Source organism: Dromiciops gliroides, chromosome 4 (assembly GCF_019393635.1).
Source record: "Dromiciops gliroides isolate mDroGli1 chromosome 4, mDroGli1.pri, whole genome shotgun sequence".
In the NCBI taxonomy this organism is placed as follows: domain Eukaryota; kingdom Metazoa; phylum Chordata; class Mammalia; order Microbiotheria; family Microbiotheriidae; genus Dromiciops; species Dromiciops gliroides.
This window is the reverse complement of record NC_057864.1, coordinates 345,436,833-345,508,921: the sequence shown is the minus strand read 5'-3', so window position 1 is coordinate 345,508,921 and position 72,089 is coordinate 345,436,833. Positions and strand designations below refer to the sequence as shown.

General features: G+C 37.8%; 1 pseudogene; it reads right to left on the bottom strand.

Annotated features, from left to right (window-relative positions):
- Positions 1-12,990: 12,990 nt before the first annotated feature.
- Positions 12,991-31,246, bottom strand: LOC122755111 (annotated as a pseudogene).
- Positions 31,247-72,089: the final 40,843 nt, after the last annotated feature.

The following is a 72,089-nucleotide window of genomic DNA, read 5'->3' as shown; positions in this document are numbered from 1 at the left end:
TTTTTTTTTTTTTTGTGAGGCAATTGGGGTTAAGTGACTTGCCCAGGGTCACACAGCTAGTACATGTTAAGTGTCTGAGGCCGGATTTGAAGTCAGGTACTCCTGACTCCAGGGCCAGTGCTCTATCCACTGTAATATTTTTTAATATGTAAGATTTTTGGTTTCCATAAGAAGTCTCTTTAGCATAATGTGAAGAAGAATTCAGCAAGAATAGACAACGGCCTGTGTAACATGAAGGGATTGAAAAAATCACCTAATTATCAACACAAAAGACACTGAGAACCTGAGAAGACATAAGATAGGAAAGTTTCAATGTAATATTGGGTACTAACCAGAAAAGGTGGGCCCCAGGAAAATTTAGGAGGCCCTAAGGAGATCCCTAGTAAGGGGACTAGTAACCTTAAGTCTCAACTAAAATTCCACCTTCTACAAGAAGCCTTCTCCTGTCAATTATTTGCAAGTTGTCTCCCACAACAGATTGTAAACTCCTTATGGGCAGGGACTGTCTTTTACCTCTTTTTGCATGATCAGCACTTAGTACAATGTCTGCCACATAATAGGCACTAAAAATAAATGTTTATTGGTTGATTGACAATATATGTAAAAGACTTAGCAAATTTTAACTCTCTATGTAAATGTCAGTTGTCATAATTATTCTTTTCCTAAGGCCTAACAAGTTTTGGTCTTTATTTTAGGTGATTAATGTCATTTGTATGCAAATAAACCCTATCACTTGGATTAGATACTTTCTCTAATCTTGTCTCAGCTATGACCATTCTAAATTCTTTATATATCTTGGATAAATTTCTGGAAGGCTAATGTTCCCAACAGGGAAATTCAATGAGAAAACTGATTAATTTATGCAATTGTGTACAATTCTATTTCCATGGCTAATTATTTGTTAAATAGAAAGGTTTGGCTACAATTCATAGAATTTAAAATTAGAAGGAATGATTGAGAGAGTCTAATACAATTCTCTCATTTTTATAGCTAAGTGGCTCAGTATATAGAGTTCTGTGTGTAGAATGAGGAAGAACCGATTTTAAATCTAGCCTCAGCAATTTGGAACAATGCCCAAGGGACTATAAAAACTTTGCATACCCTTTGATCCAGAAATAACACTGCTAGGTTTATATCCCAAAGACATCCCAAAAAAGAGAAAAATACCTATTTGTACAAAAATATTTATTGCAGCTATTTTTCTAGTGACTAAAAATTGGAAAACAAAGGAATGTCCATCAATTGGGGAATGGCTAAACAAGTGTGGTATATGATTGTAATGAAATATTATTGTACAATAAGAAATGACAAATAGGATGATTTCAGAAAGGCCTGGAAAGACTTGTATGAACTGATGTAAAGTGAAGTGAGCAGAACCAGGAGAATGTTGTGCACAGTGACAGCAATATTATTTGATGAAGAACTGTGAATGACAACTATTCTTGTCAATACAATGATCCAAGACAATCCCAAAGGACTAATGATGAAGCATATTATCCACCTCCAAAGAAAGAACTGATATTGATTGAACACAGACTGAAACATGCTATTTTTCACTTTATTTCTTTCATTTTTTATTCAAATTTTCTTGTACAAAATGACTAATATGGTAATATTTTAAATAATTGCACATTTATAACCTATATCTGAATGCTTGGAGGCAGGGGGGAAGGGAGAAAGGGATAGAATCTGGAACTCAAAACTTTAAATAAAAATGTTTATTATTAAATCTAGCCTCAAACAACTTACTATCTGTGTGACCCTGGATAAGTCGCACAAATAATTTTTACTTAGTAGAGTCTATGATCAAGGAATAATATAGAATTTAAAATAAATCAATAATTAGCTTTGAGAATAAAAATATGGATGGACACGTACCTTTGATCATATTTCTTCCCTGATGTACCTACTAGCTGTACTCTAAAAGAACATCTTATACATATGTTCTAAGCCGGGGGCCATTGATATATCACATTTGCATACTACATGACTGTCAATTCCCAGCATTGTAGCCGAAGAGTTATGGCCACCAAAGATGCCACCAAAGGTTTTGCATATACTCTGCTATTGTCACTGCCATGACATTATGGTGATCTTATCCATGTAAATCTCTAATCCATATAAATCTCAAAGAAACTATTTCTAAAAAGATGAGTTCTATGATTTTCCTTGTTTCAACGCTATTGGCCCTGAGGACACGCCAGCTGATGAAAGGTTTCATTTCTTCAACAATGCTGAACAAGGGTATCTGACAGACTTGCTTAGGTTGGCAAATAGATTCAGAAGAAGTGCTATATGACTGTGTCTTTTGGAGGATGGGGATTACAGGGCTTAAACCAGTTGAGGAAAGAAATGGGAAGTGAAAGAGGGGGCGGAAAGACACAAAGGTAAAGAGAGGAAGGAAAAAGAGGAAGGAGAAGAGAAGCCCAGAAAAGGGCATAAAAAAGAAAAAAACACATTTGCATGGAGAAAAGAATATGAGAGACCAATTAGGTGAATATGAGATAAGGAACCACTGGAGTCTGAGGTTTCTTTCCTTTGTTACCTGTTAGAGACTGAAATCAGGAGTGAAAAAGGTACACCCAAGTTTCAACAGAATAAACTACATTGACATGAAAATAAATTTCAGAGGCAGCAAGGTGGCCTAATGGATAGAGTGGTGGGCCTAGAGTCAGGAAGTCCTGAGTTTAAATCTGGCCTCAGATATCTGTGTGACCCTGGGCAGGTACTTAACCTCTCTTTGCCTCAGTTTCCTCACTTTTTTTTTTTTGCAGGGCAATGAGGGTTAAGTGACTTGCCAGGGTCACACAGACAGTAAGTGTCAAGTGTCTGAGGCCGGATTTGAACTCAGGTCCTCCTGAATCCAGGGCCAGTGCTTTACCCACTGTGCCACCTAGCTGCCCCTTCCTCACTTCTTAAAAGGGGAATAATATCACCTACCTTGCAGTGTTGTGAGAATTAAATGAGATGATATTTCTAAAAAAGTGCTTAACACAGTGCCTGACACATAGCAGGTATGCCATGGTAGAGAATAAATGCTTATTCCCTTTCCTCCTTGTTTGAAATTTCTTAATTTAAGAAGAAAAAAACCACCACAATATGTCATAATGATAATCCAACCAGTCCATTCTATCTCTGATGATGGCACTAAGCAAATCATATGTAAGGGCCTGGATGGTCGAAATATATCCTCAAAAAGTCAAGAACTACTATTATACCTTATAGCCAAATCTTATTTTATCCTTTTTGGCATTTAAAACGAAGAAATCCATCATTTTATTTGATGCTCACACAAGACATCTTCAGCTTCTCTTAGTAACCCATTGGGATTTATCACAAGAAGGAGGTGAGCCACACTGGAAAGAACACTGGGCAGAGAGTCAGGAAGTCCTGAGTTCCAATGTTGTCTCTGTCACATACTAGCTGTGTAATCCTAGACAAGTCATCTAACTTCTCTGGCCTTCAGCTTCCTTATCAATAAAATTGAAGGATCCAGAGTAGGCAGTCACTAAGTTTCCTTCCAGCTCAAAATCTCTGAGACTCTAGCCTATGGATTCAAATCTATTTTTTTTTTTGGTGGGGCAATGAGGTTTAAGTGACTTGCCCAGGGTCACACAGCTAGTAAGTGTCAAGTGTCTGAGATCAAATTTGAACTCAGGTCCTCCTGAATCCAGGGCCTGTGCTTTATTCACTGTGCCACCCAGCTGCCCTGGATTCAAATCTAAAATCTTCTTGCACCTATTTATATTTCTGAGCTTCTTCTGTAACAGTTTCTTTAAAAAGCAACTCAAGCATTTTGAAATCATGTATTCTTCCTGAAAACTGGTATAATAAAATGGAACACAATTAGGGAGGCACCCATATTATTGTAACATACCCAGAATGTTGGCTAGTTTGACCCTTAAGCTAACATGCTTTTCCCTTATATCTTATTTTTTATCAAAAGGGAGCTGGTAAGGTAGGGTTATGTTGAACTCTTTCATTGTTCTTGAACATCAATTTACTTGTGTTTACATAATGAGTAATCAGCAGTGTTGAGTAAGGAAGCTACAAAGATTGATACTGAGGTGCATAGAGGGACGGAAAGTGGACAATTACTAAAGAAGCTGGGTGACCAATAGAAGAACAGGAGCAGTGAGGGAGCAGCTATAGGGATGAGGTTCCTGTTCCTCCTTCTAGGCTTCAGACAATTTAAAGTGTTGAATAGTAGACCATCTCTTCTCCACACATATTCTCCCCTATTCCTTCCACATTTCCTACAGGAATAATTCACACATTTCTCTAATTTGTGCATTTGTTTCTTTCATAGAAGTCTTTTCCCTGTGTCCCATGGAGAAACAAGAGGACGTGCCTAGAGCACTGGATTTGAAATCAGAAAGACCTGGGTTCAGATCTATCCTGAAATAACTTGCTAACTGGACAAGTCACTTAACCTATTAACACCTTCTCGATAGAGTTGTTATAATGAACAAACATGTGACTAGTGCTTTGCAGACTTAAAAGCCCCACATAAATGTGATAAATAAATATGATTTAAATGGTATAGAGGTGAGCCTGAGTTGTCTCAAGTTATGGCAGTGGAATACCAACAATGGGAGGCCCTACTAAACCAGTGGTTTAGTATATGGACAAATATAGTATACGTGTCTAGCTAATTATAGCCAGAGAGGCAAGCAGCCAAAAAGAAGGCCACGAGGATAGAAATTTTTTTGGTCATGGCAACTTGTGAAGGCCATCTATTAAGAACAGAGTTTGAAATTTCCATCAGAAATCTACGATGTACTTAGCTTAGGCCTACCTAGTTACATACATGTGGCCCCCATCATAATATATGTTAGGATTAGTTATTGTCTTTTTGGAAACTTCAGAATGTAGTACAGTGCCTGGAAAATAGTAAGTAATGAATAAGTGCCTGTTGACTGACTGACACTCACTATATACAAGATACTAGCCTAGGGCTTGTGGGGGGAATAAAAAGAGTGAAAAAAAAAAGGAAATCTTTGATGTATTAATTTATTAAGTGTGTCTTTCAAATATCACTTATACATACCAAAACTGGTTTTCTTAGTGCATAAACTTTGATCAATCAATGCCTATTTCAATAAACAGCCAATAAGTCTAATGGGGGAGGAAAATCAGACCAAGGGAAGTCAAATGAGTTATCAAAGGTTATACATACCTACCATGTGTGAGACATTGGCATAAACACCAGGGAATACACAAAGACAAAAATCAAACAATCCAAAGGGCACACAGAAAGTCTCTGCTCTGTAGAGCTTGGTACCGACATAGGTACCAAACATAAATAGGTCCTATTCCTTGGTGATGGTATGATAAACGTTGGGATCTGGGTTTAGAGTAAAGTCTTTAAGGAGTCTCCAACTTGGGGAGGAAAATCAATTAAGAATATGTATACTGGGGCAGCTAGGTGGCACAATGGATAGAGCACTGGACCTGGAGTCAGGAGTACCTGAGTTCAAATCCGGCCTCAGACACTTAACACTTACTAGCTGTGTGACCCTGGGCAAGTCACTTAACCCCAATTGCCTCACTAAAAAAAATAAAAATAAAAATAAATTAAAAAAAAAAAGAATATGTATACTTCCTTCCTTATATGTGCCAAATTACCCCGGGGTATTTGGCCAAAATAAGTGGTAGCTAGGTGATATAGTAGATAGAGCATTAGACCTGGAACTAGGAAGACCTGAGTTCAAATTTTACCTCAGACACTAATTGTGTGACCCTGGGCACTTCACTTATTTTCCTCATCTGTAAAAAAGGGAATAATGATAACACCTACCTCCAAGTGTCAATGTTATAAAACAGGAGATAATATTTCTAAAGCATTTTGTAAACCTTAACATTTATATATAAACATATATATGCATATATTTTAGCTATTAGAATTTAAAAGATCCTGTGCATGTGATGTTTTTAAAGTCTTATTTTCTAAATGGATCAAAATTTTCTAATACCTTTTCATTGGATCTAGAGAACAGAAAACTGTCTATTTTGCATAATAGCTAGCCCAGACTGGTAATTAGGCATTGAACAAATGAGTTTGATAGCATTAATTATCATTGGTTGAGAGTGGCCAGGAGACTGAGGCTGGGGTAAATAGTGCTAGAAATTGTGGGGGATGGAGCCCTGGCAAGGAAAAAACCAGTTCTAGAACTTCCAGTCCAATCAATTCTGTACCCATATGTAGATGAGAGTCAGAGCTCCCAGAATATGTATTTTTCGTTCCCATTATTGACTAATATATAACAGCAAAGATCAAATCCTTTCTTTTCCTAGGGGTTTACTATTGAAACGAGACAGATGGCCTTTGTATCTAGTCTTTAACCATGGGAAAGTTAGCTCAGGAGAATTTGGAGTCTCTACAAAAGGAACTGCATGAATAATGGATCTAGTTACATTTTTGCTTATTTCCACAACAATCACAGAGAGCAGTACAGGATACTGTAATTTGTCAAGGCCCCAAACACAACACAACACAACAAAACAGGTCTGTAGTTAATAACAGACAAATGGTCAGCAGCTGCAGAAAAGTTTCCACCAAAAAAAAAAAATCTTTGAGAGAGGGTTGTTTTGTTTTGTTTTCCCTGGGCTTTTTAATTTTTATTTTTTATTTTTTGCCTTCTTCTAATCACTTTTCCAGGATATAAGTTTTTCCATCTCTTCCACAGATTGTATCCAGGTTAGCTATTGTTTCAGAGGCTGTGGGCTTCTTTCTGTTAGATGCATTTTAAAAACTGTATTTCTTCCCACTACAGTAGCTTTTGATATTCCACTCCATCAGCATACATGTGTCATTAGAGTTGGCACACTAGCTTTCACAGTCAAAGTAAATGTTTTGATTACATGGTCCATTAGAAGGACTTCTGTTATATTGCTTTACCTACACACACTTTCCAGTGTTCCATTCGGCACTGTGCCCTGTGTCAAGTCTGCTGCTAAGAGCTGCCCAGCACACCAACAAACGAAGGCACATGAAACACGAAACCCAGGTCTGGTTACAAAGCCAATTTGTAGGCCAGGTGGGCCCGGCATCCTCTGGATGTTTGAAAACATTTTAGTCAGAGCAGAACGGAGGTTGGCTTGAGCAAACTGGAGCTGATATTGGAGCATGAGGGGAGAAGCAGGCAAAGAGAAGTGTGGATGTTTGATCACTTAGGGCTGAAACCTGAACACCAAGCGAAATTTAGGGAATATGAGGTCCTTGTGATGCAGAAAGAAGTTTTGCGAGACATTTCTGTAATCGAAACTGATGAGTTATACAGTTCCACTGCTGCTTCTAAGCGTGCCTTCCTCTTTTTTTTAAAAACCAATGTTTATTTATATCATAATGGATGGCATAGTGTGTAAAGTAAAACTTCCATAGTTCTGACTCCATTAACTGGTCATTTGTGGTAACCCAGACAGCACCAAGGCTGAAGTTGACCTCTTTGGGGTGTGTTTTGAGGGGAAAGAGAAAAGATTTGTGTGTGTGTGTGTGTGCGCACGCGCATGTGCGCACATGTATATATATATATATATATATATATATGTGTGTGTGTGTGTGTGTGTGCGCACGCGCATGCGCGCACATGTATATATATATATGTGTGTGTGTGTGTGTGTGTGTGTGCGCACGCGCATGCGCGCACATGTATATATATGTGTGTGTGTATGTATGTATATATATGTATGTGTATATATGTATGTATATATATGCATATACATATATCTTTGGAAATGTATATATCTTATATTAGGCATATCTACAGAAATACACACACATATATATATCTTAGGAAATATGCACATATATATTATGTCATCTTGTGTTATGTTGTGATGTGATGTGATGTGATATGATATGTATCTTAGGAAACATATATTTTAGGAAAATATTTGTATACATATGTATATATGTATGTGTATATATATATATATATACACATGCATACATATGTATATGTTTATGTATACAGGCTTGTAAGAGGACTGTTTATGAAAAGAAAATAGCTTTGTAAGTCTTGTTAAAAAAATACCAACAACACAACTATGTGCATATAAACAATTTACAAATTTTAAATATTCTTATCTAAAACAAGTCTTAAAATGATTTATCTCACAGGTTAGCTTGCATGTAACTAAAATTAATAAAATTCTATTTCTTTAAAAAACATTTGGAAACTCAGACTGTCTGCTCATCTAGACTGACCTTTTCCCAATTAATGTGAATTCTTGAGGTATTACTGCATAGGTATGTACCTGTGTAGAAAAGAACTACAAGTGAGAAGTAGGCACATGCTTAGTTTCCAGGTTTAGTCTTATTACTTGAAGGATCATCTCTAACCATATTCTGGTTAAAGAAAAAGAAGGAAATAAGAACATTCTATTTGTATTGCTTCGTCTTTTGATGCATTTGGTGAAATATCAACAGAAAAAGTCAAGCTGGTCCATCCCATTATCTGTACTTCTGCCACTGGATCAAACAGGAGAAATTCAATGCGGTTGAGATGGCTAAATTTTAGAGAAATTTTAAGTTAGAATCCAGGCTTCAGACTCCTTCTAAGCTTGCAAAAGTTTTTCCCTGCCTGTCCAAATCAGATTTGTTTCTCTGTCTAGAGTCAGTGCCTCATATAGTCCAAGACCTTGAAACTTCCAGTTTCATTCTGAATAAAAACTACTCAAAAGAGAGGCTCGAGTATCTGAGCAGATTTCAGAGAAATCATTTTGTTTCTCTCCTCTCCACATACAGTTGATACTCTTAGTTTAGGAGTGTTAAAAAGCAGGTTGTCTTCAATTGACTAAAATGGAACAATGAAAAAAGCATTCAGGTGATATTCTGAAGACAAAATACAAGGATTTTTTAGAGTTAGAAGGGATTGTAAATATCTCTTAATACAACCTCCTCATTTTATAGAGGAGGAATTAAGGCCTAGAGAAATAAAGTGACTTGCCCAGTATATAGATATGTAAAATAAAATAGGCATACATGACCTTTTACTGTTGCCAAATTTTTTTGTGGACCACCCCTATCCATGTGGTGCCCCCTCCCCCACACATTCAGTTACCTGACCCCATATGGGACCAAGATCCACAGTTTAAGAAGCTAGGACCTAGACTAGAAGTCACTTCTCCTATCTCCTAGTCCAGGGCCAAGAATGTGGTTATATCAGTAAAGTGGAGAAATTCCTTTTTCCTGAAATAGTTGGATAACAGATATGCAGGTATATAGTTCTTATGCTATCCAGATAACTTTGTTTCTCTCTCCTCCTCTTTTTTTCCACACATACCTTAGCACATACCTCTGTCTTGGGTCCGCCTACCTCTAAATGTTAGTTTGCTTTACTAAACTAAACTTCATCTTTTCTTTCTACCTCTCCCAAATACAAAGAGGTCTATTCAAATTCATTCCTTTATTTATTCATTCAACCATTTAATAATGATTGAAATCCTACTACATTTAAAGCATTGTATAAAGCCCTGAGAGAGATAATAAAGGGACTTGGACTCAGGCCTAGCCCTCCCTCAAGGAGCTCCTGATCTAAAGACATTGGAGAGGGGGCAGCTAGGTGGCACAGTGGATAAAGCACCGGCCCTGGAGTCAGGAGTACCTGAGTTCAAATCCAGCCTCAGAACATTGACACTTACTAGCTGTGTGACCCTGGGCAAGTCACTTAACCCCAATTGCCTCACCAACAAAAATAAAATAAAAAACAAGTCAGAGGGTCCAAGTTCCTAGGCAAGGTACAAAGTGCTAAGAGGCCTTGCTGGAAAGGGGTCTTGTATATTTAGACCACACAGGTAATGGAATTATTCAAAGCATGTTGCTAAGAGGAATATGAATTTTAGAATGAAAAGCACACATTGTAATAGGGCCTAATCTTATTTCATTTTTATAGAATTATATAAATTCGGTTTTCTGATTTAGGACAATCTTCTTGAAGGCAGGAAACATAATAACAACCAATTCTGTTTGATTTTCTCGGTATAGTCTAGTGAGATTTTTTTTTTTTTTTGCAGGACAATGAGGGTTAAATGACTTGTCCTGGGTCACACAGCTAGTAAGTGTCAAGTATCTGAGACTGGATTTAAACTCAGGTCCTCTTGAATCCAGGGCTGATGCTTTATCCACTGTGCCACCTAGCTGCTTCTTAATGAGATATTTTTATGAGTATACTGGTTGAACTTGATTGATCAAATGCCTAAACTCTTGAAATTAACCACCTATTCTGGGAGGTTCTTAATTACTACTAATTATAAAAAGTCACTTATACAATTGAAATATATGTAAAATGTATTTACTTCTCTGTGGTTAATAGAAATTACCACAGAAAGTACAGAAATACCACATTGACTTTTGTTTCATGCTCTAAACAATATCCATCCTGGAATCTAAAGTCTCATTTATAATTGTCATGCTTAGTAAAGAGGAACCTGAAAAAAAAAAAAAGTTTAAATAGCGAGGAGGAGTTAAGAAGTCTTTTTTTTTTTTTTTAAACGGGGCAATGAGGTTTAAGTGACTTGCCCAGGTCACACAACTAGTAAGTGTCAAGTGTCTGAGGCTGCATTTGAACTCAGGTGCTCCTGAATCCAAGGCCAGTGCTTCATCCACTTTGCCACCTAGTTTCCCCTAAGAAGTCTTTTGGTGAGGTGAAAGAGGAAAGTGAAAAAGTTCGCTTGAAGCTTAACATAAAAACAAAACAAAACAAGAGCAGCTAGGTGGCACAGTGGATAAAGCACCAGTCCTGGATTCAGGAGGACCTGAGTTCAAATCCAGTCTTAGACACTTGACACTTACTAGTTGTGTGACCCTGGGGAAGTCACTTAAATCTCCACTGCTCCACAAAAACAAACAAAAAACTAACAAAAAACCCCCAAAATCTAAGAACTTGGCAACTGGTCCCATAACTTCCTAGCAAATAGAGGGAGAAGTAATGGAAGCAGTGTCAGATTTTATAATCTTGGACTCAAAGATCTCTGCAACTGTAGCCATGAAATTAAAGCATTCTTGCTTCTTGGAAAGAAAGGTGTGGTAAATCCGTACAGTGTACTAAAAAGCAGAGATATCACCTTGCCAACAAAGGTCTATATAGTCAAAGCTATGGTTTCTCCACTGGCTATGCAGCTTTAAAAATGATTTGGAGAAGGAAATGACAAACCACTCTAGTATCTTTGCCAAGTATCCAGTATCTTTGGTGTTGTGAAGAGCTGGACTCTACTGAAAGGAATGAAAAACAACAATCCTGTGCTAAGCTCTTTATTCATTTGATAGCTACAACAACCCTAGGAGGTTGGTGCTATTATTATCCCATTTTACAGATAAGGAAACTGAAACAGACAGAGGTTAAATGACTTACTAAGGGTCACACAGGTGGTGTGTTTGAGGCTCATTTGAAATCAGGGTATCTTGACTGCAGGCCCATCAATTTATTCATTGTGCCACCTAGCTATGACACATCTAGGTAATGCCAGGAGTTAAAACCAGGTCTTCTGATTCCAGAATCAAAATGCTAATTACTGTTGCTTAAGTAAAGGAATACAAGCCTAGGAATCAGGAGAGCTTTTTCTAGCCTCAGTTAGCCCTCAATTGCTCATCTATTTCAGGTCTTAGTTTCCTTACCCGTAAAATGAGAAAACTGGATCTCCTATCTCAGGAATACAAGGAAAATACGCATAATTTTTTTTTTGAGGGAACATCCTAACAGCCAATCATGATTATTTTAGAAACAATCAATATATTTGGTGACATTGACTTGGCATCCATTTTTCCTCTGAATTTTGCTTCCCTTACAGAAATATATTGAGGATGCCTTATTTGTGATTTCCTCTGCTCTGTTGGACTCCATGACTTCCTTTAAGGCTCACGTACCTATTTCTTCTAAGAGTTCTTTCCTGGTCCCCACTGCCCCCACCCCCAGCACATCTACTCTAAAATTATTTTCCACTTACTATGTATTTATCTTGGATGTTCTGATTTATATGTGTTGTCTCCCTCATTAGAATGTGAGTTCCTTGAGAGTAAAGACTATTTTTTTTTTTTTGTGGTATGCATGGTACTTAGCATAGTACCTGGAACATAGTAGGCTCTTTTTAAAAAGAATTTGACAAAAACATTAGCATTTATTCTTTTTTTTTAAAGCAAATAACAAAGAATCAGTTTACCAGCTTAACATTTTTTATTTTTATTTTTATCTAGGCTTAACGTTATATATTTAAACAATTGTCAGGGCAGTTAGGTGGCGTAGTGCATAAAGCACCAGCCCTGGATTCAGGAGGACCTGAGTTCAAATCTGGCCTCAGACACTTGACACTTACTAGCTGTCAAGTCACTTAACCCTCATTGCCTCACCAAAAAAAACAAAAACAAAAACCTCAAAACAAAAAAATAAACAATTGTCAAAACTTAGTAAGTTTCCAGCATTCATGAATAACTAGACTACATCCTTAATTTATTTCAAACCAGAAATATAGTATCATTAATATATTAACACCTATAGTATCATTAATATATTAACATCTTTTACTACTTAAAACTTTAAAACATTGAAATTAAGAAAAAAAAGATTCCTCCTGGCGATGTTAACTTCACAGCAAATTTGAACTACTACTTGGCTCATATTTCAAACAAAATGGAAAAGTAGGATTCTTGCTGGAGTTCATGTACACTTTGTTCTAGTACTACTACAGGATCACTGTTCACCTTGGATTAATTTTAATAAAAAGCAAAGCACATGCAGAAATTTACCACAGTTTCAAAGACCAAAAAAAGGTACTATTAATGTAGTCCCAACAATAACCTCAAAAGTCTATGACAAATAATAATTTCATTGAGCCATTTATAAATACTTTAGGTTAGGTACAATTATGCTGAAAGAATTCTTTTGAAATCTTTAAAAAATGTTCCTGTTAATCCTCAAATGGTGCTTGTTATAGCTCAATATTTCTGTTAAATGTATGTGTTGAATTACTTGTTATCCAAGTAATAGCTGCTTTTTACAACTTTATTGTTAAGGATTTTAACAGGCCATCTTTGCTACCTTCTAGTCTTCCTTGACCATTCTCAATAGTTCTCATATTAGTGATTTTTCTACCATTAACAATTTTAATCATTGTTGATATGGATTTGAAATTACTCATTCTACTACCACCAAACAACATAAAAGGGAAAGAAGCAAGGCCTCCATGCTTCACTGAACCAAATGAAGTAAATCCAGTGTCCATAATTGAAGAAAGTCCATTTCCCAAACCTGGAAATTTACTAAAGGCCAAGAAAAGGGTCCTGCCCTTCTGTTTCTGTTTCCATGATTCCTTCTTCAACTTCCAAAAAAGTCCTCAAATGAATCAAAAAATTCCCCTCCACCCAAAAATTCCCTGAAGTCATCATCTAGGTCCCAGAATGTAAATCCATATTCAAATAGATTATCAAAATTGCTTTTACCTCTACCATTTAATTCTTTTCATATTTGTCATAGATGTCCCATGTTTTTTTTCAGCATCTGATAACACCTCTCCTATGTCTTAGCTACTTGTTCGAATCTCAGTTATTTTCAAGATTTTTTCTGGGTGCCACTTAAATGCCAATTTGCAATAGACCTCAGGTGAGGCTTGTCTCTGCAACACCTAGAACTTCATAGTAATCCACTATGATTGGGGGGAGGGCAGGGACGGGGCAATGAGGGTTAAGTGACTTTCCCAGGGTCACACAGCTAGTTAAGTGTCAAGTGTTTGAGGCCAAATTTGAACTCAGGGTCTCCTGAATCCAGGGCTGGTACTTTATCCACTGTGCCACCTAGTTGCCCCCAATCCACTACGTTTTTTGTTGGAACAAGTCCTGAAAGGGAGTTGGCAGCTGGCAGCAGGAAGGAGGGTTTGATTAGTGGGGCCCAACACTGACTCTACTTGCTTCCAGTATTGCTGGTGGGTGTGGGGATGGGGATGGCAGAGAAGACTTTACATAGCATGTTCTTTTTTTTGGGGGGGGGGGCAATAAGGGTTAAGTGACTTGCCCAGGGTCGCACAGTTAGTAAGTGTCAAGTGTCTGAGGTGGGATTTGAACTCAGGTCCTCCTGAATCCAGAGCTGGTGCTTTATCCATTTCACCACCTAGCTGCCCCAACATAGCATATTCTTAATAAATACTTGTTGCTTTTTTCATAGTATGAGTGCTGGATCTGGAGCCATGAAGATCTGAGTTCAGATCTCAGACCAGCCTCAGATACTTAACTAGCTGTGTGACTCTGAGCAAGGTACTTAACTTCTGTTTCAGTGTCTTCATCTATAAAATGGATATAGCAGCTTAGCAGAGTGGTGCAACGGAAGCGTTCTGGACCCACAAGCCAGAGGTCACTGGAGCGAAAATGGATATAACAATGATGTGTACCTCCATGGGATGTGAGAATCAGATAAGACAATATTTGTAAAGTGTTTTACAAACTAAATAACTATATAAATAATAAATATAATTGTTATTATAGATTAAAATGCCTTTCCCAGTCCAGTACTTTCCTATGTGTGTGGTCTCTCCACATTAGAATGTAATCTCCTAAGGGGGCAGCTAGGTGGCACAGTGGATAGAGCACTGGCCCTGGAGTCAGGAGGACCTGAGTTCAAACCCAGCCTCGGACACTTAACACTTACTAGCTGTGTGACCCTGGGCAAGTCACTTAACCCCAATTGCCTCACCAAAAAAAAAAAAAAAAAAGAATGTAAGCTCCTTGAGGGCAGCTACTGTTTATGTTTTTATTTTTATGTAAACATCCTTGGAGCTTAGTATAGTGCTTGGCACAATGTAAGCAAGCACCTATTAAATGTCTTTTTTTCATTTATTCATTCATTTATTCCTCTGTTACTTCCCTTTACCCTCATATATATTATCTACTTCTAGTTTGTTCCTAATGTATGCATTTTAATTGGTCTAGATAGGACTTGAGGTATTCTTGGAGTTGTGTGGAGCTAGGAAGTAGTAGACAAAAGGGGAATGAGAAGAAAAGGAAACCATTACCTTGTTTCTAATTGACAAACATTCTAAGGATATGAACAGATAGTTCTCAGGGGTAGAAATCCACTTTTCTATAGCCATATGAAATCATGCTCCAAATCACACTAATTAGAGAAATGCAAATTAGAGTAATTCTGAGATTCCATCTCCCATCCATCAGTATGTCAAAGATGACACAAAAAAAGGAAAATGATAAATGCTGGAGGGACTATGGGAAAACAGGCACTCTAGTTGGTAGAGCCGCGAATGGGGACAACCACTCTAGAATTTCGGGGGTTGAAGAATTTGGAATTGTTTATTCTTTTTCTTCCTATACAGAAATGTTGGGGGGGGGGCAGCTAGATGGCACAGTGGATAAAGCACTGGTCCTGGATTCAGGAGAACCTGAGTTCAAATCCAACCTCAGACACTTGACACTTACTAGCTGTGTGACCCTGGGCAAGTCACTTAACCCTCATTGCCCCACAAAAAAAAAGAAAGAAAGAAAGAAAAGAAGAAATGCTGGTGATGCTAAAAACAAAAGATATAATTAACAATGAAAAATTTAAAAAGAAACAAGAGTACTGAGTATAGTAAGAGAATTTTTAAGGTACCTTCAAGCTCTAAATTCCCAAGAATGCTCCAGAGTTTGGTGAGAGAAAGGAATCAAAAGGAAACTATGTTGTTGACTTGGGTTCAAAAGAATGTCATGGTTTAAAATATGACTCTGGAACAACTAGACCATAATTGCTTTCATAATTCACATGGCACCTAAGATTCATGCTAAATTACTAAGAGTAGAGAGGATGACAAGCCAAAACAGAAAGAAAATTCCTTCCCCAAAGAGTGCTTGACTCAATATGTGAATACTAAAATGTTCTCCTGGACTGGGAATTGGCTTCAACTCCTGAAATTCATGTTGGCGATTCCATTTCCTCTATTCACCCAAAAAATGTTTTCTCTATTATATTCAGTCATCTGACTTTTTTAATATGAACACCATTACTGTTCAAAATCATTTTTTTCTTTAAGAATGCAAATAAGAAGTCCCATTAGTGACACAGTGGAAAGAACACTGGCTGTGGAGCCTGAGGGCGTAGGTTCAAATGAGGTCTCTGATTCTTCTTACTTATGTGACCTTTGGCAAATCACTCAACTTCCCTGGACCTCAGTTTCTAAAAAACAAAGTTATGGGATTAAATGACCTCTGTGGTTCCTTCTAGATTTATAATTCCACGATCCTATAAAATTAATCTTCTGCCTTCTGAAACATATGGATATATGCTCATTGTTTGAGATATGTAAAGAAGCATACTTTAGAAGAGATCTTATTGATTAATTCATCATTCATTCATTCATTCATTCAACAGGCTTTTATTAAGGACTTACCATGTTCCAAGCATTGGGAATACAAATGCAAAAACAAAACAGCCCCTCAAAGAGATTATATACAGAGAAGATGAGTATATGAAACAGGTACACAAAAAAGACAATACAAAATAAATCCAAAATAACTCCTGGGGGTGGATATAGGGGGGACACTCACAACTGATGGTTGTTAGGAAAGGCCTTGTGAAAGAGGTGGCAATTGAGCTGAAGCTTGAAGGAAGCCAGGAATTATAAGAGGTAGAGGCAAGGTGGGGAATGGTTTTCAGGGATGGACAACAATTATATGTTAAAAGATGCAGCATCAGAAAATGAATGGGGAACTAGAGTTATTAAAGCACATAAAGGGGGAAATAGTTCTGGAAACATAGTTTGAGAACAGGCTGTGAAAGTCATTGACTGCCCCCCACAAAAGTTATCACTTTATCCCAGGGGCAATAGGGAGCTACTGAAGTTTCTTGAGAAGAAAAGTGATGTAGTCAGAGTTGATCTTAGTCCATCACCTTCATTTATGGAAATTGAGGCCCAGAAACATGAAGTGACTTCCTCAGAATCATATAGGTAGTAAAATACTAAGCAATAAAGCTGGTTTTTAGGCCCAGACCTATGGTGTCAAATCCAGGCCTCTTTCCATCATATGTTAGTGTCCATCTACTTGAGAATTAAGAACTAAGATTTAGGGATCCACTGCCAGTCTAGTTAATAGCAATGTTGTTGTTGTGACCATGACATTGGGAAGGTGATGCCATGACTTGCAGTGAATCGGATTTAAGTGAGGGAGGGCTGTGCAAAGTCACCAGTCTCATTCTCCCCTCCAGAACCATTTGGGTTCAGTTGCAAGATATATATCAGGAGGACTGAAGATGACTCCCAGTCTAGTTCTAAATTCCTTCTACCATTACCTTTCTTGGTTCTCCATCTGTAGCCTCTTAAAGTTCTTTTTTGAAGTTTGTTTTTAAGTTGAGTTTTGAAAATGTTCATTCATGTATAGTTCTTGCTATTAAAATGTTAAGCATTACTGGGAGGAAAAACCACCAAAAAGCTGTAATTTATGGCGATGGTGTTTTCTGTTTAGATGTCTTTTGCTTCATATGGGAGGGGAGGTAATAAATTATTTTAGTTTGTGAGAACTTCAAGATTATATTTACCAACAATTCTTCCCTTTTAGAAGCTGGGTTCCAGCTTCTGTTTTGCGTATTACTGAAAGGATGTAAATTTAAACAAATAATGTATTGAAACTTTCTTAAAAAATAAATAAAAGTCTGTCTTTAAAATAAAATATTTAGACTAGATTGTTGTTTTCTTTAGTTGTTTCTGACTCTTTGTGATCCCATGGACCATCCTGTCCTTGGGGTTTTCTTGGTAAAAATTTATGGTTTGCCATTTCCTTCTCCAGAGGACTGAGGCTAAGTGACTTATGGAGGGTCACATAGCTAGTGTCTGAGGCTGGTCTGAAATCTGAGCTTGGGTCTTCCTGGCTCCGGGCCTAGCACTAGCCACTGAACCACCTAACTGTCTTTAGAGCTAAATACTCAATTGCAAATATCTATGTGTTCTTAGCAGGCAAAGGGTGTTAAGGAGGGGAAACTCCTATGAGGTCTGCTTCAGGATTCCACCATCATTTCACAGAGGGCCAAGTTTGTTTCCCTTCAGAGCATGGTAAATGCTTCAGTTGTTCTCTTTTGCTGTAGATGACACAGATGGATATCCTTTTTGTTGGGTGTTTGATAGAGAAGAAATCACCTAAATTTTCATTGTTTCTATTATGGATTGAAATTTTTGAGGTTCATAATGTCTTTAAAGACACTAAACTTGATTCTTAAACTTTGAAGACTAGGGGAAGAGGAGAGGGGACATGGTGGCAGAGAATGAAGTAAAGCAAATTTGTGTGTGTGTGTCTATGCTCTAGGGGTACTGTGTCACTACACTGGAATATAACCCTAGCTCCAGAGGGGGAGAATCAGAAGTCAACAAGCATTTCTTGATTAAATACCTACTATGTACCAGGCACTTTGCTAAGCATCAGAGAAACAAAAAAACAAACCAAACATAAAGGCAAAAAAAAAAAAAGGTCTAATATGGCAGACAACATGCAAATAACTGCAAAGATATATACGGAAAAAATTTTTTTTTTCGGTGAGGCAATTGGGGTTAAGTGACTTGCCCAGGGTCACACAGCTAGTAAGTGTCAAATGTCTGAGGCCAGATTTGAACTCAGGTCCTCCTGACTCCAGGGCTGGTGCTCCATCCACTGTATCACCCAGCTGCCCCCAGAATAATTTTTAAAACATGTATATTTTATTTTTTTTGTGGGGCAGTGAGGATTAAGTGACTTCCCCAGGGTCACACACCTAGTGGGTGTCAAGTGTCTGAGGTCGGATTTGAACTCAGGTCCTTCTGAATCCAAGGCTAGTGCTTTATCCACTGTGCCACCTAGCTGTCCTACAGGATAAATTAAAGATAAATCCCAGAGGAAAGGCATTAAGTTTAAAGAGGACTAGGAAACACTTTTAAAAAGTTTTTTTCCCCAATGACACATAAAAACAATTTTTATCATTCTTTTTTTAAAAAATTTTTGAATTCCAAACTCTCTCCCTCCCTTCTTCACCTCCTCTCTCCCTGAGACGTAAGCTATCTCATATAGGTTATACATGTGCAATCATGGAAAACACACAGGAGACATTTTTAAAAATAGAAGATCGGGCTTTATTTAGCCTGAGACTTGAAGGCAGGCAGGAAAGCCAGGAGGCAGAGATGAGGAGGGAGAGGATTCCAGGCATGGCAGACAACCAAGGAACATGCTTGTAATTGGGAGATGGAGTGTCTCCTGTGAGAAAAATAAAACTCAGAACTGAAAATCACCTTAGAAATCTACATAGGAGGACACTGACACCCAGAGAGGGAAAATGATGAGTCAGCTTCTCTGTTTCCAAAGTTTTCAACAGCTGGTCCTCTCTGATGGCAGACCTGCCTTCTCTAGCATGACTAGGGCTTGTGAGAGGTGACAACAGAAAGCTGCCTTTGCCTATAGCAGCTCCTTAGGGAGTTCCCTTTTAAGGGAATTTCCCTACCCACCCAGTAAGTGTGCCATATCCACATACTGCTGCACAGCTGGAAACCTAGCTTCAGAGACTGCCTGATAAATCTTTGGTTACACGAAATCTATCAGATAAGGAGACACAGTGGGAAGCTTCTCTCTCCCCCTGTCTAGGGAAAATCAGCATAGTAAGGGTTCATTTAATTATGTTCTTTACCTATTAAAAGGAAATTACTCTTCGTTTTAGCTAATGGTCATTAACCCTTTCAGTGGGTCAGTGCCCTCCTGTGATGGGGATATTCTCATTCTCATCACCTTTCTAAGGCCTTGTAATGGGTTGAAGGTGATCTACTGGAGCCACACTTGGGTGTACACGTACCCATATGTGTGTGTATGTGTGTATATACATATATACACACACACATAAATACATATGCATGTATCTAGGGATGAAGTTTTACACACTGGTTTTAGAAGCAACATTGTTTCTCTGGAAAATCTTATGACACTTCCTTTGAAAAAATAATGCTATAAATAAAATCCCATTATAATAAATACTATTTTTTGTGGTATTTCTGTCCATTGTGGAATTTTCTATAGAAAAAATATTTCTAAGTCAAGCTGACAGCCCTTTCTTTCAGGCATTCAACTAGCCCACTGTCAAACTGGCCTCAGGCCTCAAACCTAATCATAAGCCTTTGCTTCATATTATATCTAGCTATCTGCCTTGGCCATCTTGACACCCTTCTTCTGCCTCTCATCTCCTTACCTGGGATATGCCTCCAACCCAGAAGCCAGAAAACATCATCTAGGTTTCTTGAGGGAGTTAATCTAACCAATTTTAGAATTCCCACCCCTCTTCCCCAGGCTAAGGTGAATAACTAAGAGCAAATCCAATCACCCTACTTTATGTAGCCTGCCTTAGCCCTAGGCCCCACCTGGGACCACACCTTCAGGTCAGGCTTTACATTCCATTCAGTCTTTCAACTGCTTTCACTTGCAGTTTCTTTCCTTTCCCCCTTTCCCCCTAGCTCTTGATCTGGAGCAATAATCAAGTCTAGGCAATGCCAGTTGGATGCCCAATGGGTCAAATCACTAGTGCTGTGACTCTGCTGACACTTTCTTCCCTGACTTTAACTAGAATGTATAACAACAAGTCAATGAGCATTGACTAAGCGCCTCCTGTGCTGTTATGCACTGTGCTAAGTGCTAGATGAGAATGATCCAGCTATATGTGTTGTCTCCCCTTATTAGAATGTTCAAACATGATACCTATCTCTTAACAGAGTTGATAGACTCACGGTACAGAAAGAGACTCTAATTTTTGGAGATGACCAATACAAGAGTTTATTTTGCTTCACTATACATGTTTGTCATAAAGATTTTATTTTCCTTTCCTTTTTTTTTTTAACAGGAGAGGGGAGGTTGGAGGGATAAAATATAGATTTTTGTTAATTGAAAAAATAAAATTAAATCTATTTTTTAAAAAAGAATGTAAGCTCCTCAAGGGTAGGGACTGTCTCATTTTTGAATTTGTATCTCCAGCTCTCACCACAGTAAGTTGACACATAGTAAGCACTTAAATGTTTTTTCATTTATTCATTTAATATAACTCCATTCTAACTCAAGAAAGGGATCCTCTGCTTTTCTGGACATGGAATCAGGAAGATGAGTTTAAATCCAGCCTCAGATACTTATTAGTTGTGTGAACTTGGGCAAGTCACTTAACTTCTGTCTGTCTCAATAGCCTCATCTGTAAAATGGGGTGATAATAGTACTTACCTCCTAGAATTGCTATGAGGATAAAATGAGGCAATATTTGTAAAGTGCTGTGCAAAGCTTAAAGTGTTACATAAATGCTAACTATTATTGTTGTTATTATCCCTTTAATATCATAGAATCATTGATGTGGAACTCTAAGTCTACTCCCTCGTTTTGCAGAGAAGACTGATAGAAGTTAGGTGGTCCAACAAGGTCAAACAGGTAGCCTGTGGTCTATGGACCTATGGCTGAGTTTGGGGAAGCTTATCAATAGTTTATGGCTGAGTGATGAATTTGAGACCAAATCAATTCTCAAAGACCATCTCCAGATGTTATATACAGAGGTTGGAGGGAGTAATTACACCTATGAAATTGTAATCTTTGAAGAATTAAATAAGTAGTGTGAAAATGGGTACTTTGGTTTGCTTGACCCCCCCCCCAAAAAAAAATCCAACTGTATAAGGACTGGCTTCATTGGCTAACACATCAACAACCTTTTGTGTGACCTAGAGTAAACCCAGCTGGAGGTTCAGGAAATTAGTAACTCTGAAGCCAATCAAAGATTTATATCATGCTAGATTTTCTTCCCTGCTTAAAAAACCCTTTAAAATTTTTTTTAAAGGCATTGTCTTCTTTTCTTTTTCCTTCCTTTTTAGGAAGAAGGGGATTTAAATCTCAACAATGGTTCTTTGCATTTTCTGGAGAACTGCCCTTAGCGTTCTCCAGTCTTCTTTGGGAAAAAAGAGATCTAAATTCTATTTGAGAGTGTTTGCCTTGGTTTATAGTACTGATCAAGACAAGAAAAGGGACTCTGGACCTTTGATAGACATTATCAATAACAAATAAAAGTAGAAAGAGTTTGGGTTGGTTAATCTGTAAAATGAATTAGGATAATTAATTGAGTTAATTGGTTGAATTAAGTGCCCATTATCCTGGCATTCTGGTTAGCCTGCTCCTACTCCTGGTCCTGAGACTACCAGCATTTGTAGGATCATAGATTCAGAATAGGAAGAGACCCCAGAGGTCATCTAATTTGCCACCCCATGTTCTCTTTTGTTATACAAACCCAGAGACATTATGCAATGTGTCCAAGATCACAAAGACAATAAGTAGTTGTGCCAAGATTCAAGCCCAAATGCCTTGACTTCAAATCCTGTGCCTCTCTGCTTTCTTTATTTAAATCCAATAACTCCAAGATCCAGATATCATTGGAATTGGTTCCTGAAATTCTGAAAAGCCGTTTACTTTCCTTAGCATTTCAAGATATCAGAGTGTCATAGAATTTAAATGAACTACCCATCTGTTCCCAAATTAATTATATATAGACTCATGATCATATGATCATAGGCTTCAAATAATCCATGTACCAATTCCCTACTTATATCAGTGTTAATTTTGTCCATAAGGAAAAGCCCAAATGGCAAGAAAAATATTATCTGTCTGGTTTCATAACACTCAGGACTGAGGCAATTTAGGGAAGGATCCACATTCAGGATGGATTCCAGGTTCAGAAGGAAGAAGGATATGATTTACAGACTGAGGAGAAGAATACCAAAGTAAGTCGAATCTTTTCCTTCCAATTTGAAACATAATTCCAATTCCATCTTGCTAAAGAGGATCTGATAGAAATGCCGCACCAAGAATAGGAATTTTTTTCTCAAAATTGCTTTATGGGGCTTCACTGGTACAGGGACAGAGACCTGTGATTTCACTGCAATAGAGAACTCTTAAGTGAGGAAGCTTCCTCTCCCAATGGAGGTTGACACCTTCTCTAGAACTAAGAGTATTAGAGAGTTACCTAGAGTGTTGAGAGGTTAAATGACTTGCCCACTGCTATTTGTCAGCAGATTTACTTCTGGTAGTCTAATTAAATACACAATCTCTACACATAAGACATGTATTCAGGGTCTCACTATATTAGCCCAGACTGCAACTAATGGGTACAGGACATTATAGTGTGTGTGTGTGTTGTATTCCTTTTTGGTAAGGCACTACCAAACTAGAAACTAGAATGTTGAAGAAAAAATTTTAAAGTCTATGTCTGTACATACATTTTTTCACATGCTAAGAGTCCCTTGTTATGAAGCACCTAGGAATCTGAAATACTAAAAAGCAGGTACCACCAGGAGACTGCATTTAAAAGCTTGATTTTCACTTTCTATTCAGAGACATCAAAACTGTGAGCCCTGAGAAGTACATGGAAAAAAAAAAAGTAGAAAAAGTTTTGAAAACCTTCAAAGGTATTGATTTAAGATATTAAAAGTAGGAGTTAGGTGATAGTAAGTAGAGTTTAATTAAAGGTTAAATAATATTGTAGGAAAACCACAACTTTGTAAACAAGTAAAAAACAACTTAACAAAGTGAAGACTCCCCCCAAGGGTGTGTTAGGTATTTTGGCATTGTGATACCTGCCTGGAGAATAGGTACTGTCTTTTTTTTTTTTGTGATTGGATTTCCAGCTCCCAGCACTATGCTTTGCACATAGTGTAAATGCTTTTTCATTGATTCATTCATGTATACAGATAACCCTGGATTCCTAAACACTATGCTAGCAGAGCACAATCCATTAGAATTAGAAAAAAAGCCTTACTGAGTTCAATCCCTTCATTTTTACAGATGAAGAAACTGAGGCCCAGGGAGATTGAGTGATGATCCCAAGATCATACAGGAACAGGATGTGGCAGAGCTGGGTTTTGAATTTAGATTCTTAGATTACAAATACCACGTGCTTTCTACTACACTGCCGCCCAAACTGGGAAAGTTTTACAAATATAGACTCAGCAAGGGAGACTGTTTTTTCTTACACTTGCATTCAAGCAATTGACTTCAATATAAAAGATGAGGATTAGATAGTTTGAAAGATAGATTTGGGATTTTAGTGAACCATAAGTTCAGTATGGGTCAAAAGTGTATCCCCCAAGGTAATGTATTGAGATTCACTAAGAGATATAAGCTTCCAAGAATGAGGGGAAACCCCACTCTGGACACTAGCCTGGCCAGGCTGTATCTGGAGTATTGTGTTTCACTCAGAACACCACAGTGTGGGAAAGACAATGACAAGTTAGTTGAGGAAGCCCAAAGCGGGCATCCTCTGGTCCCTACCAGAGGAGGAGCACTTGAGAGATCTGGAGGCACATCCAGTGGAGAAGAGAAGCTTTGTGGGCCCTGGCTAGCTATCTTTAAGTATCTGAAGGGAAATCACGCAGGAGAAGATTTGAACTTTTTTTTTCTACTTGAGTGCAGGGGCAGGTGGAAGTGCCAAAGAAACCAATTTAAGCTCGAAGTCAGGAAAACAAAAAACAAAAACATTTCTTTTAAGTAGGGGTTGGACTAAGCCACTGAGGTCCCTTCTAACTCTGAGACTATTTGATTGTGAATCTGTGATTCTGTTTCTCTGTGCTTTTACTTTACTGTACTTTCTAGAGGATCGTTATCTGAAGACTGTCCACCTGTTGATGAATTTATTCAGCCATGGCAATTCATAAAGGCCATCTAGTAAGATGTTGGGAAATGAAAAGCTCTATCTTCTTATCGCAGAGTTGAAGCTACCTGTGGCTATTACCATGTCTAGCTCCAACAGCAGCCAGGTGGTGCAGTGGATAGAGAGCTAAGCCTGGAGTCAGGAAGACCTGAGTTCAAATGTGACCTCAGACATTTAATAGCTGTATGACCCAGGGCAGGTTACTTAACCCTGTTTACCTCAGTTTCCTCATCTATAAAATGAGCTGAATAAGCAGATGGAAAACTACTCTATTTCTGTTTAGACTTTTATTTTCCAAATTATATGTAAAAACAAATTTTGACATCAAGTTTTTAAAAACTTTGTGTTCCAACTTCTCTTCCTTCCTCCCTTCCCACCCCTCACTCCCAAGAACTCAAGCAATGCAATATAAGTTATACATGAGTATTCATGGAAAACATCTCCACATTAGCCATGTTGTGAGAGAAAACAGACAAAAACAAAACTTCAGATTAATGAACTATCAAAATAATTATGCCTCAATTTCTTTTCAGATATCATCAGTTCTTTCTCTGTAGATGGATTGCAATTTTCATAAGTCCTTCAGAGTTATATTGGATCATTGCATTGCTGAAAATAATCACATCCTTCCCAGCAGATCATCTTACATTATTGCTGTTCTTTTGTATACAGTACATTTCACTCTGCTTCAGTTCATGTAGGGCAAACCACTCTAGTATCTTTGCCAAGGAAACCCAAAAGGGGTCATGAAGAGTCAGATATTACTGAACAACAATAACAATAAAGCTTCAACAAATAACTTAAGATACATAGATTTTAAAGGGAATAATAAAGGAGAGTGAAATGCTGTGTAGAAGGGTTCAGTAATGGGGAAATTGAGGGGTCAGTGAGGATATGGATCAAAGGTTTTCTGAAGGGTGGCTTTGATTAATTAGCTTGAATGAAAGTCAAAGATTGTTGACTCCCAACATAGATAATTGAGGTAAAAACAAAAATATCCTCTATTTGTTTGAATTTTCTCTAAAGTGGAGATGGGGGAGGGAAGGGCGGAGGGTTTGGATTATGAATTCACACAATTGGTTTTCTATATTTATTTTCTTAACATCACATTATATAGATTTGGCATAAGATTCCAGCAATGACATTAGCATCTTTCTAGAAGGATCTATGATTACACTTAGGGCCCATGTTGTGGGATTGTTACATATGAAACTGGGTTCAAAACAACAAAGTTGTTTTTCAAGCTGTTTCTAGTAACTCAACTCCTTAGATAGGATCCAAGATGGATCTTTGTAAGCTATGATTTCATGCCTTAGGGAAGTGGGTTTCTAATTTTTTGACCATCATAAAAAAGTTGATTATGTATTTCCAATAAGTGTGTAGTGATATATTGACCTCACTTCCACACCAATGCTGGCTATCTCTTTTCTTCAATGTTTTAGTTTAGTAGGGTACCCAAGAGGGATTAGAAGCATATTTTTAACGTTATCTTAAAGAATGCCCCATTCTGATTTGTTTTCCCACCCTTCTTCCACCCACTGTTAGCTTCTAGTGATTATATTCCATTTAACCAATTAACATAGATTAGTTTTACTGAAAAGATAATAGCAAGAATAGAAATACAAACATTCCCCTCCCTTACCATATCTTACACCTTACAGAACTGGGGCATACATTCTGTGGTATAGAAACATGGTCCCTGGAAAGAGTGGGCTCAAACCTAAAGCTATTTCTATGAAATATGGGTCCCACAAAATTCATATCCAAGGGCAGTTATTTGATGAGTCCAAGTCTTGATACTGCTGGGCTAAGTCCCAAGGGTTGATCCTTACTCCCCCAAGCCTTAACACTGGAAAGGCTGGCTGCAAAACTTTTCATAGACTTTATTCCCAGACCTCCAGCTGGTTTGCTCTCCTCTTTTTGAAGCTCCCAAAGTTGTTGTGATCACCAGTCTCCTTCACTTAGAAGCAGAAAAAATAAACACAAATAGGCAAAGAATAAAGATTCATATTGTATGGCCACATTGAGACCTTATCCCTTACAACATTGTCTTCCATGGGAACTCAGCCAGGCAGGAAGAAGATGTTTGGGTTGACTTGTACTTTAGGAATGCATGCCATTTCTGGCTCTGTAGTCAAGCAGAGAGACTCTTCTTCACTATGTTATTAGTAGAAGAGAGCCAGTTAAAAAATATCTGCTCTTGATCCCAAGTCCACCTGGGGATTGCATCAGCTATGTAGGGATTGCATCAGCTAAGTACTCTTTGCATGCACATAAGGGCTGGGTTCATTGTTTAGCTCTCTATTATAAATGTATATTTACTTATCATTGGTGAGTTAAGACAAGCATGTGAAGACTTTCTCCAATGGAATGAGCAGATGAGAACAATTTGTTCCAGTGGCCATGAAGGCAGTTGAAGCAGGTGCTGTGAAAGACTTGGAGCTTGCTCAGACATTGAAAACATCAAGGTCTTCTTGACTTTTGTCTTGCCACTGGCCTTTAATGACTCTGGAACTCACCCTTATGTAAATCCAGTTCAAATGCAAGTCAAGACATCACTCCTATGATGCCTTTGATCCTCTTTGGAAACGAAGGATGAACAACAACAATATTCACTTATTTACAAACTATATAATATATGTTTGTACTAATAAGTCTGCACATCATAAAACAGAAAACTGACATTTTTAAAAGGATGAAATAAATATGAAATAATATCTGAACCTACAGTCAATGGGGAGATAGTAGAGGTTATTGAGTAGGGGTGTGCCATCAGATTTATGCTTTAAGAATATCACTTTGGGGGGCAGCTAGGTGGTGCAGAGGATAAAGCACTGGCCCTGGATTCAGGTGGAACTGAGTTCAAATCCAGCCTTAGACACTTAACACTTACTAGCTGTGTGACCCTGGGCAAGTCACTTAACCCTCATTTCCCTGCCCCCCAAAAAGAATATCATTTTGGCAGTTTTATGGAATGTCCATTGAAGAAGGATGAGACAGGGAGACTATTTGGTTTTTTTGTTTGTTTTTTGTTTTTTTTACTTATTTCAATGTGGCCCTGAAAAACAGACTTCTGTTCTTTTCTTCTTTGTATTTATTTTTCCTTCTGGGTAAAGGAAGTTTGAAATGGCTATAGTTTTGGGAGCTTCCAACCAATAGGAGAGTGAGCCTACTGGAGGTCTTGATACACACAAAGTTGTAGAGGGAGAAATGATAGGACTGACAACAGATTGCATATGTGGGGGTGGGGAAGGGAAAGTAGGGAGTTCAAGATTATATTGAGATTGTGAGCCTCTGTGATTAGAAGGATAGTAGTGTCCTAGACAGTAATTGGAAAGTTTGTAAGAAGGATGGGTTTGAGGGAAAAGATAATGTAAAGAGAGCTGTCCATGCCTCCTAATTCTATTGGACCCACTCTGTTCCAAACAAAACAAAAAGAGAAGGGAAGACATTTGAAATAGAAAGCAGATTCAAGAAGTGAAAAAGCAAAGCAGGCAGAGGCCATTTTGTGAGAGACAAATAGCCTCACACATATTAATAGGCTCTAAATTACCACTATGTCAGAGGCAGACAATACAATAATTTATGGCAAAATGATTTAGTGGGTGGGATGCTGGGATTGGAGTTAGAAAGACCTGGGTTCCAATCTATGTCTAACACTTGCTAGCTCTGTGACTGTGGTCAATCCACTTGACAGCTTCTATTCTCAGTCTCCACATGTGTAAAATGGGTATAACTATAATAGTGCTAGAACAAGATTTAACTCAGAGGGATGTTATAAAGCTCAAATGAAGTTAATTATGTAAATGTAGTCATGGTGATGAGCAGAATGATGACGATGACAGCAACGCTGATCAAGGGGTTGAGTTATCATGAATAGGTTTCAAATATCATGCTTCAATATATTCAATACTTTTTTTTTTCCAGGACAATGAGGGTTAAGTGACTTGCCCAGGGTCACACAGCTAGTAAGTGTCAAGTGTCCGAGGTCGGATTTGAACTCAGGTCCTCCTGAATCCAGGGCTGGTGCTTTATCCACTGTACCACCTAGCTATTCCTTACATTTACTTGTAAAAGGCAAGAAGGGTTAAATTTTCAGGTTTCCATCCCAAATGGTGAAAATGAAATAAGTTGAATGTTCAATGAAAAAAAAAATCTGTTATCTTGAAAAATTGACTATCTCAAAATGACCCACTTTCTGAGGGTTACAAATCACCATACTTTTATTATAATACCAATTGCAGTCTTTCAATAGTATAAACTTCCATATTTCTATATCTTACCATTTATTGCCCATCAGCATCTCCTAGCAGTTATTTCATTTGTTTATATTAACCTGTTTTAACTTTAAAGTCTTTGAAATTATCCTGCAATCTTTAAGCATTTATGTTATGAGTGTCAATTTAGACAAATTAGGGACTGTACTCAATTAGAAAATAGGATCCTTTTCACTTACCAAATAGTAATCAAATTTCAGGTAAAGACCTTATTAAAAACATGGCTCTGTAGAATTCCTGGAAATTTGCATACAACTGGCAAGAAGGAGACAATAAACAGAATCTCTCTTTTTTTAAATTATTGCACATTTACAAATCTCTTTTCCTCTCATAACCCTGGATATATTATTATTCAAATGATATAAGAAAGGGCCAGACAATGTCAATCTAAGAAGAAAACAATTAAAGGCTGGAAAGTATATCAGATGAAGTTTGCAACACTATAATTAAATGAAGGTATCATTTGTCACACTGCACAAAGAAATCTGTCTAATATAATTGACACCAAGCTCTGAAAAATGGGGCTTCTCCCTGAGCACCACTTGGGCGATTCCTAGATAACATTTAGCAGTTCGAAATTGGGGTTGCCACATTAACAAATCTGAACAACTTATTTAGAATGGCACTGCATGCAAAGGTCTTTCAAAGTGCAAAGAGACTCCCTTTACTTCACAAGGAGCAATTGCTCTGCACAGATGCTCTCCAAAATACCAAGCACAAGGAAGTAGATTTTTAATTACAAAGTAAAATATCATTCCAAAGTTGCGTAATTGGTGGATGGCTTTCGCAATGCAAGAACATAAGGGAACCTGACATTAAATGTTTGATGTGTTGCCATGACATTTTCAGAAGTTTTATTTTATGCTATGTTTAAGCTATAAACTAGGCTAAATTTGAATCCTTTTTGGAGCCAGGCAATCATAAAAATGATAAAGGCTGCAAATCTGTTGTTTGTATGCAGATATGCCCATTTAAATTATGTATTTTTGGATAGTGAAAATGACCAGATAAATGTTAAAATATTTCTTTTACTTTACTTTTAGTTCACTATAAGTTTGAAAAGTTCAAAGAAACTGTAGGGTCTCTAGTCTTTCCTTGATCTAGATGAGGACTAAACCTTTTTTTCATTTTATCAATTCCTTTGGCAGTCTGGTCAAGCCTATGGGACCCTTCTTAGAATAATGCTTTTAAACTCATAAAATAAAATACATAGAATTACAAAATGTGTCAAGATAATGGAATGTGATAGATGAGATTTAGCAGATACTCAGGGGCCCACCTGGAGATTGGTTTAAACTGATTGAATTGGATAAAGTGATTTACTACTGACTGGATTACTGGTTTACTAGATTATAAACACATCTGGCTGGTACTTAAGGGTACTTAAGAAAGTAATTGCTCTCAGAAGCTAAAAACTTTGAACCATTGAGACCACCTTTGGTTCCAGTGAACCAATGAATTTGAATGACACTAGCCAATCAGCTTGAATAACCTCCCTTTTCTGGGAGGGGAACAGGAAGAAGGAAGCAGACTCTGGCAGAGAGAGCTCTGCCTCTTTGGCTGTGAAACATCTGTGTGGTGGCAGAGAATTTGAGAAGTGGGAGATTAGGAATGTTAGGATTGCCAGGTTATAGGAAATCTGTTCTCAATCTTTCTCTTTCTTTTACTATCTTTCAATAAACCCTTGAAAAACCTAAACTTGTTTATCAGTGATTTTAGTCAGTTTCCCCCCAAAACTGGGGTGACAGATTAGAACCCACATTTAGAATTTTAAATTACACAAAAGGAAACCACTAACATTGAAATAGTTTTCTTCCTTTCTTCCCTTCCTTCTTTCTTTCTTTCCTTCTCTCTCTCTCTCTCTCTCTCTCTCTCTCTCTCTCTCTCTCTCTCTCTCTTTCTCTCTCTCTCTCTTTCTTAGTTCACATATCCCTCTGAAATCTACCCATGGACCTCAGGTTAAGAACTTCTGCTCTAGCTATCTGTGCTCCTGGTTACAGAGAAGAGACCATTATGACCCTTCATTGCTATTTTCTCATCTAGGTTGAAAATGTGGCTAGTTTGGCTAACGGGAGAATTCTTAGCAGTCACAATATTTTTCAGTTTTTAAAGAAAGGTCCACTGAGATTAAGAAGAGGCCCCCTCACTCTGAGCTAAGTATGTTCATTTATGCCCACATTCTTGAAGGTTGAAGGCTGAGACTCTGGGACGATCACTGTAGCTTTATTATTTGATGGCTTTTCCACGTTCCACATCAGAACTTGTCCACTTTTCCTCTAGGGACCACCGGCTACTGTGTAAAACCACGGGGTTCATTGCTCCCTGTAACATGGCGCTACTGGGGGAAAGATAGTGGTGAAAGATAGCTACCTTAATAGAAGATTGCCCAGCTCCCCCCCACACAAACCTATTTCAGCAAAACCCTGAACTTTGTACCAGACTGAATAATAATCAAGAAATCCAATGACAAATTATAGTAAGTTCTTCCATTACAGAACTTAAAAAAAGGTAGTCAAAAGTCCACTGGCAATATAAAAGGGGGTGCTGCTAATCTTCAGGGTTTTGTGTCTAGAGACATCAAGAGTATTATCCTCTCCTGATAAAGCCTGGAAGCCCCCAGGAGAGGCAGTCGTCAGCAACCATTATTATTATTTTGTCTAATTACATAAGGTAACTCCTTGGTAGTTTCAGTGGTATAGTACTAAATCTGTAAATTAATTTTGGTAATATCTTGATTTTATCATGTTGGTTCAGATCAAATTTAAACAGCAAATGTTTCTTAAATTATTTGTTTTCCTTTATTTTAGCAAGAAGTGTTTATATGTCCTAAGTGTTTCTTGCTAGGTTAACATCCTTTACGTTTTTTTTTTTCCATAGCTTTTTTTCAATGAAATTTCTCTTTTTGTCATCTTTCTGAGTTTTGTTAGTAATATAAAAAAACCCAATAAAACAATCTTAATGATTTCTGTGGATTTATTTTGGATCATGCTACTTTACTAAAGCTATTGTTTCTTTTTTACTTCTCAAATCTCTGGGCTTCTCTAAATAATCTATTATTTTGTCTGCCAGAGGAGCTGCTATACTACTAACTAATTTCAACTTTTATGGTTACCGTGCTCCCAGATGAATCTGTACCAAATTATCTTCTTTTGACCAAGCTAAGTTAACACATTCTTTTTTTCTTTCTTTTTTTTTGGGGGGGGGGCAATGAGGGTTAAGTGACTTGCCCAAGGTCACACAGCTATTTAGTGTATGAGGCCAGATTTGAACTCAGGTCCTCCTGAATCCAGGGCTGGTGCTTTATCCACTGTGCCAACTAGCTGCCCCAAGTTGACACATTCTTGAAGCTGAACATCATCATAGTCTTCAAAGTTTGGGATTATGAATTATTTGGTATCTATCCATATATATATATATATATATATTATGTACCTGTTTTGTCTCCCCAATAAAATGTAAACTCCTTGAGGTCAGGGGCCTTTTACTTTTTATGTCTTTGCATCTCCTGTGCTGGCCCACTACTATGACTGGCACTTAATTGTTATTAATATATATGTTTATTTATTGATTGATTCATTGATTGATTGGATCCAATCCTTTCCCTATCTGGGGTCATAAATCTTTTACCTCTGGAAACAGAATCATGAAGAAAACCCCAAATCAGAATTATCCACCTTGAAAATTCAGGAAGCTAAGTTTTCTGACTTCCAGGCTCCATGTTCTATCTACTATAGTGGGTAGAAGTCTGATTATTTCTATACATCATTAGTACTAAAAAGGGCTTTAGAAATCTAATACCCTCATTTTACAGATGTATTAATTGAGGCCCAGAGAGGTAAAGTTTTATCCAAGACATACCCCTACAAAGACAACTGTGTAAAGAATTAATTGTTATTTGAGGTTTTTATGCCTCGGTGCTCACTGGCCTGGGGCTTCGCAAACCACATGGTGCTCCACCCACAAGTTGTAGCCATTGCCAGGGCTCTGGCACCTCAAGTCATCACCACTCGCCAACGCCTACATGGGCCTGGCAAAATTATAATGATTGGAAGCCTAGTGAGGGCAGTCATGTGACTGTCAGAGTGGCCATCCCATTGGCTGGGGCTGTGGGGGTTTTTTCTAGGTTTGGGGGAGGAGAAAATTGGGCATTCTAGGTGGAAGTTGGAAAGCGACAGGAGCTCTGCTGCATATTTTCAGCTGATTCCTGGGCGGTGGTATTTTTTCAGGTATTATAATTTCCCTTTCCCCATTTTATTTACTTTACCTTGATCCTACTGATCCTGTTTGTGTTTTGTTTTTAAGTTCGTTCTTGTTAAAATAAATCTTGTTCTGTTTTGAGGGAGGCTGCCGGTCTCCTTCCTTGCCCCAATATTGCGGCAAGCCGCTTAGCTAGCACTCCCCAATTAAAAATTGGTCCCCACAACTGAAATAATGAAAAAACAATAAAGCCCTTATGTCAGGGTACCTTCATGAGCCTTATGCTAGAAAGATTCCTCTGAAATTGGAAGGATAATAAACAATTGTGTGGCAGTAGATAGAGTACTAGGCTTGGAATCAGGAAGATGAGTTCAAGTCTCTTCCTAACTATCACCCTGGGCAGGTAATTTAACCTCTTAGCTTCAGTTTGACTCTCAATGATTTCTAAGTCCTTCCCAGCTTTAAATCTAGGATCATTTTATCAAGTAGTTAAAATTCTAAACCTGGAAGGGACCTGAAGTGATTATCTTCTCTATGCTTTTATGTGCAGAAACACACACACACGTATACATACATAGTATTAGTGAATTTACTTTTCCCTCAGGTAATTTAATAGAGAAACTAATTTTAATAATGGAAATGTTGAAGCATTGGCTGTTTCACCTTTCCACTCCCTCTTGAAGTAAATATTGTGATAGCCTTCTGTTATAAATGAAATGAACCTTGAATATTTCATGACTTTCAATTGTTCAGTGTACATATAAGTACATGTATTATTAGAAAGGTCACAAACTAAATCAAGGCTGGATAAATATTTTAAGGCTCTATTCTGTCAATGTCACCTCTTTTCCTTCACAATGTACTGATTTTTTTGTTTGTTTTTTGGGGTTTTTTTGTGGGACAATGGGGGTTAAGTGACTTGCCCAGGGTCACACAGCTAGTAAGTGTTAAGTGTCTGAGGCTGGATTTGAACTCAGGTCCTCTTGACTCTAGGACTAGTACTCTATCCACTGTGCCACCTAACTGCCCCGGGTAGCTTCATTTTCGCAAAGGAGAACAGTGAAAGCCAAGAGGATAAATGACTTGTCTAAGGTCACATGACTAGGTAGCAGCACAGCTAGTATTGGAAATCACTTCTCTTCCCTTCCACTCAAGGATTTTTTTATACTATAATTCACAGCATGGACCTACTATGAGAAGTGAGTATGGCACAAAATACATTTCTTTTGTCATCTCCTCTCTTTGAATCTGCACTCGTTTAAATCTGGAGTGGGTACTTAGGTACATACTGACTCTGCCTAGGCCAGGAGTTCTTAATCTGGAATCTGTGAACTTTAAATACACACACACACACACACACACACACACACATTTTGCTTAAGTATATTTCAATATAAATAATTTCCTATGTGATTCTATTAAAAGCAATTTGTGCATTTAAAAAACATTCTGGGGGTAGCTAGGTGGCACAGTGAATAAAGCACCAGCCCTGGATTCAGGAGGACCTGAGTTCAAATCCAGCCTCAGATACTTGACACTACCTGTGTGACCCTGGGCAAGTCACTTAACCCTCATTCCCCCCCCCCCAAAAAAAACCTCCAAAACAAAAACAAACAACCAAAAAACCCCCCAACATTCTGAGGAGGGGTCTGTAGGTTTCACCAGATTGCCAGAGACGTGTATGACACAAAAGTTTAATAACTCCTAGTCTGGGCTCATGTTGACATGTGTTTGTGGGATGGTAACCTCTACTCCTTAGTAGCCACAGAACTGAAGACCCAGAAGAAAAGCTTTGGATGGCGACGTCAGATGGGGCTTTTGTTGCTGTCGTTGTGGCCTTATTACATTTTATATATATATTTAAAACACACATTCTACCTGTAATCACTTCATATGTTCATATGTTCATATGTTCATATGAAGTTGTCTCTTTTGTTCATTTTCACATATTGAAACGTTTGTTGAAGATTCAGTTCATAATAAAAAGAGAAAATTAAAACAATATAATTATTTGTTTTCACATGGTATATTTTAATTTTAATTTATTTTTATCTTAATAGTATTTTATTCTTTCCAGTTACATGTAAAGATAATTTTCAACATTCATTTTAATTTTTATCTTTTAAAATTTTTCTCAATTACATGTAAAGATATTTTTGAGTTTCCTTCTCTCCCTCCTCCTGAGGCCAGCAAGCAATTTGATAAAGGTGATACATTACTATTGTTATGGGCCAGGGTACCTCATTTGAATGGGCCTGTGTACCTCAGAAGTTTTCTGGGGTAAATCAAAGAACCTTCTCCTTGAGAAACTAAACCATAGGACAGACACACCTAAAGAGATAAGTGGCACTGGATCAGGACTGAATCCCTTTTAGAGCTTATATCTGAATTATAGCTTGGGTCTTAGGTTTTTCTGTTAACCCCTTTTTTTGCCTCCTACATCATCCTCACCTTCCTGAGTTCAAATCTAGCCTCAGTCACTGTGTAGCCCTGGGCAAGTCACTTAACCCTTTTTGCCTCAGTTTCCTCATCTGTAAAATCAGCTGGAGAAGGAAATGACAAACCACTCCAGTATCTTTGCCAAGAAAACCCCAAATAGGGTTAGGAAAAATCAGACACAACTGAAATAACTCAACAATAGCAACAAGTCTCTCTGCAAGACATTCAATCTCTCAGTGTTCTAGGCAATTTCCTAACACTATAAATTGCAGAGAAGGTGCAACTACCTGCATTATAGAGATAGCTCCTTACCAGGAACTCCCAATACCTACACTGGCTTCCTTTGTAGTTCCTGAACATAATTTTTCATTTCCTACATCCTTGGTTCCTAAAGTGTTCTCTCGCATAATCTCAGCACCTCTTGGAAGTCCTCCAAACTCCTTTCAAGACCCTATTCAAAGGCATCTTCCAGTCAGAGGCCTTTCTTGAGTCTCTTCCCACACCCTTATTAATACTCTCCTCCCACCCTCTGAAACTATTTTTTAATTTATTTTGTATATTTTTTGTATTTTTTCACCTTAGCACATCTTGGTTTCATTTTGTTTCTCTAGTAAAATGGAAGTTCCTTGAGGGCTGGGACAGATTCACTTATGTGTTTGTATCCCCAGTGCCTAACTCAAGGACGGGCACATAATAAGTCCCCAATAAATGCTTTTGCAATTCAACTGAATGGACTGGAGTGGAGGCAAATCCAGTTAAAAATCAGTCCAACAGGGGCAGCTAGATGGCACAGTGGTTAAAGCGCCGGCCCTGGATGCAGGAGTACCTGAGTTCAAATCCGGCCTCAGACACTTAACACTTACTAGCTGTGTGACCCTGGGCAAGTCACTTAACCCCCATTGCCCCGCAAAAAAAAAAAAAAGAGAGAAGGAAGACAGATTCGGGGAGATAATAGACAAACAAAAAAAAAATCAGTCCAACTATTTTTCCTTCTAGAATTGAATGATGGTTTGACTATATTGATTGTCAACATAGACTGGATAGTGTCACTATCAGCATTTATCCTATAGGTGTGCATATACCTTAGGCCAGTTAATGAATGTCTATCAATTGATATTCACCCTCCATCCCCAATTCTATTTAGAAGACTATTATCTCCTCACCCTGAGGGAAGGGCTAGTGGTAATATTCATTTTAGGATGTGTCTTTCTACCCAGCACTGCCCTATACATACCTATTTAAGTGCCCACAAATGCAAAATTAAAATAATCCTTTCCCGGGAGTTTACATTATATCAGACTTTGATACTCCCTAAAGTATTTTTTATTTATTTTTATGTTTTTATTTAAAGTTTTGGGTTTCAAATTCTATCCCTCCTTCCCTTCTTCCCCTCCCTGAGAAGATAAACAATCAGATATAGGTTATGCATGTTCAGTTATGTAAAATATTTCCATATTAGTCATTTTGTACAAGAAGATTCACATAAAAGAAAAAAATAAAAGAAAGACAGTGAAAATAACATTCTTCAGTCTGTATTAAAACAATATTGGGGGCAGCTAGGTGGCACAGTGGATAGAGCACTGGTCCTCAGAAGAACCTGAGTTCAGATCCAGCCTCAGACACTTAACACTTACTAGCTGTGTGACCCTAGGCAAGTTAACCCCAGTTGCTTCACAAACCTCCCCCCCCCAAAACCCCCAACAAAACAATATTGGTGGGGGCAGCTAGGTGGTACAGTGGATAAAGTACTGGCCCTGGATTCAGGAAGACCTGAATTCAAATCCAGCCTCAGACACTTGACATTTAGTAGCTGTGTGATCCTGGGCAAATCACTTAACCCTCATTACCTTAAAAACCCTCCCCCCCCAAAAAACCAACCAACCAACCAAAAAAAATCCCAACAACCAATATTGGTTCTTTCTTTGGAGACAGATAGTAAGCTTCATCATTAGTCATTTGGGATTGTCTTAGCTCACTGTATTGCTGAGAATAGTCAAGTCATTCACAGCTCTTTATTGTTTGTTTACTGCATACAACGTTCTCCTGCTACTGTTCACTTCACTATGCATCAATTCATGTAAGTCTTTCCAGGATTTTCTGAACTTATCCTGCTTGTCTTCTTTTAGCACAATAATCCATTACAATCATATACCACAGCTTGTATAGCCATTCCCCAATTGATGGACATTCTTTTTTTTTTTCAGGGCAATGAGGGTTAAGTGACTTGGCCCAGGGTCACACAGCTAGTAAGTGTCAAGTTTCTAAGGCTGGATTTGAACTCAGGTCCTCCTGAATCCAAGGCCAGTGCTTTATCCACTATGCCAGCTTGTTGCCCCCTGATTTCCAATTCTTAGCCACCACAAAGAGCTGTAAAGCAAGGATTCTTTATTTGGGGTCTGTGGTCTTGTTGAAAAATATTTTGATAACTATTTCAATATAGTTGATTTCCTTTGTAATGCTATTTGTTTTATTAGAAGGGGGTTGTCTATATGTTTCACCAGAATTCCAAAGGGGTGGGGGGAAAAAACCCTCCTTTAAAGTAGCTTACAAAGTTCTTACAAGTTCTTTGCATAAAAACTATTTTCCAAAATAGCATTTACTTGGCTTAGTGCCAGAGCTATTTTTTTTTAAAATGACCTCAGTAAGAGAGGGAATACCATATGAATAAGATATGAGACATGATGACTTTGAAGTTTAAAATGAGGGTTTGTATAAAATATTATAATTCCTTCCATTTAGCTCCCTATTGGTCCTGTCAGCATGCAAGAAAGGCTTCTGTTTTACTACTAGAAAAAGTCGCACATGGGAACAAATATCCTCTCTTGTATGGGGTAAATAAAATACATTTCTTTGGCATTAAGATTAAAAACCAGTTCTAAGTCTAAAAGCTCCTACCGCCTTCATTTGCATCAGAAAGCTAAATTTAGCCCCAGCTAAATGCAGGGACTGTGTTTTACTCAATGAACACTTAGGCAGCATTTTCAATAGTAGCAGTTTATAGGGCCTTGGCATCACTGACTGAGCCTTGTCAGCAGTGAATCTCATCTTCTGTGATGTCTTAAAAGTATTAGGGACAGAAAGAGCAATTTGGAAGAGACAGTTGTCCTCTCTAAATGGAGTAGGGAAAAATGGCATACAGGATTGAATTTACTTATCCAGTTATGGTAAATTTGAACATGTCTACTATACTATAAATATGATTGTTTCATGCCTTAATACACAGACATAGACACAGACAGAAACACACAGAACCTGAATGGTATGGTGGCTAGAGCTTTGAACTAGAAGTCAGAAAGATCTCAGTTCAAATCCTGCCTTAAACACTAGCTCTGTGACCCTGGGCATTTAACCTCTGCCTCAGTTTATCTGTAAAAAGGGGATAGCACCTACCTCCCAGGGTTGTTTTGAGGATCAAATGATATAATGATATTCATAAAGCACTTTTCAAACCTTAAAATGCTATACAAACATTAGCTATTATTACTACTATTGGGCAGCTAAGTGGCACAGTAGATAGAGCATGGGACTTAGAGTGTGGAAGACTCATCTTCCTGAGTAAATCTGGCCTTAGACACTTAATAGCTGTGTGACCCTGGGCAAGTCACTTAACTCTGTTTGCCTTAGTTCCTCACTTGTAAAATGACTTGGAGAAGGAAATGGCGAAACATTCCAGTATGTCTGCCAAGAAAACCCCAAATGGGGTCAAGAAGAGTTGGATTTGACTGAAGACTGAACAATAATAAAATCAGAATTATCCACCTTGAAAATTCAGGAAGCTAAGTTTTCTGACTTCCAGGCTCCATGTTCTATCTACTATAGTGGGTAGAAGTCTGATTATTTCCATACATCATTAGTACTAAAAAGGGCTTTAGAAATCTAATACCCTCATTTGACAGATGTATTAATTGAGGCCCAGAGAGGTAAAGTTTTATCCAAGACATACCAGGAAATTAAAAAGGCTGAGAACTCAAAAGGCAAAAGCCCCAGATTCAAATTCTACTTAAGTTGTTGGAACCCATATCCCCTTGAGTAAGTAATTTTTTTTTTTCTGTGAATCTTTAGGATTGGGGAAGGGGTTTGGGGGCTTTTTTGGTAGGCATTTGGGGCTAAGTAAATTGTCCAGGGTCACACAGCTATTAAGTGTCTGAGATCAGATTTTACCTCAGGTCATCCTGACTCCAGGGCTTGAGCTTCAATCCACTATGCCACCTAGCTGCCCTGTGAATCCTCTTCTATAACAGGAAGGACCTGGATTTGATGATCCATGAAGTTCCCTCTAGCTTTAACATACCATAAATGTACAGGATTACATATAAGGTTTCCTGAGACACATACAAGACTCATGATAGCCCATTGTAGTCAGAAGTTCTTCCTTCATCCTACTTATTCCCTGTTAACTCCTAGATACATGCTGAGGAAAACTTCCTCACTCCTCACCCCTGTGTCTTTACTGGGCCCCACTCTGAGTGGCACATGACATCTGGTACTACAGACATCTTTCTTTCAATCTGAATTTTACAGATCACTAAGGCAAACATAGTTAAATGATTGGTCTGGCATCACACAACTAGTGTTTGAGGCCAGTTTTTATATATTTGATTCCCTCCCCCCCCAGTTACATGTTAAAACAATTTAAAAATATTCTTTTTAAAATTGTAAGTTCCAAATTCTATCCTTCCCTCCCTCTTTCCCTTTCCTCTCCCCTCCCTGAGATGATAAGCAATGAAATATAGGTTTATATATGTGCAATTATGCAAAATATTTTCATATTAGTCATTTTGTACAAGAAGACTTGAAAAAAGGAAAAAGAATGAAAGAAAGTGAAAAACATCAAGCTTCAGTCTGTCTTCAAACAATCTCAGTTCTTTCTTTGGAGGTGGATAATACACTTCATCATTAGTCCTTTGGGATTGTCTTGGATCATTGTGTTGCTGAGAATAGCCAAGTCATTTACTGTTCTCTGTTGTACAATATTGCTGTTACTGTGTACAATGTTCTCCTGGTTCTGCTTACTTCACTTTGCATCAGTTCATTTAAGTTTTTCCAGGTCTTTCTGAAATCATCCTGCCTGTCATTTCTTATAGCATAATAATCTTCCATCAGAATCATATACCATTGCTTGTTCAGTCATACCCAATTGATGAGCATCCATTTGATTTCCAATTTTTGGCTACCAAAAAAAGAACCACTACAAATATTTTTGTACAAATAGGTTCTCCCATCCTTCCCCTTTTATGTCTTTGGGATATAAACCTAGCAGTGGTATTGCTGAATCAAAGGGTATGCACAGTTTTATAGCTCTTTGGGTATAGTTCCAAATTGCTGAAGCCAGTTTTGACTTCAGGTTTTCCTGATTCTAGGCCCAGAACTCTATCCACTCTGCCACCTAGCTATAATTCTGATAAAGCTCAAACAGTCATCTGCGTAAACTATTCCTTGTGCCTACAATATCATTAATCAATAAACATTTGTTGCTTACTATTGAGGATGCAAAGAAAAACCTAAGCACAAAAACAATCCCTATCCTTTGGGGGCTTACATACTTGGGGGTGGTGGTGGTAGGCAACATATAAATAAATTTGTATATAGGTATACACACCTATATAGGAGATAGATAAGAATAAAATAGATTTACAGATACAGAATGAAATTAAAGTACTCTTAGAAAGGAAGGTTCACGTGACTTGGGGTACCAAGAAGAGCCTTCTGCATAGGGTGGCATTTGAGATGATTCTTTTTTCAAAGATGATAGGAGTATTAAGAGGTGGAAGTGAGATAGGAGAGCATTCCAGATATGGGGAATAGCCAGTGCAAATACATAGAAGGGAGAGATGTAGTATCAGATGAGGAATAGCAAGGAGCAGTGAAATAGGAATATGAAAGCTAGGTATGAGTTTGTAGAAAGGAATAAAGTGAGAGAAGACTGGAAAGGTAGGAAGAGACCAGGTTATAAAGTGTCCAAATACCAAACAGAGGCCTTTATGTTTGATTCTGGAGATGACATGAAGCCATTGGAGTTTTCTGATCTTGAGGGTGATCTATGCTTTAGAAAAATCCACTTTGGCAGCTGTGTGGAGGATATAATGGACCAAGAGAGACTTGAGGCAGAGAGGCCTTTAGAAGGCTGTTGCAGTAGTCTGGGTCACAGATGATGAGTGTCTGAACTAAGGTGATGATGATTATGAGAGCAGAGAGGACTTATCTAAGAGATAAGGTAAATGCAGAAATTATATAAGATATACAATAGATTGAATATGAATACCAAGGCTGTGAACCTTCAAGACTGAAAGGATGGTGGTGCCCTCAACAGGAATAGGGAAATTTGTAAAAGTGTCCTTTCCTTTTTTAGATTATAGGTTATTGATTTGCCCCATCCTACCCCTGGCTCTGTCCTGCCCCTTGTTGTTTAGTCTTTTAATTGTATCTGATTCTATGTGTTCCTATTCTGGGATTTCCTTGGCAAAAATATTGGAGCGGTTTTTCATTTCCTTCTCTAACTCATTTTACAGATGAGGGAAGTGAGGCAAACAGGGTTAAATGACTCTTCCACTGTCACACAGCTAGTAAGTATCTGAGGCTGGAGTCTTCCTGACTTCAGGCTCAGTACTCTATCCTCTCTATGTCATCTAGCTGTCCCCCTCAAAAGATAAGTATGCCATCTCCCTCAGTTTACAAATGAAGAAACTGAGGCTGAGAGAGGTCAAATGATTTATCCAAGGTCACACATATTTACATAGCAGAACCTGACTTAAAACCAATTCCTCTGACTCCAAATCTGGTGCTTTCTGCTATCTTCCTTAGTCTTTTTATGAGGATGCCTGTTATTCCAAAGCAGGAGATATCATTGAGGTCATATCATTGAAGATATCATTGACCAGTCATGCATGTAGAAAGAATGAGTCAATAAACGGGCAGACGAAGAGACCAAAGAGAAACTCTTTAGTGCTTTTGGTACCTGCTTTATGGAAGGGTTTTGAAAAGCCATGCACAGGATGAGTAGGTCAGGAAGGGTTGTTATCTATACTGGTAGACAAAATATGCACACTAATGGAACCCACAGATCCTTCAAAATATCAAAGTAAATTAATCCATTATGCTCAGAGACATTTTGATCATGGATGCCTTCACACTGAAGAATATATTGAATGGAACTCTTTTTACTTAAGGTGGAAGTAAAAAGAAGTCAAGCATGTAAATGCATAGCAGTAATATTTGAATACATGCAGTTTTATTGGCAAAGACACTGAACTCTTGGGAAGTGCCAGAAACTAGCCGGTTTCAGGTAGGCGAGGCCTACCTCAGTAGTTGCTCCTAATTCTGAGGTTTTGCTTGGGGAGGCAGGGGAGACTGATAGTGTTTCCTTATCGCATTAAAAAAAAATATGTTTAAATCTCTATATCTATTTTAAAATAGTAGAAAGACAGATTTGTGTAGTTTTTAAGCTGGTCATTAAAACATAAACTTGATAAAATATAAGATCCTTGAGAGTAGGAATTTTCTCTTTTTGGCAGGGGTGGGGTGGGGGTCAGGGGGAGGAGTAGATACATATGAATGGACACAAAGTGAATAGAATCAAGAAAACAACATACACAATGACTATAGAGATGTAAATGGTGTGTGGGTGTGCAAAAGCATGCATGTGTGTGTAGCCATGAAAATAGAATGCTGTAAGGGGCAGCTAGGTGGCGCAGTGGATAAAGCACCAGCTCTGGATTCGGGAGGACCTGAGTTCAAATTTGGCCTCAGATACTTGACACTTACTAGCCGTGTGACCCTGGGCAAGTCACTTAACCCTCATTGCCCCGCCTGCCCCCCCCCAATAGAATGCTATGGAATTATAAGGGCTATCATTTTACGCCTGGACTATTAAAATAGCCTGCTGGTTTGTCTCCCTGCCTCAAGTGTCTCCCATTCTTATACACCTTCCATTTTTGTTTTTGTTGTTATTTAGTCATTTTTCAGTTGTGTCCAATTCTTTGCAACCCTATTTGGGGTTTTCTTGGCCAAGATACTGGAATAATTTGCCATTTACTTCCCCAGCTCATTTTACAGATGAGGAAACTGAGGCAAACAGGGTTAAGTGACTTGTCCAGGGTCACACAGCTAGTAACTGTTTGTGGCCAGATTTGAACTCAGGAAGGTGAGTCTTCCTGACTCCAGGCCTGGCAATCTATCCATTGCGTCTCCTAGCTGCCCATTATTAAATTCTACCTATACTTTAAGGCCCAGCTCAAGTGTCACCTTCTGCTTGAGCTTTTCCTGACTCCACACCCCTTCCCAAGTGCCTCTGACCCTTGGCCAAAAGTAATCCTTACTATAGCAACAGCAAACAAAAATTTACTTATATACTAATCACATTGATAGTCATTTTTTGTATATCATCTCCCCCAATAGATTGCAAGATCTAGGAGGCCAAGGGCCCATGACTTCTTTATTTTTGCTGCTTCCCCAAGATCAAAGTGCACAAAGTAAGTGTACTCTGTGAATATGATGGCAGATGATGTCTCCTGATAGACTATTGAATGTGTTGTTTATATTTCATAGATATAGAACCTGTATCCATTCTCCATCCTTGCAAGAGTTCTTGAGGAGGTGTGAGCTATGAGTTAATCAAGAGCACATTGTGTCTAGACAGCACTAAGAGTTAGCAGATGATTTCTGTTTATATTCATTGGTGTGTCCAGCTATTATTATGAACAGTATTGATTCATGTCCAGAATTCTAGGACTATTGTTCCCATTATTGTCTTGATGCCAGGATACAATTCTTAGGGAATCCAAATACTTCATCTCCATGCTGGCAAGGGAACATGGTGAATATACATATTTAAAAAAATTTTTTTAATTAAAAAAAATTTAAATTGTTTTTAATTGTTTTAAATTTTTATACATATACTTTACTTTTTTCTAACTTCTTAGTACTGGGCACATAGTAGTCACTCATTGTTTATTGACTAACTGATTCACTAAAGCTTTTTCAATCTCTCCCCTTCCCACTTCCCTGTCTCCCCCTTAGTTAGATGATGAATTCCCTGGCTATGACAGTTCTTGGATAAGCAATAAGGACAGAATTGGTCTAGGGAACTCTCAGGTGAATAAACAACCTCTATCAATGTAGTTGGGCACTTTCTCTGAAGTATAAAGTCTTAGAGAGTAGCCTATGGGCATTGAGAAGTTAAACTACTTGTCCAGGGTCACGGGGCCAGTATGTGTCAGTTAGAACAACTCAAATTTACCTGACTCCTCATGGCTTACTATATTACCTTGCACAAGGCTTAATAAAATGCTTATTGAATGAATGAATACATTAAGCTAGTACAGGAAGTAGAATGAATAAGACCTAGTCACTTCTCCTACCTTTGACACTAGTTACATAGCAAATCACTTAATCTCTTAGAACTTGAGTTTCTTCTTTCTTTCTTTCTTTTTTTTTTGTGGGGCAATGGGGGTTAAGTGACTTGCCCAGGGTCACACAGCTAGTAAATGTCAAGTGTCTGAGGCCAGATTTGAACTCAGGTCCTCCTGAATCCAGGGCCGGTGTTTTATCTACTGTGCCACCTAGCTGCCCCCAAACCTGAGTTTCTTTATGTGTAAAATGATGATAAGAATTATATTCTAGCATTTTCCCTCTGAGATTACCTCCAATTTATCCTGTATATAGCTTTTTTATACATTCCTGTTTGCATGTTATCTGTCCCATTAGATTGTAATCTCTTTGAAGGCAGGAACTATTTTTGCTTTTCTTTGTATTCCCAGTGTTTGGCATATGGTAAGATTTTTCTTTTCTTGGTGAGGCAATTGGGGTTAAGTGACTTGCCCAGGGTCACAAAGCTAGTAAGTGTCAAGTGTCTGAGGCTGAATTTGAACTCAGGTCCTTCTGAATCCAGGGCCAGTGCTCTATCCACTGCGCCACCTAGCTGCCCCATAGTAAGATCTTAATAGGACAACTAGGTGGAACAGCAGATAGAGAACAGGGCCTGGAATCAGGAAGACCTGAGCTCAAATCCAGCTTCAGATACTATTTGAATGACCCTGGGTGAGTCATTTAACCCAATTTGCTTCATTTTCCTCATCTCTTAAATGAGCTGGAGTAGAAAATGGCAAACCACTACAGTATCTTTGCCAAGAGAACTCTAAATAGGGTCAAGAAGAGTTGGGCATGACTGACGTGACTGAACAACAAAAAGAACTACAACAAAAGATCTTAATAAATGTTAATTGATTAAAAAAAAAAACAAACTAACTCTAAACAACAACAATAATAGCTAGGATTTTAATAGTACTTTAAGGTTTGTAAAAGATTTTATAAGTGTTATCTCATTTGATTCTCACAACTCTGGGAAGTAGATGTTATTGTAATCCCCATTTATAGGGGTATAGAAACTGAGTCAAATAGAGATTAAGTGATTTGGTCAGGATCACACAGCTAGTAAGTGTTTGAGGTGTAACGATTGGAATAACGCCACCTGCTGGATACTAACTGTAGAAGAGTTCTGCCCATGAAGCGAAGGTCTTTGAGGGCAAGACCAGGAGTCTTTGGTATCAGGAAGTGAGGCGGACTAGTGGGAGGAGGAAGGAGGAGACGGAGAGGCTCTTCCTTTTGGACTCTGGCGGAGAGTGGAGCTAGAAATGTGCTCTCCCTTTAATAGATAGGAATCTAGGCCTTTCTTTCTCTTTACCAAATTCTTATTCTCCTTAATAAATGCTTAAAAGCCTAACTCTTGCTAAAGCTTATAATTTATTGGCGACCACTCATTAAATAGTTTAGACAGTTTAGCTAGAATTTTAGCCCTTAACAGATGGCGACCACGAAGGGATACTGTAACGATTGGAATAACGCCACCTGCTGGATACTAACTGTAGAAGAGTTCTGCCCATGAAGCGAAGGTCTTTGAGGGCAAGACCAGGAGTCTTTGGTATCAGGAAGTGAGGCGGACTAGTGGGAGGAGGAAGGAGGAGACGGAGAGGCTCTTCCTTTTGGACTCTGGCGGAGAGTGGAGCTAGAAATGTGCTCTCCCTTTAATAGATAGGAATCTAGGCCTTTCTTTCTCTTTACCAAATTCTTATTCTCCTTAATAAATGCTTAAAAGCCTAACTCTTGCTGAAGCTTATAATTTATTGGCGACCACTCATTAAATAGTTTAGACAGTTTAGCTAGAATTTTAGCCCTTAACAGATGGCTGACCACGAAGAGGAAAGCTGAACCTCACTTCTGATCTTTCGGTTGGGTAAGAAATTTCCCCTACCCTAACCCTTTAAATCTTGAGTACTGCTGAATTGCCTGGTGTTTTCCCTTTAAATTTTTTTCAAATGGACCTTTCAAACTCCCTAATTACCCTATTTTTGAGTTTAGTCTGTTTAACCAGACAAATGGGAGATAAGATCATGTTAATGCTTTGTTTTTGTGGATTTTCTATTTTTCTTTTTATTTTTGTTAAAAGAGCCAGCAACTTACTCACACAAGGAAATATCTCTCCCTCTCCCAACCATGCTTTTTCAGAGAAACCTGAAGAGATTCCTGCAGTTTTTCCCAGTTCTAACACTAATTGTTGCTCTAATTTTGCATTCCTGGAGGCAATGACCCACCCTCTAGAAGCTTTTAATCCCGTAGTGCCTGGAGGCAAAGTGGGGGAAGAGGAATCCAGGCCTGAGTTCAAAATCAAGTCTTATTCAAATTGCCCTGGTCCCTCCCCTCCTCTCCAAACCCCACCCTCTACTCCTCCCATGGCCAAGCCCATTGCTTCCCCGTCCTGGGAAGTCCAGAGATTTGATGCGCATGCTCAACTTTCTCTAACTACATTTGCAGCTTCAGGCTCAGCCGTTCCCCAGCCTGGCTGTGCTTCTGAGACAACCTTAGAAAACCCTTTAAATTCCAGATATACTCGTTTTGTTCATAATTTTGCTAACCTGCTTTTGTCTTTAATTAGTAATCTTATAAAGCATTTGTATGGTGAAAAGACTGACAGACAATATAGAGGGGTTAAAGAAGAAAAACTTAAGCTGAATAAGAATGACAATCATCACCATAGTTCAAGACTCCGCTTCTTTTGCCATGGAAGGGTATATATTGTACAGAAATGTAGAAGTAAGCAGCAAGGTACTGATATGAGTATTGGGGATTTTAGATATCGGAATCAAGAGTGTTCTGAATTCACTCAGATTATTAATGTCAGTTCAGAGGTTACATAGGATTTCTATGCTATTACATATACATTTTGGAATTAATGGTATAGGCTTATTTTCATAGAGATTTTAATGCTTTTGAGATTGTGTCTTATACTTAGTTTCTAAAACAAGGAGAATATTTGTAAAAGCTTTTTATAGTCATGCGATCAAGTTTATATTTTGTAATACTCTTATTAATATTAAGTTCATATTCATTTAGATTTCCCTAGTTTGAATTTCATTGTCTTTTATTATTCCACGTGTATTTTCTTCTATTCATTCATCTATCTAATTTTGAAACATGGTTTTGATTTCATAATACAATGTTAATTCTAGGAGTATTGTGCTCCCATATTCTGAGTTGTTTGTTTTTGTTATTTTTTTTCTCAACTGATTATTTGATCAAACTCTTTAAAGCATTTCCCTGGCAAATTGTTTGCCATGGCAAGTGTAAATTGATTCTAGAAGTATTATTTTTGATAAGCATATTCCAAAAAAAAAAAAAGAGGGGAACATTTGTAAAAGTTGTCTTTGAGATTGTGTTGTGCTTTAACTTTTATTTAAATATGTTCAGATTTTTCAAAAAAGTAATTGTATACTAAGTAAAAAAAAGGGGTATTATTTGAAATTGTTGCATAATTATATATTGTGTTCTGAGTCAAGATGTATTCACATTTTTTGCAATCATTTATTATCCTCAATTTTTAAATCCATATGAGACTTGGATTATGGGAACTTATCATTTAAGACATTAATTGCCTTTATTCTGAGTTATCAGATGCCAGTTGGCCAAGATGCCATCCAATCACAAGAGGAATACATGCAAGAGCAGACACTGAATTGTCACATGAGGGGAGACATGCATGAAGTCAAGGTATGGCCGAGGGAACGGCTTTTGACTAATGTTGAGGTTGGATTCTCTTGGTTTAATATTTTATTTTATTTTTCCCCACAATATTGTACAGATGGCTGGAAGTATTCATCCCACCCATCTCACTTCTACACCTGGCTTCTATGCTCCCTCCTATATGCCTGATGCCATGGACATCTTAATCCCATGGATCTGATTAAGTCTGACTCAGTTTCCTCCAATATGTTCGGTGGCATGGACGTATATTCCATCCACCTATTTTAAGCCTGGCATACTGTATGGGCAGTATATATTGCTCAAGTGTGGGAATGCTCATATCCCATCATTTCTCTGTTCTTTTATGGTAACCCCCATAATTATCTCAGGTGTCATGATAAATACAGTGTTGAATTTGGCCTTGACACCTGTTACCAATTATATTAGATTTTCTAATTTCTCATAATGACATGAGGATAATTAGGCAGATGATGCAAAAAGTGATGAAACAAAGATAAAAATTATTTTGAAAAATTAATATCACAGCAATTGTCTTCTCAATTACCCTCCATAAGGGGGGGACTATAGTAATATTATATAATATATAATAGTAATATTATAATTTTAAAGAATGTTTCAATTTTTGTTTTATTATATGTTTCATGTGTAACAACTAAGATTCTGAATTCCCTTAGACATGTTTTTGAGAACTTTCATTGTTTGATTTGATTATTGACAAAGCTATTTTAAAGTTGTGTTAAGCTCAATTTTGTAGGAAATTTCCTGGCTGATTACCAGTATCCACACATCAACCCCTGAAAAGACTTCCATTCCACGACTACACCTAGAGGACATCTGAGAAAAGACTTTCAGAGACTTTAAATGAACAGTTTTGTTTTGTTTTTTTCTCTTTTCTTTTTCGGTTATACATCATATGTACTCTCTGCAGAGGCCCTCCCTTTGCAAGACCAATGTCAAAGCGTCGGTTCATGAGGACAAAAAAAAAAATCGCCCCTCTGGACAAAACTTTCCTCTCTTCCTTTTCTATATTGTTGTTCACATATTATTAGTTAGCAATAGTTATTATATTCTTTTTACTGTTCCGTCAAGGAAACATTTTGTTTCTTGAGGAACAACAGGGGGGACTGTAACGATTGGAATAACGCCACCTGCTGGATACTAACTGTAGAAGAGTTCTGCCCATGAAGCGAAGGTCTTTGAGGGCAAGACCAGGAGTCTTTGGTATCAGGAAGTGAGGCGGACTAGTGGGAGGAGGAAGGAGGAGACGGAGAGGCTCTTCCTTTTGGACTCTGGCGGAGAGTGGAGCTAGAAATGTGCTCTCCCTTTAATAGATAGGAATCTAGGCCTTTCTTTCTCTTTACCAAATTCTTATTCTCCTTAATAAATGCTTAAAAGCCTAACTCTTGCTAAAGCTTATAATTTATTGGCGACCACTCATTAAATAGTTTAGACAGTTTAGCTAGAATTTTAGCCCTTAACAGAGGCAAGATTTGATCTCACAGGGGTAATTGTGAGTCTAGGACCAAGGTAATTTACATAAAATATCATGGAAACCTGAAAGCATTATATAAATGTCAAGGTTTAAAAACTGAAATGTTTCAATTATATTATCAGGATAGGCAGTTACTGGTGAGGAACTCCTACCAATCCAGACCTACCATTTGTAGTCTTTGAGGGCTGTCTGGATCACTGAGAAGTGACCAAACCAGGGTCACCCAGCCTATTTGTGTCAGAGGCTGTACTTGAACCAGATCTTCTGAATTATAAAACTGACTTTCTATCCACTCTTTTGCTGCCCCTGCAATGAAATTGCTAGTATCATTACCACCACCACCACCACCATCATGTGTTAGTGAATACAGGAAGGCCTATTGAGAAGGATCCCAATGAGCTCATTATTTGGTCTTAGACCCACTCTCCAGGAAGATTTCTGCCTTGAAGTCAGCTCTGTACACATAGCTATGGATGGTTTGTTTGTTTTGTCCTAAGTGTGTGTCTGAGTAAGGTCCTGTGCCATTGCTTAAAATGCTTTAACTCTTTTCTTCTCTGCCCATCCCCTCTTAATTTGTTGAGAGCAGATTGTTAGCATTCCACTTCATCTGTCAGACTGTATATATTATATGATCTTAGAAGCTGGGGATCTACCAGTGAAAAGAAATATTCCATCCAACAATGCCTGGTACTTTAAATCTGAGCACTTTACAAAGAGGTCGGTGTTTCCTCTATTGAACAGATGACCTCCTCAAGGCATCAGGGTTAAGAGAATTCTCTAGATCTAATCACCTCAGTCTGGGAGCTTTCTCATAAACGTTTGGTTATCTTTGTGCTCTGACTTTTTACCCTTTTGCTGTCTTGATCACAACACAGTACCAAAGGGGATTATTTACATATAAGATTATAATAAGTTTATGGTACATTTTTGGGAGGTCAGGGTGGGAGGCAGAGTCAGGAACCCGAGGAACTTCTCATGAGGAAACTCTACCCACCAAGGATGCCCATCTACAACTCTTCTGTAGTTTCTCATTTTAGAGAGTTGTCCAGGGTCATTGAGCAGTTAGTTGACTGACTTCCTCAGAGTCACATGACCACTATGTGTAAAAAGTTAGATTTCAACCAAAGTCTTTAGGATTCCCAAACTGACCTTCTATCCACTAAACCTTCTTCACTCACTTATGCTACTAAATCATTAAGAAGTGCTTATGTCAAGGTTAAAACATTTTCCACTAATAAAGAGATAAATTTAAAAAAATACCTATTCCCTCAACAAAAGTTGCAATAAAATTTCAAGTACCTTCTGGTACTTGAAATAGAGGTTGTAGCTTTATTGAAGTTGTTACTAATTTACACAACATTGTTTGTCCTATGCAAGGGTGTACAGACTTTATGGCAAAATTAGATGACAAAATATCAAAACTGGAAGGGGCCTTAAGAGATTATTTAGTTGATAAAGCACTGGTCCTGTATTCAGGAGGACCTAAATTCAAATCCAGTCTCAGACACTTGACACTAGCTTTGTGACCCTGGGCAAGTTACTTAACCCTCATTACCCTGCCCCCCAAAAAAATTTCTGTTGAAAATGAATGTTGAAAACTATCTTTGGGTACAGCTAGGTGGTGCAGTGGATAAAGCACCATCCCTAGATTCAGGAGGACCTGAATTCAAATCTGGCCTCAGACACTTGACACTTACTAGCTGTATGAACCTGGACAAATCACTTAACCTTCATTGTCCTGCCAAGAAAAATTTAAGAATTCATTGTTTTTAATATGATATTTTATCTTTATCTTTTGTTTTTTTTCTTTTTTTTTCTTTTTTTTTACAGTTTCTTTTTTTTTATTTTATTTTTTTAGTTCTCAACTTTTGTTTATACATGCTTTACAATTTCAGATTTTTCTCCCTCCCTCCCCTCCCTCCCCCCTCCCCTAGACAGCAGGTAATCTGATATAGGTTATATCTATATATCTCTATACATATATATATATATATATATATATATATATATATATATACACACACACACACACATATATATATACACATAATAACATTAATCCTATTTCTGCATTAATCCTGTTACAAGAGAAAGAATCAGAGCAGTGATGCAAAACCTCAAAATAGAAAAAAAAAACAATAGCACCCAAAACAAAAGAAATAATATGGTTCAATCAGCATCTATACTCCACAGTTCTTTCTTTCTTTGTTTTTTCTTGGATTTGGAGATCCTCTTCTATCATGAGTTCCCTGGAACTCTTCTGTACCATTGCATTGGTGAGAAGAATATAGTCCATCACAGTAGGTCAACACTCATTGTTGATGATACTGTGTACAATGTTCTTCTGGTTTTGCTCATCTCACTCATCATCAGCTCACGTAAGACCCTCCAGGTTTCTCTGAACTCTTCCTGCTCATCATTTCTTACAGCACAATAGTATTCCATTGTATTCATATACCACAACTTGTCCAGCCATTCCCCAATTGATGGGCACCCTCTCAACTTCCAATTCCTTGCTACCAGTAAAGAGCAGCTATAAATATTTTTGTACATGTGGGTCCCCTTCCCCCTTCCATGATTTCTTTGGGCAAAAGACCTAAAAGTGGGATTGCTGGGTCAAAGGGTATGCACAGCTTTATCGCCCTTTGGGCATAATTCCAAATTGCTCTCCAGAATGGTTGGATATCTTTTGTTTTTATATCATCTAAATGATCCCTGTGTACCTTCTCCATCCACCTCTAGGAGAGATCAGGTGTGAGATGGCAGCTATGTGAGAAAGAGACATACATAACAGATATTGGGAAGGTAGAAATGACAAAATCTGAAAACAGTATGAATATGTAGGGTGACTGAGAGTGAGGACTAGGGGGCACCAGCCCTGGATTCAGCAGGACCTGAATTCAAATCCGGCCTCAGATACCTGACACTTACTAGCTGTGTGATCTTGGGCAAGTCACTTAATTTTCATTGCTCCACTAAAAAAAAAAAAAAGAGAGAGAGAGAGGATGACACCGAGATGGTTAGCCTGGGTGACAGAAGATGATGGTGCCCTTGACAATAATATGGAAGTTTGAGATGGGGGGGATGGTTTAGGGGGAAAGATGGTGATTTTAGTTTTGAATAACGATTCGCTCAGAGACAAGTTAGGACTGGAAATATAGACTGGGAGTCATCTGTATAGGGATAAAAAATGAACTCACAATCTTTATTTCTCTTATTATTTCATGCATGAAATTTCAATTTTATGTTTTTGTCTTTGCCATTTCCCTCTTATCAATACCTAAAAATGGTTGACCATAAGCTCTCTGTGAGTAGTCACTATGTCTCATTTTACTTTCTCTAAGGATCATGGGATCATAGATTCGCAAAAAAGGACCTTTGTGTCTGTCTCTTCCAAACCCCTCCATTTACAGCTGAGGAAATTGAGACATTCTGGTTAAATGTGACCTAGAATCACAAGAAAGTTAACTTCAGAAGGAGGATTTGGTTCCAGGTTCTCTAATTCCAAATCCAGGGCTTTTCCCATTGTATCAGGTCTTGTAGCTTCTTAGTCCAGTGCTCTGAATAGCATTTGTTGATCTTAAAGTGTGCAATTATTTTATATCCATGCCCTGACAGCAAGAACATAATTTACACAGGAACCTGCAACTAGTACAACTGACAAAGGGAGGTGTCTCCCTACCACAGGAGACCACGTTTCCAACAAACCGAATATCTTTTGTTGATTAATTAGCCAGCATTTAAATGTAGGCATGAGGCTTTTATTTCTAAAAAGACTTCTTTTTTTTAAAAAAATCAATTTATATATATATATTTATTGTATTTTATTTTATTTTTGCTGGGCAATGAGGGTTAAGTGACTTGCCTGCCCTCACACAGCTAGTAAGTGTCAAATGTTTGAGGCTGTATTTGAACTCAGGTCTTCCTGAATCCAGGGCCGGTGCTTTATCCACTATACCACCTAGCTGCCCCTCTAAAAATACTTCTCACCGATGTCTAATTAACTACCCCCTTTTTTTTTTTAAAGATAGATAATCTACCTTCATGTTTCATCTCTGGAGTTTCTTGCTTTTCAAGATCCTGTTTTAGGTGTTGAAACTGGAAATCATTCAAGTTTTTGTACCTCTTTGGATAAAAGCCTTCTGCACAGCTTGAGTCAGGATGTGTCACAGTTGCTCTTAAGAATTGTGTGGGTGTTAGCTTTCTTGACTGATGTTTCCTTTCTGTGAAAGATTGCTTGTGAGATACAGAGAATACCTAGTGCTCATTTGAATCTCATCATTAATCTAAATTGTTGGAACTTGCGGATGAAAGTCTGTTGATTGAGGATTTGAGCTTTAAAGGTTAGTCTCATTTTCTCATTCATCCTTATAGGGATAGCTGTCTATGGTTTCCTATAGCTCTGCTTCAGAATGGGGACCATCCCAAGGGATGATGAGTGTGATAAATCTGTTACTGAGGTTGGAGAGCTCTTAATCTTGAATCAGTCAACTGAGGTTAAAAGATTTATGACCCATTCAGAATGTTGGTTTCGTTATTACTAGAAGTTAGCTGGTTGTCAGATAATATTATTGACCAAATATTAAAGAGGTTCAAGACAGTTTTTATCACTAAAGAAAAACATTCAGATGTCATGACATTTAATCCAAATCCAGGCTCTTATAATGATGTCATTTTTATATGAACTCTTGCAGATGGTGTTGAGCTTAACACAATGCCTGGCACATAGTAGGTGTTTAATAAATGTTTATTGACTGACTGACTGATTGAAACATACTTTCATAAAGAAGACATCTTAAGGGGTGCCAACAGTATCACCCTTCCTTGGGGTATACTAAGGTCACACATCAAGTTAGCACTGATAAAGTGGTCCAGACATTTGAAGTAAACTTTACAGTTCAACCTATGCCATGTAGGTATCTACTTCTGATCTGTTAAATAGAACACAGGGTAGGTCTTAAGCACTGAACATAGAACAAAGACTTTTAGACATGAGGGACCTCAGAAATCATCTAGTTCAATACTCTACTTTTAAAAAATCATTCCTGGGGCAGCTAGGTGGCACAGTAGATGGAGCACCGGCCCTGGAGTCAGGAGTACCTGAGTTCAAATCTGGCCTTAGACACTTAACACTTACTAGCTGTGTGACCCTGGGCAAGTCACTTAACCCCAATTGCCTCACTAAAAAAAAAAAAATCATTCCTTTTGTATTCCTATCACCATTATTCCAGTATATTATATCCTTCACTCTGCATTAGGATACTTTTCTTGTAAAAAAATAATTAAGCAAAAGGAATAAATGTAGTGGCTATTTTTCAGAGTATGTATCATTCTTACCATTCCAGTAATGCTCTGGATTTTTGTTGGATGAGAGAAAGGAAGTAAGTTTCATTATCTGTTCTTTGGGACAAATATCTAATCCTCTCATTTTACAGATGAGGAGTCTGAGGTCCAGAGAGGACCCCAGGCAGAGATGGTGGTCAAATTGGACTCTTGGAAGACTCTTTTCCAATGCCTTGCCTCTACTGTTAATAATCTCATAATTAGTGCTTCATTTCTTTGTGTTCATTACTGCCTTCTGTATATGGTCCTCATTCGTGAAGATTAGCACATCAAAATCCCAATACAAGAGTAGGACTCAATCTTTTGGATTTTCCTCTAAGGACAGAAGACATCATGAGCTCCCTGGGGAGGAGAGAGGGAAGCTTCTCAAATGTCTTATTTTCTCAGTCATAGTGTGTGAAAAAGAAGCTAGAGGAATAACAGTAAAAACATTAATTCAGATTGTTTCAGAAACAAGTTTTTTGTTTTTTCTTTCAAACATCAATGTTCTTTTGGTGATGCTTTATGACTGAAAATTGTGAAATGTCCCAGCCTCCACAAAACTAAATTTGAAGGTCATTTAAAGGACGATAAAAAGCATATGGTGGGGGCAGCTAGCTGGCGCAGTGGATAGAGCACCGGCCCTAGAATCAGGAGGACCTGAGTTCAAATCTGGCCTCAGACACTTGACACTCACTAGCTGCGTGACTCTGGCCAAGTCACTTAACCCCAATTGCCTCACTAAAAAAAAAAAAAAAAGCATATGGTGGATGTGATTAGATTGCAGCATATTACAAATAAGAACTATGGACCCAGAGAAGTATAAAAGACTAGAGGAGACATATGAGAGCAATTGGGTCAGTTGTGTTGGAATTAATCAATATTTATGGAAATGTGTATAAAGTGTCTATTATGTGTCAGGTACTATGCAAAGTTATGGAGATAGAAAGATAAAAAGTAAAATAGTACTTTCCCTCAAGAAGTTTACATTCTAAAGGCAGATAAAACACAAACATTTACTTATATTCAGAACATATACAAAATGACTACATGGTAGTTTGGTGAGTGAGCTTATTGGCTGCTGAGTGGATCAGGAAGAGTTTCATCTAGAAGATAGGTTTTTTGTTTTTGTTTTTGGTGAGGCAGTTGGGGTTAAGTGACTTGCCCAGGGTCACACAGCTAGTAAGTGTTAAGTGTCTGAGGCCGGATTTGAACTCAGGTCCTCCTGAATCCAGAGCTGGTGCTCTATCCACTGTACCACCTGGCTGCCCCTAGAAGATAGTTTTTGAGCTGAATTTGGGAGTAAATCTGAAATTCCAAGAAGGGGAGAAGGTGACAGATCTTTCCCTTTAAGGGCAGTGCAGAAGAGTGTTAGGAGGGGAAGGAAAGGAAGAAGCATTTATATAGCACCTACTATGTGCCAGGCACTGTGCTAAGCACTTCTTACAAATATTATCTTATTTGATCCTCAAATAACAACCCTGGGAAGTAGGTGCTATTTTTAATCTCCATTTTCTAGTTCAGGAAACTGAGACAAGCATAGGTTGTCATTTGCCCAGGGTTCCACAGCTAGAGAGTATTTGAGGTGGGATTCAAACCCAGTTTTCCTGACTCCAGGCTTGGTGCTCTGTCCATTGAGCCACCAGCTGCCTCTTTGCAGAAGCTCAGAGAAAGGAAGAGAGGAGACAGGGTGTTATGTGGCAGGAGCAGCAAGTTGACCAGCATGGCTGAACTATATAGAGTATGTGGAAGAAAGTATTTACTAAAAACACTGGAAAGGTCAGAAGGAATCAAGTTGTGAAGAACTTTAAATATCAGCAGAAGAATTTATATTTTATCCTAGACCTTCCTGCCTTTCCAGTGTTGGGAGTAGGAGACTGTTCTAGGCATGGAGAATAGTATGAGTTGTCATAGAGAAAAGTGAGGGCAGGATGAGAATAGTGACAAAAAGGAGAATGCATGTATGAGATAAGATTGGTCAAGTTGATTGGATTTTTTTTTTTTTTGAGGGGGAAGGGAGGATATAGTGGAAAGATCATTGCACAATGAAATCATAAGACATCTGTTCAAATTCTGGCCATAAAACTTGATTCTGTTCCCTGAGCCTAGTTTCTTCATCTGTAAAATGAAGGTGTTGGACTATATGACCTCCCAAGTCCCTGCCAGCTCCAAATAGATGATCCTATTCATAATAGCACTAGGCTTTTATCTATTTGTTTTTTAAAAAAAGCTTCCTGACTTCTCCCTGGCTAAATTTGAGTATTACCTTTACTTGAAAGTAACACATGATATTTCTTTTAAAAAATTATCCATATTAACACTTTCCACAAATACATCCTAGCATTCCAATTACTTTGATATTTCAGCAGATCTGTGATTTCACTGATGTAGGTGTTCACTCCAAAGATGTAGATTGTGACCTATCTGTGCCTTCCCATGTCATACAACTTTTGTCTATGTCCTCATGTGAATGCTCCACAATGTTTTAGGGCATCCCTTTAGATCTCTTTACATTCTATGGGTAACAATGAAACACCTGAGCTGTCCATCTGTTATCCCTTGATTGTGTAGGTCTGACCATGTTCCCCTCTACTCTTCAATAAATTCCAGTGGCAACTTACGGCTAACAGTTGACTTTGCTATGATGCAAACAATTCTGTTTCCATATGTGAGAAAATGAACAAAACACATCAAATGTTATACATCCAAGCTGTTTTATTCCTTGTTAAGTAGTTTCCTTGCAGACTGTCTGACAAAGTGTGCCAACACTCAGAGAACTACTTAAACCAGTTACCCTGAATGAACTTTTGGGGATGGATTTTCTTTATTTTTTCCTTATCAACCTTCCCAGATTAGGCACAGAAATGATTTTATGTTTTTATAAAATGAATTTGAAATGCAATACCATAGGAGACTTTTGGTTGGAGGAGAAGGAGGAGGAGGAGGAAGAGGAGAGAGAGGGGGGGAAGAAGAAAGAGAAGTAGAGGAGAAGGAGGTAGAAGAAGAGGAGGGAAAGAAGAAGGAAAGAAGACCTGAAAGTCATTATGAGACCTCTAGTATATAGGATACCAAGCAACTATTCTTCTGCCAGAGGGAAAAAGGTGACCCTGAGCATGTACTATTGAATTATTTCAAGTTACAAGCTAAATATTGTCCCACATAGCATCATAGAAAATCATAGAGTATAGAGCTGTAAGTATCATTAAAGATCATCTGGTCCAGCCTCCTAGGTGACTAGGATGATGAAGGATGGACTTAGAGTCAGGAAGACTTGAGTTCAAATCCAGCCTCAGACATATACTAGTTGTGTGACCTTGGGCAAGTCAGTTAACCTCCATCTGTCTTGGTTTTCTCACTTAAAAGAGTCCATCAGTCATAATAACATCCTTGCCACATATAACCCAACTTCACACAAACTTCCCTTCCATTTCTACCCACTCCTTCGTAATGTTTTTAGAACATTCACCTGGGCCAAGACTAACTCATCTCTTATACTAGGATACTTGCCTTTAACGTTATGGTCCCTTATCAAGGTCCACCCCAATCTGGACTTGGGAGGAGAATGGATAACTCTAGTGCCTCCTTTACCTTACACCCCGCCCTTGCATGGTCCTTATCTGGGCAACTTGACTGTCTTCTTCCCTTTTTTCTACCTTCTCCCTACCTTTTCTCAGAAAGTAGGTGTATGACTGACTACATGTAAGCAGAGATAAAATTCCCCAGAGCTTCAGGGACGTAAAAGGGCCTTTGGTTTTCCCAATAGTGTTGCTTAAATCCTGAAGGATAGAAACCTATCCATGGAAATTTTAATGTGCCTGCAGCTGGAGAGCTGGGCTGACTCAGTGATCAGGTTAGGTTTGAGTTGCAAAGATAAGACCAGATATTAGGACACTTTGCCTCTCCTCCTCTGAGGAGGAATTCTCTCTTCTTTCCCAGGGAGATTAACTGAGGTGATATGAAAACTAATTTAAGTGAGCCAAATGGTCAGTACTGAATCACTACTTCCATTTCCCCCAAATGAGTAAAGAAACAGATTTCTGTTTGACTCAAGGGGTGTGTCCTTTTGTGAAATGGTGACTAGAAAGAAATCACCTTGGGCAGTTCTAACTTGTGTTGAAATGTTCCATGGTGGCTTAAGTTTGAGATATTGTATCATCATTTTCTTTCCCCCAAGTTTTCCAGCTTTGTGTAGTATTAGTACCCTTATTCCCTGCCCCTTGGCAATGTCCTTGGCCAGGGGTAAATGAGATAATTGAGACTCCAAGAATATAGAGGGACATCACACCCTTGGGGCCTGAAGGGTCTTCTCTTTGCTGCTGAATTTAGACATTACTTGGTATGAGGAAACACAAAATGTCTTTCAAATAGAGGGGGCCCGTAAAGCTGAGACAGAATGCTTCCATTAGAGGTGGTTCTAGCCCCCCTGCTCACTTCCCAAGTAAACCCCTTTCATCAAGAGACTCTTTTGACACAACTTGATCTTCTTTGCAAAGCTGGTGGTTGTTACTATTCACCTTGGTATGTCACAGCTTTGCCACATGCCACTCACCACTTATGCAATAATGTCTGGGCTTCTGACCATGTTCTTGTCTACTTCCGTCTCATTTCATCTGATAAAGAAACTGCCTCCTCCTTATCTTGTCTGAAACCTGAATTTCTCCCTTCCTTTCCTCAGATTATACTTCACAGGTTTTAATTCATTATTACTCAGTTAAGATCTGCAAATACAAACATGATGTGGAAAGAATGCTGGATCAAAAGTTGTGTTTGTTGTCATTTTTCAGTCATGTCCAACTCCTTGTGATTCCATAGGGGGTATTTTTGCAAAGATACTGGAGTGGTTGGTAATTTCCTTTTCCAGCTCATTTTACAGCTGAGGAAACTGAGGCAAACAGGGTTAAGTGCCTTGCCCAGGGTCACACAGCTATTAAGTGTCAAGTGTCTGAGGTCAGATTTGAACTCAGGTCCTCCTGACTCCAGGGTCCATGCTGTATCCACTGTGCCACCTAGCTGCCCCCCAGGCAATTCATCTTGTTCTGAGTATGCCCTAGAGAATTTTCAGTCAGTGTGCACAGGTGTGAATTTTTTGTGCTGTGTTTATGAGTGAAACAAGATTAGGACTAAACTGAAAGTAAAATGGGGTCTGGTAGTCTAGCCTTTCCTGCAGAAACAGGTTTAAAGGAAATAATAAATCAATCAGTCAGCATCTCTGTCATACGAAGAAAGACATTTGAGTGAAGGTGTCATCTCTTGTCAATTCTAAGGTGTAGAAATGACATCTTTTCCTTAAGTCTTATTCACCTTTTAAGGCCCAGCTCAGATCCTATGCCCTCCATGAAACCCTCGTTTCCTATACTCTGAAACTGCCCAGCCTATGCTCCCTTGGTCAGTTTCTTGCCTTGTACCTCTTTGTGTTCATAGAACCTAGCACCATGTCCTATACTTAGCAAGGATTCAGTAAGTGTTACCATGGGATGGGGTTGCTGTTGACTATTATCATCAAAGGTGGCAAGGAGGTAGAGGAACTAATAAGCTAGCATTTATACAACACTTTTAGGGTTTGCAAAGCACTTTACATCCATTAATTCATTCATTACCCCCATTTTCAGATGAGGAAACAGGCTGAGAGAGAGGTCAAGTGACATGCACCCTATCACACAGTTAGGTATCTGAGCAAAATACAAATTCAGTTCTTCATGAGTCCAATTGGAATATGGGTGTTTAAATCTCAGGATGCCTAGGTTAAAATCTGACATTTTTAAGCTATTATGACTTTCAACAAAATATTTCATTTCTCTGAGACTTAGTTTCTTTCTTTGAAAATTTGGGTTAATAATACCTTTAGCATCTAATTCATAGGGTTATTGTGAGGATCAAATGAAATAATGTATCCGAAGTGCTTTATAAACCATAAAAACAGGCACAGGGTCTCTGATTTCACTAGTATAAGATGAAGAAACTCCCTCTGTTAATATAGGCCAGTGCCTTTTATATGTCTTAGAGTTGCTTAGAGCTTTGCTTCTGAAACTGTGGGTCACAACACCATATGGGGCTGCACAACTGAATGTGGGGGTTGTGAAAATTTGGCAACAGTTAAAAAGGTTATGTATGCCTTTTTTTGGGGGGGGCAATGGGGGTTAAGTGACTTGCCCAGGGTCACACAGTATGTATGTCTTTTAAAAAATATTCTATTTTTAAATTTTTATTTATTTATTTTAATTTTTATCAATTACATATAAAGATTTTTTTTTGAGTTCCAAATTTTTCTCCCACCCTTCCTTCCCTTCACCCCTCCTGAAGCCAGTAAGCAATTTGATACAGATTATACATTACAATCATGTTAAACATATTTCCACATTAATCAGAACAAAAGGAAAAAACACACAAGAAAAAATAAACAAGAACAATAACAAAAAAGAAACAACAAAAGTGAAAATAGTATGTTTCAGTCTGCATTCAGACTCCATATTTCTTTTTCTGAATGTGGAGGGTATTTTCCACCATAAGTCTTTTGACATTGTCTTGGATCATTGCGTTGCTAAGAAGAACCAAGTCCACCACAGTTGATCATCACAAAATGTTGTTGATACTGGGTACAATGTTCTCTTGGTTCTGCTCATTTCACTCAGCATCTATTCATCTAAGTCTTTCCAGGTTTTTCTGAAATCCATCTGCTTATCATTTCTTATAGCACAATAGTGTTCCATTATATTCATTTACCACAACTTGTTTAGCCTTTTCCCAATTGACAGGCATCCCCATAATTTCCAATTCTTTGCTACCACAAAAAGAGCAGCTATAAATATTTTTGTTCATGTGGGTCCTTTTCCCTTTTTCATGATCTCTTTGGGATACAGACCTACCTAGTAGTATTATTGCTGGGTTAGAGGGTATGCACATTTTTAAAGCCTTTTGGGCATGGTTCCAAATTTGTATTGTGATGTTTAAAATCTAAATGTATGGTCACCTTTAATTAGAAGTTTTAGCACCAGTCTTTGGGCATTAAGCATTTATTAAAGCATACTAGGTATTAGTAAAAAAGGAAAACACATGGAGTTCAGAAAGTTAAGAAAAGGCCTATCTAGGCTAGAGTTCCAGCCTGGTCTGGTTCTTCCTCAAGTCCTCCACCACGAGTCTGCTTTGACCACAAACTCCCCTCAAACTGAGTGTGGAAGCTTTTTATAGGTCTGAAGCAGAGGTGGTCCTTACACACTGCTTCATGTTGATTGGTTAGTGTCATCTAAATCCATTGGTTCACTGGACTTGAAGGTAGTCTTCAGTTGAGTTCAAAGTCCTTAGCTTCTGAGAACAATACCTTCTTAAGGGCCAGCCAGGTGTGGTTACAATCTAATTAACTTGAAGTAGGCTAATCAGCAAAGTCAATCACTCTCACTTAATTCAATCAGTTTAAATTAATCTCCAGGTGAGCCTTTGAGTATCTGCCAAATCCCATTATTTTCTCACAGTATGTCTGTTTTATATACCTATATATTCAGGGTGACGTAAAAATTTCTTGGGCAAAAAGGGGTTGTGAGTGGGAAAAGTTTAAGAAGCCCTGGCCTAAAGCCCTGAGAAATTAAGGGACTCACCTAGGTCACACAGTTAATGTTGTCAGAGGGGGAACTTGGAACTAGGTATTTCTGAATTTAAAGCCTACTCTCTAGTCACTACAGTTGTTGCCTCTCTTTGCAAACCACAAATTTCTATATTTCTATATAAATTTCTATGTATATAAGAGAATTGGAAGTGGAGATAGGAAGATGTGAGATCCTATGATTTATTGTGAGTAAGATAATCTGCCAAAGCATTTTCAATAGCAGATATCACCCAGCTTCCATCTAAATTGGGGGTGGGATGGGGGGGGGTGTTGTATGGTGCTGCTTATGTAGAAGGAGTTACTCCTGAATGAACTACAGAATGCTGAGTACTACACTGTGGACCTGTGTGAGGAACATTTGGTTCCAGAGACATTCTGGGGAGACACATGTGGAGAGAGAAGCTATGGACATGTAGAAGAAGCCAGGTCATTATCATGTCTAGGTTTCTATTTAGTCAAATGATATAATATTTGTAAAAAACAAAAAATAAACAAACCAAAAAACCACTTAAGGCAATGCCTAGCACATAGTAGGATCTATATAAATGCTTATTTCATTCCCCTTCCCTTCTAACTTGCCTCCCTATAAACTCTGAAGAGAGGGCTTCTCTTCCAGTTAAATTGGACCCTCTCCTCTTGGTTGAAAGGTACTCTTATCTCACCCTCAGCTGAAGAGCTCATTTAATGTTGTGTAATTTTGGTTGTCTCTTCTAATCTCTATAACTTACCTCGACTCAGTTTTTGCTGAGATGAATGGATTTTGTCACTATTGATTGATATCACTATTTGTGATGGTTTTTTGTACAACTAGCATCTGGTGAAAAGGAGCTAAGCTGTAGATGGTTAAACTGAGGAAGGGCTTTTCTCTCCCTCTAAGAATCATCAGGGAAGTTACTTTTTTTCTGAATCTATCATCTTCTAGACTACCAATATTTGAAGGGGCAGATAGATGTGATTTTTGCTTGATACCTTTCTTACAGACTGGAATAAGGAGCATCCAGCATGCTCTTCTCTATAGAACTGGACTAGGCCTTTATTTATGCCGTATTTATATGTTTAGACAGCCCATATAGACGTCTGTACAGCTACTACGTAGTTTTAATTATAAAATGTTCTTTAAAATCAAAGGAATGCCCATCAATTGTGGAATGGCTAAACAAGTTGTAGTATATAATTGTGGCAGAATATTATTGTGCTATAAGAAATAGCAAACAGGAAGATTTCAGAAAGGCCTGGAAAGACTTATATGAACTGATATACAGTGAAGTGAGCAGAACAAGGAGAACATTGTGCACAGTGACAGCAGTATTGTTCAATGAAGAACTGTGAATGACTTAACTATTCTCAGCAATACAATGATCCAAGATAATCCCAAAGGACTAATGACAAAGCATACTATCCACCTCCAAAGAAAGAACTGTTATGAATTGAACAAAGACTGAAGCATGCTATTTTTTACTTTCTTTCATTTTTTTCTTTTTTTCAAGTTTTCCTTTTTTGGATAGTATTTTTTTCCAATTACATGTACAAGATACTTTTTTTTTTTTTTAGTGAGGCAATTGGGGTTAAGTGACTTGCCCAGAGTCACACAGCTAGTAAGTGTTAAATGTCTGAGGTCGGATTTGAACTCAGGTACTCCTGAATCCAGGGCCGGTGCTCTATCCACTGCGCCACCTAGCTGCCCCTAAACATTCATTTTTGTAAGACTTTGAGTTCCATTTTTTTCTCCCTCATTCCCTTCCTTCCCCCTTCCCAAAGCCAGTGATCAATACGATATAGGTTATACATTGCAATCATGTTAAACATATTTTCACATTAGTCATGTTGTGAGAGAAGAATCAGAACAAAAGGAAAAAAACACAAGAAAGAAGAAACAACAACAACAACAAAACAAAAGTGAAAATAGTATATTTCATTCTGCATTCAGACTTTCTGGATTCATTCTCTTTCTGGATGTGGAGAGCATTTTCCATTATGAATCTTTTGGCATTGTCTTATTCAAGTTTTCTTATACAAAATGAATAATATGGTAATGTTTTAAATAATTGTATGTGTATAACCCATATCTGATCGCTTACCACCTCTGGGAGGGGGAAGAAGTAAAAGGGAAGGAGGGAAAGAATTTGGAACTCAAAATTTTAAATAAAAATGTTTATTATTATTAAAAAATATTCTTTAAATAAAGAACAAGTGAAATAGCTGAAGGAATATTTAATGAACATGCCCAGGCTATGCCAATATAATAAACATGGTAATATTACCAGAGTTAACTTATAGATTTAATGATAGGTCAGTCAAACAAAAGCATATTTTTCAGTTAGATAAAATAACAAAATTCACTTGAAGGAACAAAAGATCCAAAATATTAAAGGAAATAATGAAAATGGTAGGAATAAAGGGAGAATAAGACTTCTGGACATCAAACTATATTATAAAGCAGAAATAATCAAAACCACTAAGTATTGATTAAAATAGAAAATAAATCAGTAGAATTCATTAGGTAAGGAAGAATCTGAAATAACTGAACTCAATAAATATTCTATAAGTCTGAAATCATAAATTACCTAGGAAATAATTCCTTATTTGATAAGAAGTTCTGAGAACATAGGAAAGCAGTAATGTCAGAAATTAGTATTATGCCAAAATAATATGCCATATTCCATGGTAAATTCAAAATGGATATGTGACCTGAATGTAAAAGATTATACTATTAGAAATAAATGAAAAGTAGATAATACCTTATACAGTTATAGGTAGGTGATGAATTCTTATACAGTCAAGGGGTATAAATAATTTCAAAAGAAAAGTAGATACTTTTGCTTGCATGAAATTTGAAAAGTTCTGCACAAACAAAATTAATGCATCTAGCTTAAGAAGGGAAGCTCTAGATTGGGGAAATATTTATATAAAGTAATAGTGATAAAGGTTTGACATCCAAGATACATAGACAACTAACAGAAATATATTGGAGCAAGAGCCATTCTCCAATAGAAACATAGGTCAAAGGATATGAGTAGTATTTCACATCATAGAAGAATTGCAAACTATTAATAAGCATATGAAAGAATGCTTCTAATCATTAATGTCAATAAAAATTCAAATTTAAAAGAACCTGAGGTTTCACTTCACACTCAGTGAATTGATAAAGATGACAAAAAGATGAAAATAGCATTGGAGGAGGTTGTGGAAATATATATATAGGAATATATTTTTAATAGAGCTATAAATGAATAAAATCTTTCTGGAAAGCAATTTGGAATTATGCAAATAAATGACTGCAATGTCTCTTTCACACAAAGCTTTTAATGGTAGGTATATACCCCATGATAGCCAGTGATCAAAAAAAGTATCCATCTAAACCAAAATATAGTAAAATTTTTTGCAATAGCAAAGAAGTAGAAATAAAGTAGGTATCTGTTTGACTGGGGAATGGTTAAACGACATGTAGTATGAATATAATGGAATATTACTTTACTGTAAGAAATTATGGAAGTGCCAGATATACAGAAGAATAGAGAAACTTGCATAAACTGATGTAAAGTGAAGTAAGTAAAGCCAGGAAAACAATATGTAATGATTTCAACAATGGAAATGGAAAAAATGACCAGCACAAAACAATAAAAAAAGAATATTTCAAATTTTAAAGAATGAACTTGATTCCAATGAAGAAATTTTAAAAAGATACCTCTGGGGGCAGTTAGGTAGCACAGTGTATAAAGCACCGGCCCTGGATTCAGGAGGACCTGAGTTCAAATCCAGCCTCAGACACAACACTAGCTGTGTGACCCTGGGCAAGTCATTTAACCCTTATTGCCTCTCAAAAAGAAAGAAAGAAAGAAAGAAAGAAAGAAAAAAAATATACCTCTTCCCATTGCTGTGCCATACCAGGGCCTGCCCCGCCCCCCCAATCCAATCCTTTGCAGAGGTATGCAAGTATGGAATATTAAATATGTCAGGGTTTTTTGGATGTTGATTGGATTTTCTGTCTCTTTTTTTTCTTTTTTAAAAAAATCTATTATATAGAATGGTTCTCTGAGAGAGTAAAGGGAAGAAGAGGAGCATAGGGAAATCTAAGCAATGTAAAAAAAATTTTTTTAAATCAATAAAATCTATTTTCCAAAAGGTCTTTAAGGAAATATTAGCTAGGAGGTTGATGATAATAGATTATATGATGCTTTATGAAAATATGGATTGTAACTTAAAGTTAAAGTATATGGTGTGAAATTTAGTATAAAAGGGATATGATCTCAAAGAGATGAGAGCTATATAGGACCATCTAAACAAATGAAATGTTAGGAGAAAGAATGATTTACACGTGGGAACTGGCCATTTGACAGTGTACCAATATGGCTTTTGAAACACAGGAAGCTTTGCTCAGCATTTGCTTTAAGAGAGGAAGAAAACTTTCAAAGTTGTAATGTAGGAAATCAACCAGAGAATATTCAAATAGCCACAATGTGCCTAATACTTTGAAAGTTTCCTGATTTTCATATGTATACCAATGCTGAGTGGTATTTCCTGTCTCAGGCTAAAGAAACAAACGGGATTAGAAAGTCTAATAAGAAGCATCAGTATCAGCTGCAATGGTTAGGACGCTGAAACAGTGACTAATACTTGAAAAACTGTTTTGAATTTTGATCCTAAAATGAGCCACAGGGACTAAAACCTCAGTATATAAATGTTTATGAAATACATACATGAGTGTATTTATCACCATAACTCTGATTTTTCATGATTAAACACTTGGATTTTTCCACTGGATTTTTTTTTTAACTCTTGCCTGGAATATCCTTTACTATAAAGATTGTTTATTTTCTTATCCCTGATACTGAGTTCATTAGCTACTACATATTAAAAGGTTATGCTAGGCTATAGAATCAGGAAAATTACAGCTGGAATAGCCCTATTAGGTCACTTGGTCTCTCTTCTTTCAAAGCAGGACAGTTTCCCAATAGTATGTTCTCAAGCTTTTTGCAGTCTCATTTTAAATTACCTAAACGACAGGGCTATTACCACTTCCTTTGGGAGATTATTCTGCCATCTAATAGACCTCTCTGCTGGGATATTTTTTTCCATGATATTCAGCCTAAAATTTCCTTTGCTTAATTTCATCCCATTATTCCTAGTTATCCCCTTTGGACCACCCTATGCAATTCTTCACAGAGGGCTGCATGCTGCCCTAGTCAACAAGAGAAGGAGCCCTCTGTCAGAATCCGTTAAAGAAGAAAATCTTATACACAGACTCAAGCTGCCTACCCTAAAAGAACCAGGGGAGTAAACTCTCAGAACTCACTACATGATCGCTCCAAAAAACCTCCTTATAGAACCAGGGTTTGGGCCTCATAGCCCAGAGTAATAATCAAACCTCTAATACTTTAAATTCTATTGAGTGATTCTTTCCCCCAAAGGATAAAATGAGAGTTGAGGGGAAGCAGGAAATACTGGTTTTCAGGATGGGTAGAAGGGAATTGTTTATTCAAGTTGAAGCTTTATTTTGAAAAAGCTCATGATGATGTCTCTTAACCTTCAGTTTATCAAGTAACAGACTCTTAGAGTTGGAAGGGATCTTAGTTGTACAATGGAAAAGAACACTGGGTTTTGAATGAGAAGATCCTGCTTCTGCTACTTGCTACCTGTGTCACCTTGGGCTAGTTAATGAATTTTCTCAGCTTTAGTTTCCTCATCTGTAAAATTAAGAGGTTGGACTAGATAACCTCTAAGGTTTCTTCTAGTCCTAAATACATAATCAGACGAGCTATGAACCTATGGGTCAATCCAATGTCTGTGCCTGACAGGATTCATGACAAGTAGTCATCCAGCCTCTGTGTGATTCTGTCCAGTGGTGGGAGACTTACTAACTCCTAAAGAAGCCATTTCCATTTTTGGACAGTTCTAATTGTTAAGAAAAAGACAACTTATATTGGTGAGCTAGATTCTGCCTTGGATTTTCCAGTGCACATACAGAGAAAGATTAGACATTCCAAAACTTCTTGTTCAACTTTCAATAGTTTGTGTACTGATGTGAGTTGGACTCATTGTGATACCTGATGAGGCAGAAGGGCCTGGGACTAACTTATGTATATTAAATAGAACATGTATGCATAGAAGGTTTTCTGTCATGAAAAATTCTTATGGCTTTCCCACACTTTTTGCACTCAATTCCTGTTGCCAAATGACTATCTCTACAAACTTGGGGATAGCCAGGAAAAAGCCAACTGAGGTTTCCAGTGAGTTCATTTCCCTCATATTTCCTAAATTGTGGAATCCTGATTGATGCTAGAGTGAATATGGAAAAAAATTCTCTTTTAGAAGGTATGGGTGGACAAAGAGATTATAAAAAAGGGAAAAGGACCTACATGTAAAAAAATATTTATAGCAGCTCTTTCTGTGGTGGCAAAAATTGGAAATTGAGGGAATATCCATCAATTGGGGAGTGGCTGAACAAGTTGTGGTATATTAATGCAATGAAGTACTACTGTGAAATAAGAAATGATGAGCAGGGTGATGTCAGAAAAACCTGGGAAGACTTACATGAACTGATGATACAGAGTGAAATGAACAGAAGCAGGAGAATACTGGACACAGTAACAGCAATGTAATGATCAGTTATGAATGACTTACCTCTTCTCAGCAATACAGTGATCTAACACAACTACAAAACACTCATGATGAAAAATGCTATCTACATCCAGAGAGACTCTGAATGCAGATAATAGCATACTATTTTTACTTTCTTTTTTTGGTGTTTTTTTTCTATTTGTTTCTTTTACAGCATGACTAATATGGAAATGGTTTTACATGATTGCACATATGTAACCTATATCAAATTGCTTACTGTTTTAGGAAAAGGGGAGAGAGGAAGGGAGGGAGAAAAATTTGGAACCCCCAAATTAAAAAAAAAATAAATGTTAAAAATTGTCTTTACATATAATTGGAAAAATAATTGGAGAAAATGAAATACTATTAATTTGGAAAATTTGGAATTAATAAATACTATAAAATAGTCTTAAATGGGAAAAAATAAAATACTATGAAAAGTAAAGGATTGGGGCAGCTAGGTGGAGCAGTGGATAGAGCACTGGCCCTGGAGTCAGGAGTACCTGAGTTCAAATCCGGCCTCAGACATTTAACACTTACTAGCTGTGTGACCCTGGGAAAGTCACTTAACCCTAATTGCCTCACTTAAAAAAAAAAAAGTAAAGGATGGGGGCAGCTAGGTAGCACAGTAGATAAAGCACTGGCCCTGGATTCAGGAATACCTGAGATCAAATCTGGCCTCAGACACTTGACACTTACTAGCTACGTGACCATGGGCAAGTCACTTAACCTTCATTGCCCCACAAAAAAATTAAATAAATAAAATTTTTTAAAAAGTAAAGGATAGATGGAGGGTGATGGTGGAAGTTAGGCTATGTAAAAACATAGGTATCAATAAAATTTATTTTTAAAAATAATGATTATGAAATAATTCTTGGAGTCAGCCATGTGTCTTTGCATGTACCTGATTATGTTTATCCTAGGAGGGAAATAGGAATTGGATCTACTACCATGACCTCTGCTAATTTTTTTTACATGCTTCAGTGTTAGTAAAAAAAAAATAGAAAAGAAAGTAGTTAATAACCCCACTGTTATTTTGTTGTTGTTGTTTTTGCAGGGCAATGAGGATTAAGTGACTTGCCCATGGTCACACAGCTAGTAAGTGTCAAGTGTCTGAGGCCAGATTTGAACTCAAGTCCTCCTGAATCCAGGGCCGGTGCTTTATCCACTGTGCCACCTCGCTGCCCCCTAACACCATTGATATTTATTGACTTTCTGTTAAGACAAGATGAAAAAAAAAGTTTCAGCAAAGCTCATAAATTGTAATTTCTTAAAGGTCTTTGTTACTCTTAAAGCATAGATCTGACCATATTACTCCCCTGTTCAAGAAGCTCTAGGGCTCCCTCTTGCCTCTAAGACAAAATAAAAGTTCCTTTACTTTGGCATTTAAAGCCTTCCCAGTCTGACTCCACTGTACCTTTCCAGGCTTACTGCATCCTCACCTTCATTTAGTCTATGTGCCAGGCAAACTAAACCTACTTGGTGTTCCCTGAACATGGTGTTCCATCTCCACTCTCAGTGCCAAATCGCAGATGGTCACCTATGCCAGAAAACACTGGTTCTTCACCTTTGCTTCATAAATTGCCTGGTTCCCTTTAAGGCTCAGATCAAGTGTCCTTTCCAGTTGTTCAGTTGTTTCTGACTCTTTGTTACCTCATTTGGGGTTTTCTTGGCAAAAATACAGGAGTGGTTTGCCATTTCCTTCTCCAGCTCATTTTACAGATAAGGAACTGAGGCAAACAGGGTAAAGTGACTTGCCCAGGGTCACACAGCTAATAAGTATCTGAATACAGATTTGAACTTCACCGTACCATCTTGTCCTCTCCTACAAGAGGCCTATCCTAGTCCTGAATGGAAGAGTACCTTTCCCAGTGATGGCCATATACTCTGTTTGCAATTTTTTGCTACCACAAAAGTACTGCTTTAAATATTTTGGAATCTGTAAAAACTTTCTGTCTGTCTTTGACCTCCTTGGGTGTATCCTAGCAGTTAGATCTGTGAATCAAAGAGTATGGACATATTAGTCACTTTTATAAGGCCATAAAATCTTTCAAAGAGGAGAAGAGCAGGTATTATTATCCTTTTAATAAATGGAGAAACTGAGGCGGTAAGAGGTGAGGTGACTTCTTACCTGGGATTGTAAAGTTGTATGTAAATAGGCCACATTCCCATTCTTATCTCTTCTTAGTTGCTAGTACTATGATTGACCCCCAATTATTTCATATATATTTTTTATTTACTTATCAGTATGCATATTGTTTGCCCTTTAAGATTGTAAATACCTTGAGGACAGGGACTGGTTAATTTTTCTTTTTTAACTTTGCCTTCCCAGTACCTTGTGCAGTATTTAGTAAAAGCTGGTTGAATTGAGGGAATGAATGAACAATGAATGAATGGATGGATCCCCATATGCCAAAGATAAGAGCTGCCTCTACCTTGGGGTATTACTTGGGGAAGATATCCCTAGAAGTATAGCCTTGTTTCTTTTCTTTTCTTTT